Source organism: Cebus imitator, unplaced genomic scaffold, assembly GCF_001604975.1.
Source record: "Cebus imitator isolate Cc_AM_T3 unplaced genomic scaffold, Cebus_imitator-1.0 Scaffold5, whole genome shotgun sequence".
Lineage (NCBI taxonomy): Eukaryota > Metazoa > Chordata > Mammalia > Primates > Cebidae > Cebus > Cebus imitator.
In genome coordinates, this window is record NW_016107320.1 from 12,293,386 (window position 1) to 12,351,699 (window position 58,314).

General features: G+C 46.8%; 1 pseudogene; it reads left to right on the forward strand.

Moving 5' to 3' along the window:
- The first annotated feature begins 6,610 nt into the window (after window positions 1–6,610).
- LOC108309087 lies at window positions 6,611–8,326 on the forward strand (annotated as a pseudogene).
- Window positions 8,327–58,314: the final 49,988 nt, after the last annotated feature.

Below are 58,314 nucleotides of genomic sequence, written 5' to 3' on the forward strand. Positions count from 1 at the left end.
AAGAAAGAAAGAAAGAAAGAAAGAAAGAAAGAAAGAAGGAAGGAAGGAAGGAAGGAAGGAAGAAAGAAGAAGGAAGGAAGGAAGGAAGGAAGGAAGGAAGGAAGGGAGGGACTCTGTGTGGTCTAAAAAGGGGAGGAACCCTCAGTTCTGGGAATTGCCCACCCTTTCCTTTCCCAAAATACTCATGAATAATCCACCCTTTGTTTAGCATACTATAAAACTGGGCACCCAGCAGCCCTGGGGCCGCTCTGCCTATGCAGTAGCCATTCTTTCCTTTCTTTTCTTCCTTAATAAACTTGCTTTCACTTTATGGATTCACCTCAAATTCTTTCTTGTGCAGATCAAAGAACTCTCTTGGGGTTTGGATTGAAACCCCTTTCCAGTAACATCTCTCTCCCTCTTCCCACCCCACTTATTTTTTTTATTTGTTTTTAAAGATTTAGGGGTACAGCCAGGCGCGGTGTCTCATGCCTGTAATCCCAGGACTTTGGGAGGCCGAGGCGGGTGGATCACGAGGTCAGGAGATCGAGACCATCCTGGCTAACATGGCGAAACCCTGTCTCTACTAAAAATACAAAAAATTAGCTGGGCATGGTGGCTGGCGCCTGTAGTCCCAGCTACTCGGAGGCCGAGGCAGGAGAATCACTTGGACCCGGGAGGCAGAGGTTGCAGTGAGCCGAGATTGTGCCACTGCACTCCAGCCTGGGCAACAGAGTAAGTCTTCATCTCAAAAAAAAAAAGAAAAAAAAAAAAGTAAGTCTTCAAAAAAAAAAAAAAAAAAAAAAAAAGATTTAGGGGTACAAGAGCAGATTTCTTGTGTGTATATTTTGCACAGTGGTGGTGCCTAAGCTTATAGTGTACTTGTCACCCAAACAGGGAACATTGTACCCAATAGGTGAGTTTCAACCCTCACCCACCTCCCACCTTTTGGAGTCTCCAATTTCTATTTTTCTTCTCTGTATATTCATGTATACACATTGTTCAGCTTCCACTTATAAGTGAGAATATATAGTATTTGACTTTTTGTTTCTTAGTTATTTTGCTGAGGATAATGGCCTCCAGTTCTATCCATGTTGCTGCAAAATACATGATTTTATTCTTTTTCACGGATGAGTAGTATTCCATGGTATATATACTATGCTATTTGATCAATCATCTATCGATGGGCATATAAGTGGATTCCATGACTTTGCTATTGTGAATAGTGCTGTAATAGATATACAAGTGCAGGTATCTTTATGATAAAATAGTTGCTTTCCCTTTGGGTAGATACCCAGTAGTGGGATTACTGGATCAAATGGTAGTTCTATTTTTAGTTTGGAAAGAAGAATTCCAACTATAAGTGCAGAGGAAATGATAAAATTAGAAAATCACAATTTGGCAATCTCTATTCCAATACTTCTAATAACGTCTTCCTTGTAAGCCTTCACCAGCACAGGGTTTCCACTAACAGTCTGTTCCCAATGATTTAGGCTTTCTCCAAGCTGACTTAGGATTTCTCTCAAATGCTCCTCACTTCCTTCTGATACCATAAATGTCCATGTTTCTAGCAGCCTGGCCAAAGTAACCTATGCTTTTTCTATTATGTCCTTAAAATTCTTTCACTGCCCAATTCCAAAGCTGTGCCCACATTTTGGGGTTTGTCGTGGCAGCACCCCATACTTCCAGGTAACAAAATCTGCATTGGTTTCCTGTGCATAGCAAATTACTATGCACTCAGCAACTTAAAACAGTACCCATTTATTATCTCGAAGTTCTGTAAGTCAGAAGTCTAGAATGGTGTGGCTGGGTTCCCTGCTCTGGGCTTTCCAAGCCTAAAACCAAGGCGTCAACTGGCTGCATTCTCACTGGAGCTTGAGATCTGCTTCCAAACTCAGTCCCTTTATTGGCAGCATTTTGTTCCTCATAGGACTGAAGTCTCTGTTTGCTTCCTAGCTATTCAGCAGGGACTGCTCTCAGCTCTTAAAACCCTCAAGCCCTCAGGTCCCGGCCCCATGGCTTCCTCCACCTCAGCAACAGAGAACCCCACCTCACACCAAACCCTTCTCAAACTTCAAACCTCTCTGATGTCCTTTATTGTCACCATCTGGAGAAAACACTCTGCTTTGCAGGGGCTGACAAGTTTCTGTGGGGCCCACCTAGATAATTTCCCAGTTTTAAGGTCATCTTACTGGTTAACCCTAATTACATCTGCAAACCATGTACCAAAGCACGATCACAAGAGTAATGCCAGGAGATGACTGTCCCCGGGGCCGGGGGGAGGGGACTACTTTAGAACTCTGTCGACTACGCCCTCCCACCAGAGGTGCAACCTGTTTTTCATAGCCCACCCCCGCCACCCCCGCCCCCACTCCCACCCCATGACTGAACATCACCTCTGCATGTTGTTCTACCTTCTTGCCCACTGCCTTTTCCCCTCTACCCTGGACAAGGTGGTTACAAGCTTGGGTTTGGAAGGACTGTTTGCTTCTTTGTTTGGAAGAAAGACAGAAATTTAACAATAAGGGAGAATTGTTTCATTTTTCTTCCGGCTTCCTTCTTTTATGGGGCTGGGAGAGATGGAAGCAGTGACAGGCAGCACTGCAGCCACAGCCACGCCGCAGGGGCTGGGAGCAGCTCTGGAGTCGGATCTGTCAGCCATGAATCTCAGCTCTGCGAGTGGCCAGTGTGACTTCGGGTGAGTTTTTTACCTTCCTTGTGCCTCAGTCTCCGAGTTTACAACAGAAGGACAATAATGGTGCCCACTCTACAAGGTTCTTATGAGGCATAAGTTAGTTGCTATCTGTAAAGTCCTTAGAACAATACCTCATGCATAGTTAGTGCAAAAATGTTGCTATTAACATCTGTAAAATGTGAGTAATAATGGTAGATGCTTTATTGGGTTGTAATGGAGATGAAATGAGTTCCTCCATGTTAAATACTCTCTTTAGACCAGAGCCAGACACTCAGTAAATGCTCAATAAAAACAGCTGTTACAAAGCTGACCCAAGGGCTTCCTGGCCAATGGACCAGAGGAGAGTTCCCTTAGCATCTAGATGTCAGAAAAACATGCAGAAAACCCATCAAAGTATTTCCATTAAGCTCAAGATCAAATCCAAACACCTTACTAAGGTGTAGAAGGTCGTGCAGAATCTAAAACAGACCTCTTCCCTTTCAATGCTCCACATTTTCTGCTCACTTCCAGAATGGAATCTTCCTCAGCCATGCAAAATGTCTTCTGAGGGCTGCCTGTCTCCCAACTTACCCCCCTCCGACCCTCTGCCAAGGGGGATTACTCTCTCCCTGCCACCGCCAGCCCCAAGCTTCACCTGATTGCTAGCCTGCAGTCAGATGACAGATCAGAAGTCCTTTCCTCTGGGAAGCCATCCTTCACACACACACACACACACACACACACACACACACACACACACACCCTCCCTAGCATACTGCACACCCCCTGACCCCAATGTCTGCCCAAGGTCTGTCTACCTTCCTCCACTCCCCCTATCAAAACCCCTCAAACTGTGATGTGATGACCTACTGACACCCCCCCACCCCTCATTGTCCCCCACTGTGTTGCACACTCCATAAGGTCTGGCTGTTAACTTGTAAGTCCCCAGCATGTATCTTAGTCCTCTTTGAAGAAGGAAAGGAAGGATATGAGCATCAGAAGATGGGTTTCTGGACCCAGACTCTAACTAGCTGTGGCTGTGGACCAGTTAATTCTCCTTCCTGGGCCTCAGTTTGCCTCTGAGAAATGAGGGTTTGGACCTCACAATCACGACTATCCCTCCCAGCACCAATGTGTCACAGACATCTCAGCACAGAGCCAACTTAACCTTAGGGCCCTCCACTTGTCAGGTGCTGGGTTTGGTTCAGAGATGGAGACCCTTTACAAGTCTCGTTGGTGCCTTGATTCTGCAGGCAAGCCCACTTCAGGGACAGGGGCTGGTGGAGTCTTAGCACTCATACCTTTCAAGTTCAAGTCCAAGGCCAGGTCCTGGTGCAGATGTATCCTTTTTTCTTTACCAGCTTTATTGAGATATAAGTCATATACCACATGAATTCACTCATTTAAAGTATATAATCACAGATATGTGCAACCATTAGAACAGGTAATTTCAGGCCAGGCACAGTGGCTCACACCTGTAATCCCAGCACTTTGGGAGGCTGAGGCAGGTGGATCACCTGAGGTCAGGAGTTCAGGATCAGCCTGGCCAACATGGCTGAAACCCCTGCCTCTACTAAAAATACAAAATTTAGCCAGGTGTGGTGGCATGTACCTATAATCCCAGCTTCTCAGGAGGCTGAGGCAGAAGAATCACTTGAACCTTGGAGGTGGAGGTTACATTGAGCCGAGATCATGCCATTGCACTCCAGCTTGGGCAACAAAAGTGAAACTCAGTCTCAAAAAAAAAAAAAGAGCAGGCAATTTCAGACAATTTTCATCACTAAGAAGAAAACTCTTAGGCGCAGTGGTTCACAACTGTAATCCCAACACTTTGGGAGGCTGAGATGGGAGAATCACTTGAGACTAAGTTTGAGACCAGCCTGGGGAACATAGCAAGACTCTGTATCTACAAAAAATAAATAGCCAGGTGTGGTAGTCACACCTGTAGTCCCAGCTAGTTGGGAGGCTGAGATGGGAGAATCACTTGGGCTCAGGAGTTTCAGACTGCAGTAAGCTATGATCACACTACTGCACTCCAACCTGAGTGACAGGGTAGTAAGACCCTATTTCTCCCTCTCAAAAAAAAATTGAAGTTTCTTATGCTTTAGCTATTACCCCAATGAGTATTCTTACAAATCTCTCTCTCACCCCTTTCTCTCTCCCCAACCCTTTTCTCTCTCTCAACCATCTATGATTTATTTTATTGTGCACATGGCAGGTGGAGGAGAATAATGATCAAGAGAAAAAAAATGCAACTATTCTTGTAAATCTCACCCATCTTTTTTCACCCAAAGCAAGAAAGTGACTAAAAAGCTGTCCTTTGTAATAGACCAGGACGCTGGCCAGAGGAGACAAAGCAGCAGCCAGCACATCACTACTCAGACCTCCTCCAGCCGGAGAGACAGATCCTGCACCCAGAGACGGGACAGGGAGAAGCTGGTGGCTGAGGACCACCACCCCCAGCACCTCCCTATTTACTTTCTCTTCAAAATTGAAAGTCTCCGCTCAAAGCAAAGACATCCATAGTTCTTCCATACAACTCAGGCGAGATTTTTTTTCAGAAGCTATTTCCTTTAACAGTCTGCATTCCTTGCACATAACAAAATGTTTTGAAAGGAAAAAACCTTGAATCTTTAAAACAAGGTTCTAAACTGGTTTTAAGATTCGACAGAGAGCACCTGGCAGGAAGAAGATGTGGTCGTCACACAAGAAGCCCTGGAAAAGTACCTCAGGAGAGATGGTGAGAGGGAGACAGGTCTGGGAACAGAGATAAGAGGTTAGGTTCTATGTCCCCAAGGGAGGCCCTTCCATGCCACTGCCCAGAAAACCCTCCATCCTCCACGCAGAAGGGCCGGGCATTAAAGAGTCTAAGCAAGGCAGGAATCCCACCTAACAGGAGTCTGAATCCCCTCCCACCTCTTTCTGTGTAATATGGTCTGGCTGTGTCCTCACCCAAATCTCTTCTTGAATTGTAGCTCCCATAATTCCCATGTGTTGTGGGAGGGGCCCCGTGGGAGGTAATTGAATCATGGGGTCACATCTTTCTTGTGCTGTTCTCAGGATAGTGAATAAGTCTCATGAGATCTGATGGTTTTATAAAGAGGAACTCCTCTGCACACACTCTCTTGCCTGCCGCCATGTAAGACATCCCTTTGCTCCTAATTCTCCTTCTGCCGTGACTGTGAGGCCTCCCCAGTCATGTGGAGCTGTGTGAGTCCATTAAACCTCTTTCCATTTATAAGTTACCTAGTCTCAGGCATGTCTTTGTTAGCGGCATGAGAGCAGACTAATACACTGTGGGACCCTGGCAATTTGCAAAGTATTCAGATTTCTGTCTCCATTTACTCAAGTGTGACTACAAGGACATGGCTCACCTTTTGAGATGGTTCTATCTCCACAAATGCTAGCACTGTGCCTAATTTTATAATTCTTTTCCATTGGGTGGAAAAAAGTTTTCTTTACATGAGAGATCACCAATACAGTCAGAACCCAGGGCACCCAGGGGCTCCCAAGAATATAATGAACATCTGAGGAGCCTCGGCTGTGTCTTGGCCATGATATGACGTGCGTTCACATGTTGTCATGATTCCTTGGTATAAGCAGCACGGGTACCACTGGGACCTCCCAGGATCACACGCTTTTCCATGTTTAACCCACAAGATGGGCAGCTCCTTGGAGTGCCGGGTTCCTTCTGTGCCCCCAGCACCCATACAGAACCCACATGTCCTGTGCTCCCCTGGGTGAGGAGGACTCCACGGTGACTTCCTCCCAGAAGCCCAACTCCAGCAGAGACGTTTCATATGGGAAATATCAAAGGGTTCTCAGTAACAAACGCACTTCCTGCCAGGGCTCAGATCTGCCTTCTTTGCGGGACAGAGGGTTTTGAAGCTCAAATGGTGTGGGGCAAGGAAAGAAACAGAGAATGGCTGTCTGTCGACAGTTGGGTAACGTTTACTTATGGAGGGGATGTGGGAGACGACAGGACCACTCGTGGCTGTGCGGTGACCCGCATCCCCGCAGAGAAGGCTCCAGTCCTCTCACCCGCTCTCGCCTGCCCAGGAACCGAGGGCATACTGGCCCCACACTGGTGGGATTGCTTCTACAGGATCTGCGAAAGGTTAGTCCCTCAAAGGGTGGGATTTTTTCCCTTCCTTTTTTTTTCCTTTTGCAACTCCTTTTCAGAAACAGGGCCTGTGCCTCCACGTCTCTGTTACACATATTGATTCTGACAGCTCAAATTAATATGTCAGATGCTGTGATCCTCGCTGGCGACAGGCCTTTTGACCCTATCAGCGCAATCTGCTTCCCTGATTGAAAATCTCTGTGCCTCAAATTGATTCAGAGTTTTATAAACATCCTGCAGCCACGATTCAAGGAAGCCATCGATGAAAAACTTGGGAGAGCTTCATTTGCCTGCTTCTGCCCCCGGCCTCTCCAATCAGCAGGGCAGCTAGCAAAAGACAAAAGCAAGGCTGAGAGTTCCAGGGACCCCCAGCTGAGGTGCTCCCCCTACACACACACACACACACACACACACACACACACACACACCCTGCCTGCATCCAAAAATGCAGTTGAAATGAGCCAGTGATGCTGGGCACGGTGGCTCATGCTTGTAATCCCAGCATTTGAGAAGCCAAGACAGGCAGATCACCTGAGGTCAGGAGTTTGAGACCAGCCTGGCCAACATGACCAATCCCTGCCTCATTAAAAATACAAAAATTAGCCAGGCATGGTGATGGGTGCCTGTAATCCCAGCTACTTGGGAGGCTGAGGCAGGAGAATCACTTGAACCTGGAAGGTGGAAATTGCAGTGAACCAAGATCATGCCACTGCACTCCAGCCTGGGCAACAAAGTGAGATTCCATCTCAAAAAATAAAAAGAAAAAAATGGTCTTTTTCCGGCTGGAACCGTGGAAGGTGTAGAAGAGAAGAAGAAAAAGAAGAAGAAGGTTCGTTCCTGCTGTGCCAGAAACCCTTAGGAAAAAGCGAAGGAATTTCACAGAGCTGAAGATACAGTGCCTGAGAAAGAAGTTTGCCCAAAAGATGCTTCAAAAGGCAAGGAGGAAGCTTATCTATGAAAAAGCGAAGCACTATCACAAGGAATATAGGCAGATGTTCAGATCTGAAATTCAAATGGCAAGGATGGCAAGGAAAACTGGCAACTTCTATGTATCTGCAGAGCCCAAATCGGCATTTGTCATCAGGATCAGAGGTATCAGTGGTGTGAGCCCAAAGGTCCGAAAGGTGTTGCAGCTTCTTCATCTTTGTCAAATCTTCAATGGAACCTTTGTTAAGCTCAACAAGGCTTCAGTTAACATGCAGAGGACTGTAGAGCCATATACTTCATGGGGGTACCTAAATCTGAAGTCAATAAATGAACTAATCTACAAACATGGTTGTGGCAAAATCAAAAAGAAGTGAATTGCTTTGACAGATAACGCTCTGATTGCTCGATCTCTTGGTAAATATGGCATCATCTGCATGGGGGATCTGATTCATGAGATCTACACTGTTGGAAAATGCTTCAAAGAAGCAAATAGCTTCCTGTGGCCCTTCAAATTATCTTCTCCATGAGGCGGAATGAAGAAAAAGTCCACCTGCTTTGTAGATAGTGGAGATGCTGGCAACAGGGAAGACCAGATCAACAGGATTATTAGAAGAACGAACTAAGGTGTCCACCATGGTTATTTTTCTATAAGCCGGTCAGTACCTGCCCTCAAATTGAAATGTATTCATGTTATTTGTGATTGCTTTTGTTGTTAGCCTGCCTTTGTCTTCCCTTCGCTAACGTGGCAAGTCTGGTGTGTGATAAAATTAAGCCAAATCAACAGCCCATTACATGCAAAGTCAAGGTTTAGTTTGTGTGAAGGACATCTCTTGGGTTTTTAAAAGGCTTTTCTTGGCCACTCTAGGCTCACAGCCTATGGGGTAGCCCTGCAAAAATTAAAAATTTAGAAAAAGGCTTTTCTCTACAAAAGATCTTGATTTTTTTTTTTGTCTTTGAACTGCGCTGAGTGATTTAAATGGGTTTATTCTAAGAAAGCCTGTTTCACAAGTATTTGTACATGATTTGTAGGTAAGATAAATACAATTTTGGTTTATGAAAAAAATTATATTTAAAATTCAGAATATATTTAAATTATATTTAAGGTTCTAAAATTCATTTCCCATCCTTTGCTCGTTTATAGACTACCACGTAAATGGGCTGTTTTCCTCTCGCATTCCGTTTTTGTGTTCTTGTTTTGCATCTTTTCCCATATTTAGGTGAGTTACTCATCATTGTTTCATATTGTGGGCATTATGAAGGAAGAAATGAAATTTGTGCCCAGGAATGCATTATTTCTGAGCGTCTGGTGAAATTAATCAGCAAAACCTTGAAAGGTTTGGGGTATTTTATAAATAACGTTCCTCTATGTGTCACATATCATCTCACCTAGACTAGTGAACAACGTAGAGCGTAACATGAAGTACATACAATAAAAGTAAAAATGTCTGTGTTCCAAAAATAAAGAAAAAAATAAAAAGAAAGAAATGAGCCAGTGAGCCAGTGACAGGGTCAGCTTAGGCATCAGAGATTCTAGTTGCCGTATGACCTTGGAAGAGCTCCTGAACCTCTCTGAGGTCTTCTGTTTGTAAAACGACGATAATAACTACTCTGCTTGATCCACCAGCATTGCTGTAAGGATGGAGAGGGAGCTGCATTCTGAAAGCTGGGAATTGCGGCTGTTAGAATACACCGTGAAGATGGATGAAATGAAATCAGCAAAATGCTGATGACTGGGAGATGGGTACCACAGCACATGGAGACTCGCTAAGCTCTTCCCTCTAGTTTTGCTAGCGTTTAAAATTTTCCCCACTGATTGTTTACTTTTTAAAAGTTTTATTCGTAATTGATAAATACTAATTTTACTGTATATATTTATGGGGTACAATGTGACATTTCAATATATGTATCCATTGTGGAATAATAAAATCGGGGTAATTGGCGTATCTATCACCTCAAATATTTATCATTTCTCTGTAGTTAGAACATGTAAAATTCTCTCTTTGAGCTATTTTGAAATGTACAATACGTTATTATTAGCTACAGTCACTTTACTGTGCAGTGGATCACCAGAACATATTCTTCCTGTGTCACTGAAACTCTGCACCCATTTACTAACATCCCCTTTCCCCAACCACCTCTCCCCGACACCCACACTCCCAGGCCTCTGGTAAGCACCATTCTACTCCCTACTGCATGAGTTCAACGTTTTCAGATTCCACATATCACTAATTTTTTTTTAAAGATACACATCAACCCATAAAGTATGTGAGATTTTGTTTTTTGTTTTGTGTGTGTGTGTGTGTGTGTGTGTGTGTGTGCGCGCGTGCGCGTGCGTACACCCACACCCAAGAAAAAGGACCAGCCGTGGGGACGAGGCAGAGCTCTCTACATGGGGATTGCCTGTCAGTAAGGATCCCTCTGTGTGGAGCCCATTCAGCTTCTTCCCGTGGTGCCTCGAGCACCCTCCCGGGACCTCTGGCTGGGTACTTGGCTGACAGGAAGACCATTTGTCCATTCACCTGCTGTCTCTGGCATGGTTCCTTGACCCAGTAGGGTGTGGAGACTGGAGTGTGCTGTGGTGATCTCAGTCCTCAGCACCCAGCACGTTGTTCATTAAATCAGCAATGCACCCTGCCAACCACTTGACTCCTCTGCTACCTTTGCCACACTCAGGCCTCCCTCCAGCCAGCCCATCAGGAAGGTTCCAGAACCTTCTGTTTTTTGGCTGTTTTCCCAGTTACCCACAGCCAGCCAGCCCCAGGCTGGTCAGAGTGGACTGGAGGAGACCAGCATCTGATTTAAGTTTCTTCATGGGTTCTCTGGGTCCACGGAGGGTGTCAGGACCCTGACCACAGCAGCAGGAGCGGGTCGTGTACTTGTCAGCAGGTTTCGACAGCAGCAGGCAGGGCAGGCCCCATGATACTGGTTCTCCTATTTCCTTCCCATGTAAACAAAAGGAACACAGAATTCTCCCTCAAACTTCTCCAAGGCCTAAGGGTAACCTATGGGGGTCCCTCATCACCACTCCCGGAAAGTAGCATCGGACTCTCTCCTTCTGCCTCTGCCCACCCCTTCTATCGCTGCTTCCACCAGGCTGCACTGGGGAGGAAGAATGGGTGGGAGGGAAGACTGAAGAGGAAGGAGGGGAAGGGGAACCTGTGATTATTTTGTGAACCGAGAGACACCAACCACAGCCCACACCCACCATAGGTCCCCACTTTGGGTCCCAGGATCCATCTCAAACCACGGTGGGGGTTCTCACCAGTCTCAGTTCCTCTTGGTGAGGCAATGGTGAAGAATGACATAGATCATTGGCCTCGACGAAAGCAGACAGCTCCCTCCCGCAGGTTACCACCCTGGAGCTCTGGAAAAAGAATGGCCAGGACACCATCATCTCCTCCCAACTCCTCACCCCTGCACTCCCCAAGTTGTCACAAATTCAAATGTCTTCTGGAGGGTCTCCCTGAGTGCCAAGGAAGCAGAGAAACTACTCAACATCCGTTGTCTCCAAATAGATGATGACAAATAGATGCAATATTCACATCTTCAAATTCAATCTGTCTGGGGGTTCTCACTCTCTAACTCTGCCTCCTTGGTCCAGGTGTGTGTGCAGTCCAAGAGAACACACGGCCTCTAGGCTCAGACCCTGGCTGCCCTGCTTAACAAATTCCTTCGTCTTTCTGTGCCTCGGTGTTCTCATCCAAAAAAAAAAAAATTGGGGATAGGCTAGGCACAGTGATTCACACTTGTAATATTCCAATACTTTAGGAAGCCAAGGTGGGAGGATCAGTTGAGGTCAGGAGCTCAAGACCAGCCTGGGCAACATAGCAAGATTTGATCTCTACAAAAAATAAAAAATTAGCCAGGTGTGGTAACACATGCCTGTGGTCCCAGCTACTTGGGAGGCTGAGGCAGGAGGATCGTCTAAGCTCAGGAGTTGGAGGCTGCAGTGAGCTACAATCATACCACTACACTCCAGTCCAGGCAGTGATGCAAGACCCTCTCTGTAGAAAAATTTTATTAATATTATTTCCATTTTTTTATTATTTAATTTTTCTAGAGAGAGGGTCTTGCATTACTGCCTTGGCTGGAGTGTAGTGGTATGATCACAGCTCACTGTGAAGTGCTTAGAACAGTGTCTGATACATGGTAAATAAACTGTGAATTAGGGCTCTTCCTCCTCATCACTATTACTGATGATTACTGGCTTCCTTAAAATCGACCTTTTCCTTCCCCTCCTCCAAACTGAGCTCATTAAAAAATCTGGAGACAACAGATGCTGGAGAGGATGTGGAGAAATAGGTACACTTTTACACTGTTGGTGGGAGTGTAAATTAGTTCAACCATTGTGGAAGACAGTGTGGCGATTCCTCAAGGACCTAGAACTAGAAATTCCATTTGACCCAGCAATCCCATTACTGGGTATATATCCAAAGGATTATAAATCGTTCTACTATAAGGACACGTGCACACGAATGTTCATTGCAGCAATGTTTACAATAGCAAAGACCTGGAACCAACCCAAAAGGAGTCTGTTTTCAAAACCCAAATTCTTTCTCAAAACCCAAATATGAATTTTCTTTCTTTCAAATTCTCCTCCCCCCTACAAGCCCGACTCTCCTTCACTCATGGTGACTCATGAGACCCCAGACACATGATATTTTTCCTTTGCAAAACCAGCAAAATGTCCTTTGTTCATCCATGAGCTTGCATTAATTGTGGCTGCCAGTTTACAAAGCTCTTTCTATTATTTATTTATTTTTAGAAATGGGGTCTCGCTTTGTCACACAGGCTGAATTGCAGTGGCACAATCATAGCTCATTGCAGCCCCAAACTCCTGGGCTCAAGCGATCCTCCCACCTCAGTCTCCCAGGTGGCTGGGACTTAGAAGCGTGCACCACCATACCCAGCTAATTTTTTTTTAATAGAAACGGGGTCTTACTACCTTGCCCAGGCTAGTCTCAAATCCATGGTTTCAAGTACTCCTCCCACCTTGGCCTCCCAAAGCATTGTAATTACAGCGTGAGCCACTGTGCCAGGGCTACAAATCTCCTTCACTTACAATATGCCATTAATCCTAGGTGGAGCCTGGGGAAAGGAAGCAGTTTGCCCCAGCCCTTTCCTTTCCCACTTATAGCTTGTCAATGGCAGAGCTGAAGCTGGACTCCTGACCTATCTGACCCTAAGTTCAGGGTTCTCCCCGAACCTCACCTGACCTTGGTGAGACACACACCTGAGAACTAATGCTAGGCAGAGAGGAGAAGCAGTGCCCAGGACCCTTTTCCTCCCCACATTTAGTGGTCTCTAGAACTGTTCATCTGAACTTTTTGGTTATTCCTAACTAAAAAGTTGTGGTGGGGATGGATTTAGGTCAACATGGGGAAATGTTTGTGATGCATCACTGACTTTAAAATAGGTTACAGGGGCCAGTCATGGTGGCTCATACCTGTAATCCCAGCACTTTGGGAAGCCGAGGCAAGAGAATCACCTCTGCAAGAGGTCGGGAGTTCAAGACAAACCTGGCCAACATAGTGAAATCCGGTGTCTACTAAAAATACAAAATTAGCCGAGTGTGGTGGCACATGCCTGTAGTTCCAGCTACTTGGGAGGCTGAGACAAGAGAATCACTTAAAGCTGGGAAGCGGAGGCTGCAGTGAGCCAAGATCGCACCACTGCAGTCTAGTCTGGGTGAGACAGAGCAGGACTCTGTTTCTTTAAAAAAAAAAAAAAAAAAAAAAGAGAAAGAGGAAATACAGATACCAGAACCAGAACCTGATTCGAATGTTATTTAAAAAAATTAGGTTATAGGCTGGGTGCAGTGGCTCATACCTAGAATCCCAGCAATTTGGGAGGCTGAGGTGGCATCACTTGAGGCCAGGAGTTTGAGGCTGCAGTGAGCTATGATCACACCACTGTATTCTAGCCTGGACAACAGAATGAGACCCTGTCTTTAAAAACAAAAAAAAAACATCATGAAGTATTATGTGCCAACAGGGTTTCATTTTTCTGAAAATACACACATTTAAAGAAGAGGCTGGAAGGATAGATCTTCAGCTTTGACAGGAACCCTGGAAGTGTTCCCCAAATCTCTCCTGCTGGCACTTCAGCAGGGATTGGATATACACCTATGCTGGTGACCTGAGTCCTGAGAGGGGTGGGAAGACAAAGAGCAACAGGGGGAAAAGCTGGCAGTGACAAGTCCTGGGATTTGGGGCAGGGGGTACAACAGAAGAATTCATGTTTTTTATTCTTTTGTTTGTACTTTCTAAATTTTCCATAAAACATATTATTGCATTTTTAATTTTTTTAAAAAATGAGACCTGGGGACAATGGACTCAGACGTTGAAATGTTCTGATGTTCACTGGAGGCTGCAGGGCTTAGAGCGTTCTGCTTACCAAGAAAAAATGACAAAAAATAGGCGTCTCCTAAATGGCAGCCCTGGTATTTCCAGGAAAGCCTTAGTTCCTCCTCAGACTCAAGAGTGGGGCCTCCAGGAATGGGCACCACCAGCCCCACTAGGGAGAGAAAGTGCCATCACCTGCATCGCCATCACCGATGTGGGGTACCTTCGGCACCTTGCCAGCACATTTTTTTTTATTTTTTTAATGTCCATAGGTTTTTGGGGAACAGGTGGTATTTGGTTACATAAGTTCTTTAGTGCTGATTTGTGAGATTTGGTGCACCCATCACCCAGGCAAGTATACACTGAACCCAATTTGTAGCCTTTTATCCCTCACCCCCTTCCCATCCTTTCTGCCTGAATCCCCAAAGTCCATTGTATCATTCTTATGCCTTTAGGTCCTCATAGCTTAGCTCCCACTTACGAACGAGAACATATGATGTTTGCTTTTCCATTCCTGAGTTACGTCACTTAGAATAATAGTCTCCAGTCCCAAATCACTTGAACCTGGGAGGCAGAGGTTGGAGTGAGCCAAGATTGTGCCACTGCACTCCAGCCTGGGTGACAGAGGAAGACCCCGTCTCAAAAACAAACAAACAAAAAAATAATAGTCTCCAATCTCATGCAGGTGGCTGTGAAAGCCATTAATTCGTTCCTTTTTATGGCTGAGTAGTATTCTGTCATACATAGAGAGAGAACAGTTTCTTTATACACTCATTGATTGATGGGCTGGTTCCATATTTTTGCAATTGCACTTACACGTTTTAATCATTTAAACCATACCACTGCCTCAAAGCAAGTGGGACACTCATCCTTTTCTCCATTGCACAGATCAGGAAACTGAGGCCCAGAAAGGTGAGGGGATTTGCCCAAGATTCCACAGCAGTCAGAACCAGGGATCTACAGAGCCTGGCTTCCTGGTATTCAGTTGACCACACACACAGCAGGTCCCATCGGCACCTGGGATGGCCCAGGATTTATGGTGGGCATGTTGAGAAGCCACACCAGCCCTCCTGTTTCCCAAATAGCTCCCTTGGGTCCTTCTAGGGAGTGCCCCAACATTGCCTGGCCTCAGAACTTCCTGACTGGAACCACTCCTGAGCCAGATGATTGCAGAAGGTACCGGGTATGTTCCTTGGCTAATGCAACTGTGACAAGAGAGCACACACTGGGTGGATTAAATGACAGAGATGGATTGTCCCATCGCTCTGGAGGCTTGAAGTCTGAGATCAAGGTGTCAGCAGGGTTGGCTCCTACTGAGGGCTCCTACTGAGGGCTCTGTTCCAGCTCACGGCTTGATGGGCAGGTGACCATGACTTGGCAAGTAGGTGGCCTTGGCTTGGATGGCAGGTGGCCATGGCTTGGATGGCAGGTGGCCATGGCTTGCTGGGTAGGTAGCCATCTCCTCCCTGTGTCTTCACTTGGTCATCCCTCTGTTCCTGTCTCTATCCTAATTTCCTCTTCTTATAAAAACATCAGTCATGTTGGATTAAGGCCCACCCTAGTAAGCTCGATTTAATTTAATTAACTGTTAAAGACCCTATCTACAAAGATAATTACATTCTGAGGTTCTGGCAGGTTTAGGACTTCACTACTTGAATTTGTGGGCAGGGGTGACACAGTCAACCCCTAACAGGTAAAACCACTTTTACTTGGAAGGGTTCCCCACATCTCTCCTGCTGGCACTTCAGAAGGGACTGGATAGACTCCTACCTGGTGACCTGAGTCCTGAGAGGGGTGGAAGACAAGGAGCAATAGGGGAAAAAGCTGGCAGTGAGAAGTCCTGGGATTTTGGGCAGGGGGTACAACAACAGGAGGGAGCTGGAATGATGGCTGCCAGCAAGGGTAGGCCACCCACAAGCTGGTGTGAAACAGGGAGGCTGGCCCAGGGCCCAGATGACCCACAGGTCTGCAGAGACTGTCGTTCCACTGGCGAGCAAGGCAGGGGCACCATAAAATATTTTTGCCTGTAAGGAAGGATTATTACAGGATAATTGCTTTCCTAGCAAGAAGCAGCAAAAATCAGAAAGCTCTGGAACTTCAGGCAAATCACTTCCATATCAATAATGAACGAGATTAGCCCAGAAGGCTTCCACCTTCCCCTCCAGTACTGATGTTTTCAGATTCTAAGACAGTGAATCTTTCTCCGAATTTCATTGGAACTGATAAGATTTTATCTGGGCTTGGCACATAGTAGGTGCTCAGATAAATCCAGCTTCCTCCCTCCAGCTGCTGCCTTCCACTCTATGGCTATCATCAACTCCCAGTTCCTTCTTTTAGGTTAAAACAAGAAAGAGGAAGAAGAGGGGCATCATTAGATGCTGGGTGTACAACACCCTCAGAAAGAACGCCCCAGAAACCGATGACAGTGGCTGCCTGTGAGAAGTGGAAACACCATAGTGAGGGTCAGAAATGAGAGCAATTTTTCTTTTCACTGCATCTTTCTTTATACCTTTTTGTTTTTAAACCACTTGGATGTATTATCCATTAAATTAATTTTACATTTTACAAGATTGCAAAAGAATGGGATAACCAGCACACACAGAGCCCTGAGTCTGTGACGTTTCCTTACTCCTGATCATCTCCAGCCTGGCCCTGTCAGTGGGTCCTAGTCCTTCATCTTCATCCTCGTGTTGGTGATGCCACTGAGCCACTGATCCTGCACAGTATCAAGTAATCCCTACACACCAACCTTGGAGCTAGGGAATAGTGTTGTCCCCATGTTAGAGGTGAGAAAACTGACGAGCTCAAGACACAATAAACTAACTGAAGAGGCTGGGCGTGGCAGCTCACGCTTGTAATCCCAACATTTTGGGAGGCTGAGGCAGGCGGATCACGAGGTCATGAGTGCAAGACCAGCCTGGCCAACATGGTGAAACCCCGTCTCTACTAAAAATACAAAAATTAGCTGGGCGAGGTGGCAGGCGCCTGTAATCCCAGCTATTCGGGAGGCTGCAGCACAAGAATCGCTTGAACCCAGGAGGCAGAGGTTGCAGTGAGCCAACATCACACCACTGCACTCCAGCCTGGAGACAGAGCGAGACTCTGTCTTAAAAAAAAAAAAAGAAACTGCCGGAAGATCCCACCAGGTGTGTCCAGCTCCTGAAGCTACACTCTGGGCTATTAGTTGTCGCCTCTCCAACCCCTCCTGTCCCCCATCCACTCCAAATGTGCATGTCCTGGCCCCTCAATATAGGCCAAGGATCTAGAGGAGTTTGTATCATTTATATTTATATTTATATTCTCCATCCCTCCCCCTTCTCCACCCTACCAAAAAAAGTAATAGTAGTTTTCTTAGCCTTGAGCAAAAATGAGCTTTTGTTCAATATTGCTGGATTGAATTAAACTTATCAAAAATGGAGTCCCCTTCCAGGCCACAGCCTTCGTCATCGTCATCATCATGGACAAATGTTTCATGAGACATTGACACTGTGCTAGAATCTGGAGAAGATTTATAGATGCTTAAGTCTGGCCGATCTAGAAAGAACTTCTAGATAATACTTCGGAGTAGGGCAGATTACGGAGTACCGCTGGAAATTTTTGCAAAACTGCCTTTTCCCTCCTCCTATCCCACACACACCCATGCACACTCATAAAATATTCTCAGTTCAGATAAGATGTTTCAGCCATAAATCCATCATGATGGGGCAAGAGGTTTTTTATTTAGCAATTACAGGGCTTCACTGCACAGCAGTTATCAATTCAAGGAGGAAAGATACGTGGCTCACCTATCTCCTCATCTCCCAGCTCTGGCGGAGACACCTGTCAGGAGCGGCAGGAGCTACCTTTCAGGTCGGACATCTCAGAAGCCTGGCTGGGATGGGGCTGGCCCTGGGGCTGGGCAGGGTGCTTCCAGACAGAACTGGGACTGGGTGCCCTCCTCAGATGGGAGCAGGGCATGGCTTTCAGAAGGAACCCCCCACCAAAAGCAGGGAATTCTCCTTCACCCCCTTGATCCTTAAGAGAAGGAGCTCACGCTGTCCTGTAAATAAGAAATCTGGTCCTACAGTTTGAGATCAGAAGCATTTTGCCCCTGGAGCTTTCTCAGAGATGGGAGGTCGGTATTCCAATGCCACGGATAATCGTCAGAGTCATTCTCATGGAACTAAGCTATGCCTATCACTGTTAAGTTTACAAAACACCTGCTATGCACTATCTCATTAGCTATTATTTCACAATGCTCCAATGAGGTCAGCAGGGCAAATGCTCTATACCCCTATGTTCACTTGGGTCACAATGAGATAAAGTGACTTGTTCAAGATCACACAATTAGTTAATGACGTATATTAGGTTGGATCATCTGAGGCTGCCAAAAAAGATGGACAACGCCTGTCTTCTCCCTTTGACTTCAGATGGCAAAGAGAAGCTGTGATTTGTGCCTTGGCATGGCAAAGCCCCCCAGTGCGGCAGGAGTCTCTCTGTCCACAGTGACCACACACAGGCTGCAAATCCACAGGTACCTCTGTGGCTTTGGAAGAGGAGGAAGAGATGCACCTTGGACTTTCTTTATTCTCCATTCCTTTCTGTCCTTCAGGACCAGGTGGGTAGGTCAGCCCCCGTGAACTCTCAAATGACCACTGAAGGAGGAAGTGAGTGCAGAGTATGATACCACTCACATCCCAGCCCAGACTGTTTGCTCAGCTGGGAGGCGGTGTTGCAATTCTTCTTCCTGCAGAGATAACACCCTTCTCATGGCTTCAGGCATCACCTATCTCCTCTAGGCTGCGCTCCTACTTGTCCATCTCTGCTTTGACCTTGTTTCCAGGATCCAGGAAGGACATTTGCATGTGGCTGCCTCCCCCCACTGCAATCTACAAGCCTGAAATTGGAGGTGTTCATTCCATTCCCCTGAGGGCCCCACTTCCTCTCACTTTCTCTCTCCCCAAGCTGGAAACCTCAGATCATTTCTAAATTCTTTCTTCCCCTTTGCATTTCAATGAAGAGAAGTTTCAGCAATACATTTTATCACTGTTCAATCTCATTGCATTCCATGCTTAAGGCTCAAAGAGACTTACAGAAAGAGCACTGTTGTTCACTCAGTGGGCAAAAGCAGGGAAGCCCAGCCCATCTGCAGTGGGAGTCTCTTCCTCTCCCTCATCCATGGCCCTGACTCTAGACCTCGCCTCCAAAATGTTGGAATGGTGTCTCTCCCCCTCACTACCCCACACATAGCACAGTGCCCTGGTAAACATGAGGCCTCAGAAACTCTCCCTGCACCAGGCACTTCGAATATAAGAGTTTTTTGTTAGTTTTTTTGAGACAAGGTCTTGCTCTGTCACCCAGGCTGGAGTGCAGTGGTGCGATCACGGTTCACTGCAATCTTGACCTCCTGGGCTCAAGCAACCCTCCCACATCAGCCTCCCCAAGTAGCTGGGACCAGAGGCATGCACCACCATGCCTGGCTAATTTTTGTATTTTTCGTAGAGGTGGGGTTTCAACATGTTGCCCAGGTTGGTCTCAAATTCCTGTGCTCAAGTGATCCCCTCCTGCCTCGGCCTCCTAAGTTGCTGGGATTACAGGTGTACGCCACCATGCCAGGCCAGGAACTTAGAGTTCTTAATACTAGTCTGCCTTCTAGTATTCTCCAACAATGGGGAAAGAAACCAGAAAACAAACAGAAGGGACAGGTGTTTAGTTTAGAAACCACCTTCACTCTGTATGGCTTCTTTTCATTTTTAAACCTATCTGCTGATTTTCTACTTTTGAACGAGTCTGACTCCATCTATCTACCCAGCCTTACTCCCTGACAGCTCCTGACAAACTCGCTCTGAACCATGGACACATAGATCTGGCTCCAGTACAGTTTAACTGCACTGAACTCTGTGTCCATCAGGCAATAAGAGTAGGCAAGTGGCAGGGTCCCCAGGGTGAGAATCATGAGCCCTGCCTGGCCTCTCTTCTCCCCAGTGCTGGAATTGCCATTGGCAGGGAACAATCTAGAAGACGGGATGGGGCTTCAAATGCAAATGTGGCTGGGTGCAGTGGCTCATGCCTGTAATCCCAAAACTTTGGGAGGCTGAGGCAGGTGGATCACCTGAGGTCAGGAGTTCGAGACCAGCCTGACCAACACGGTGAAACCCCCATCTCTACTAAAAATACAAAAATTAGCCAGGTGTGGTGGCAGGCACCTGTAAATCACAGCTACTCAGGAGGCTGAGGCAGGAGAATCACTTGAACCCAGGAGGCGGAGGTTGCAGTGAGCTAAGATTATGCCATTGTACTCCAGCCTGGGTGACAGGGCAAGACTCCGTCTCAAAAAAAAAAAAAAAAGCAAATGCACCTAGCAGAACTACATGTTGACTTAATTTCAGGCTCAGGTGTAAATGACTGCTAGCAGGTGCTTTCCTGAGAGCTGATTGGTGGTAAAGGAGAAGGAGAAGGAGCACCGAGAGTCAAGGCAGTCAACAGGCTTTGGTCAACAGAGCACTGGGCTGAGTCTGGGGATGGAAGATCTAGTCTCCAGTCTGCCTATAATTTATCTGATGATTTTTAGGAAAGTTTTTCTGCCTCTTTGAGCCTTGATTTACAAATCTATAGCAGGGGAAAATTCAACTAGGTAGTCTCTAAGGTCCTTTTCAGATCTGGCAAACTGCGACTCCGTTGTCGCCTCTAGCCTACCTGAATTTGTCTTAACCTCACACTATTCATTAACATTATCATGTGTGTGCCCAAAACTCCCGCTGTTCAGACCAGGGTCAAACCCAATGCCCCCCAAGCAGATTTAGAAACCAGGGTCATCAAAACCCTGAGGAATGCAGAGAGAGACAGAAGTCTGACTCTCAATACACTCAATGATCCTTTGGAATCAGCACGGGGGTGGAGCTCCATTAACATGACATAAGACCCTGTGGTCACACATATGAAATTACAGTCACCCCTCAGATTTGTGGAGTGATTTGTCATGAGTCACCCCCTTTCCTATCGCTTTTCTAATTTGATCTTCTCTAAAATGTGGGAAGCAGACGGGGCAAGATGCTTCACCCCCATTTCCTAGATTGAGAACCTGAGTTTCAGACGGAAGAATCATAGCAAGAGAGTGGCAGCTGAACCTCCAATTCAGATCAAGTGAGGAGTCCTCCTGTCCCATGCCCCCACCACCCACTGCCACATCCTTTCTTATTTTCCACCTCTGGTTCGAGATACAAAAATAAGGGAGAAAAAGGCTGAGGAGGTAGCTGTGCAGGAAACCCTGGGTGAGCGATGAAGTCCACGGAGGCTCAGTCGCTCCTGTCAGCTCTCTCTCCGCTCTCCCTTCTCACTGCCTGGAGCCAGAAACCTCGGACCACTGCCCTCCTACTGCAGCTTCCCGCCTGGGACAGCACTTTGTCCCCACACGCAGGAGGCCAGTTCCCTGCAGCAAGCCCCACAGCTGTTAGCTCTCATACGCCCCTTCCCCTTCAGCTCTGCCTGGCCAAGGCCAGGCCTACTCTGGGATAACTACGAAGCAGGTGACCTCCACTCATGACTAATTGTGCAAGTAGGGCAGAGGTAAGAACAATCCCAGGAAAGGGAGCGGAGGCAGGGAGAGAGAGAAGAATAGAGAGAGAGAGAGAGAGAGAGAGACAGAGAGAGTGCGCGCCATTCTAATAAGAGGGTAATTGCCCTGTTTAGGATTACAATCTGCCAACATTTCACTAAACTTTATGACACATGATGACAAATTAATAAGCTGGATGCCTCACTGTGTGCCTTAAACAGACCTTCCATGGGTTCCCTCCCATGCCTCCTCGTGCAGGGAGGTAACCTCCACAGCCAGAAAAAAACACAGGACCAGACAAAAGAAAAAAAAGTCCCCAGCAAGGTATGGGAGAAGGGAGCCAAAAAGGTGGGGAAACTGGTTATTTCTGTTGTCAAAATGGCCCCAGCAATAAATCACCATTAATAATACTGTCATCTATCAAAGAGGTACTCTGGTTGCCAAGGCCTTTGAAGTGGCAGCACCTATAATTTCCCACCTATAAAAGGTACCTTTGTGCATATGTCATGCTGGAAGCTGACAAGAGCAAGACACCAAGGAGTTCACACCGTCTCCACGCCCATCCCGATGGCGAGCCCACTCCCCTCCCTCACCCGAGATGGCCCGCGGCCTTCCTGACTTCATTCACTTACTGGAAGGCAGAGGGGCTGGGTGGAAGGAGGGCTGGGGAGTGCCAGGAGTGGCTGCATGTCCAGACAGATCCGGGAGCTCCCAGCCCCTCTCACCAGCCTAGCCGTGCTGTGATGGGGAGGGACCCCTCCCATCCTCCCTCAGCTCCAACCCCCAGGAGCGAAGGTCTGAGGGAGCCTGAGGTCTAAGACAATGTCTGTCAAAAAGGGAGCCCTGCTGGGCACAGTGGCTCACACCTGTAATCCCAGCACTTTGGGAAGCTGAAGCAGGTGGATCACTTGAGGTTAGGAGTTCAAGACCAGCCTGGTCAACACAGCAAAACCCCATCTCCACTAAAAATACAGAAGTTAGCTGGGCATGGTGGTGAGCACCTCGAATCCCAACTACCCGGGAGGCTGAAGCAGGAGAATTGCTTGAACCTGGGAGGTGGAGGTTGCGGTGAACCAAGATCGCACCACTGTACTCCAGCCTGCGTGACAAGAAGAAACTCAGTCAGAAAATAAAAAAAGGAGCCCTGACACAGTTTCACTAGGGCGTTTCTCCAAGTGTCTCCGCTAGGGATCGGGAAATTACAGGGGACATGGGACATGAGGATGCCTCACTTGACCGGAGTTGAGGCTTGGCTGCCACTCACTGGCTGTGATTCCTCCATCTGAGACTCGGTTTCTCAATTTGGAAAATGGGGATGAAAATTCTTGCCCTGTCTGCTTCACATAGTTCTACTGAGGAGCCAATTAGATAAGGGATGGGAAAGGGGAAACTAGATGGCCATAGAATCTGCGTCTTAATCCAGCTCCTCAGGAAGTGAGTTTCACACACTCGAAGGTCTAAGAAGCACTGGCCCGTGGTCCCTTCCCCTCTGCCAAACCGGGAGCATGAGCGCCACAGAAAGGTGGTTATGGCTGCCCCACCAGAAATTGATCGCCTCCCAGTTGATCTGCCTCATGAGAAATTGATCGCCACCCAGTTCTAGGCTGGAAGGCCAAGACCAAGGCGCTGGCAGGGTCGGTTCCTTCGCAGGCCCCTCCGTGGATTGCAGGCAGCTGTCTTCTTTCTGCTTCTTCACAGGTGCTCCCCTCTGCACTTGTCTGTGTCTACATTGCCCCTTATCCAACAAGGACACCATTCCTGTTGGACTAGGGCCCACCCTAATGACCTCGTTTTAACCTAATTACCTCTTTAGAGACCCTCTCTCCAAATATAGCCACAGTCTAAGGCACTGAGGTTAGGACTTCAACATATAAATTTTGAGGAGGACAGAATTTAGATTGAAAGTGGGGATGCCAGGTGTGGTGGCTCATGCTTATAATTCCAATGCTGTGGGAGGCTGAGGCGGGAGGATTGCTTGAGGCCAGGAGTTTAAGACCAGCCTGGGCAATATAGTGAGATCCCATCTCTACAAAAAGAAAAAATTAATTAGCAAGAGTGGTGGTATGCACCTACAAAAATAAAGAAGTAAAAGAAAATAGGCCCACAGCCCATCCAAGAGAAGAGGCTCCACCTTGGTCCTGCCTCCCAGTGAGGTCCTCTTGAATAATCACTTAGACTGAGAATCCCAAGGTATCTCTAAAAGTGAACATGTGTTGAGAATAGTGTGTACTCTGTCCCCAGCACTGTTCTGAGAACTGATATCATTTCATCTGTACAACTACCTATGAGGTAGGAAACAAACAAGGAAAGTGTTGGGTAATTTGCTCAAGGCCAACAGTTAGCAAGGGCCAAGCCTGGCCTGGAACCCACGTCTTTGTGACTCAAGCCCATGTCTTCATCCCCAATGCTTTTCCGCCTCCTCTCTATACGTGAGAGGCCAAGCCATCAAAGTTTGAGTGGCCCCTGCCACCTGTGATCACCTGAGGAGCCGCTAGGAGTTTAGGACTAGACTTTATTATTTTATGGAGGATTGAAAGCTACTTTTATCTGTGGGGTATTGCTCCAAAACCATGACTATATATTTTTATGTGTTTTATATAAGTGCATGCGTAGTTTATTGATAGCAAAGTTTGCATGCATTTGTTCTGTGAATCAGCTCCAGCTGGAGTTCCCGGGAATCCTACTGGAAGATCTCAGGGTCTCTTTCTGCTGATGGCTCTCCCTTCCATGATGGGTCCCTTCCCTCTGCCTCAATTTCCATGTTAGTAAATGAAGGGGTTAAGCTATTTCTACAATCCCTTCCTTCCTTGGCGTTGTTGATTCCTAGGAAGCCCTAACGAGGAGAGAGGATGGTAAGAGTTTCGGTAAACGTCCCTGCACCCCATGCTTGAAAACTCAAAGCTCAGCCCCAAGGCTTCCATGAATCTTGGGACAAAGAAAAGGACTTCAAGACCCCATACCTATCAACGAGAGAGATTCCTGCTGCTTTAGCCCCTCCACCCCTTCACCTCTGCACTGAGGAGGCCCCCATCACCAGGAGGAAGGAAGCCTGCCCAGCAAGGGGGCACCCCCAGCAGCCCACCAGCTCCCGTGCCCAGCTGCCCCTGAGATCCTCTGATTCACTCATTTTCTCCAGCAGCCTTGACTTTGTCAAGGGTACCAGTCACGTAATCCCTGAGATGTCTACAAAACCCCGTAGTCATGGGCTCCATGCACACTCCAGAACAGTGAGGAGCTTCAAAAGCTAGCGAGCCCTTTCCCGATGCTTCCATGGGGTCTCAACGATTCCTGAGGCCTTGATGCTCTGCCATGGATTGGCAGTTTGGAAATGGTTTCATGGTCTAGCTGTCCTAAGAATCCCTGGTTGTGTGACTGGGAACAAACCCTTCAACCTTCCAGGCACAGTTTTCTTCTATAAAATGAGAGGGTTGGGTGCAAGGTTCCTGAGGCCCTGGGGCCTTGCAGCTGAGTTTATCTCCCCCACCCCCTGTCCATCCACTTGTGGAAGTACTCATAAAGTATTTCACAGCCACAAGGAAAAGGCACACAAGGTCCCCCAGCCTCCCCACACAGAGGAGCTGCACCCACACCCCTCCCTCAAGGCTGGGCTTCCTCCCCTTCAGCACACACAAGCTCTTCTAGGCCTCCCAGCTCTTTGCAGCAGCTCCCTGGAATGGAATGGCCCAGCCATGGCTTCTCAGAGGACAGCTTCTTGGCAGAGCCGGCAGTGGGTGGAGTAGAGCACATTTTTTCCTTTGAGGTCCAAAGGGCTGTCAACCCTCTTCAGCTGCCCTGGGGCCCGACAGCCACAGAGAGAGATTTACGGCCTGGAGAGCTTTGATCCTGGCCTCTGATAAACATCAGGAACAGCTCGACCCTAAGCCCCGAGGAGAAGGTTTATGGATCAAAATGCAGCCTCCTGGAGAAAACGAGCCCAGGAGGGGGTGCCCAGGGACAGATTGGCCCCTTAAAGTTCTCTCATCAAGCAGAGCCACTGCCATCCACCCTTGCCTTCCAGGGAGAGGGACACAGCTGGGTGGCTGAGGCCTTTGAACAAGAAGCAACACTGATCAGAGAAAGGTGAAGATCCTGTCAAAGGTTAAACTGGGGAAGGGGTGAAGGCGGTGGAACCAAGCCTCTGAAATTCACCACCCTCGCTCACCTGTTCTTCCAAACAGCATTGCCCAGGTTTCTCTAAACCACAGACCGAGACAGCAGAGAGAGCGTGCGCCGAATAAGATCTGAGCTGAGAAAGGAACGCTTCATCCGTGGGTTTTGTTGTCCCTGTTCTTGCCGTTGACATGTTGTTCCTGGTGATGATGGGGGTGGTTAATTGCTTGATTATATTTCATCCCTGCCTTCTTTCCAAAGGACAGGGGGCCGGGAGAGTCTCTGTGTGGTCACAAAACCCTCATGGCTCTTTCCCATGCCCTCCACTTGGCCATGCAGGATGGCAGGGAATCCATGCACCCTCTTGGAACAGCCCCAGTCTTGTTGACTGAAAAGAAATCCCAGGAACAGAGCTACATCCAAGGCGAAGGAGGGGCCAGACGGTCTCCTCTGGACGCCACCTCGGATGAGCTGACTCGAGTTTAAGGTCTCAGCCACCTCCATAAAACTGTTCCCCTCTGCGAAGCAGCTTCTGCTCTGGGGAGGTGGAGTAGGTCTCAAAGCAAGTCCAGCAGGCAAGGTCTTCACTCTCCAGGGTCTGGAGTGTTCTATAGACATCGGGAGACGTACATCCATCTAAAGAGACACTCTAGTAAACCTGCAGCTCTTCATTGCACCCAGCAAACCAGCCTGTGGCCCATGCATGCAGGAATAAATACATATTTGCTGAGCACCAAATTGGGTCTAATAACCCTGGCCTGTCTTGCAGGGTCATCCTGAGAAATAGCTGATGTCAGACGATGAGCGTGAGCAGCTGTTCTCCATTTGCACTCAACAAGAGAAAAGGGCCTTAAATTTCAGCGGGATGGATTAAGGTTAAACATTAAGAACAGCTTCCTGGCTAGGAGGGTTGTGAAACACTGTAATGTGTTACCAAGGGATGCTGCAGACATTCCTCTCTCGATGAGACTTTAAAGAGGAAGGAGGTTGGTGATCTGCCCAGGAGGTTTTATTAGGAACTTTATTAGGTCATCTGGTCTATCCGCCTAACGGCAAGGGCTTGGACGAGACACCCACCAAGCAAGGCCTTTCAGGGCACAGGAGGGCCTCCACAGTTCCTCACAATCAAAAAGGCTAAAAAACTCCCTGGGCCCTAGACAGTGAAAAGAGAAATCAGAGCCAACAGCAAGGCCACCCTTTGGGTCTGATTTCAAGCTTCAGATAGTGTTGGTCACTCATAGCAATAAGAGGGAGAAATGTGATTCTCAAACTCTCCAGAGACCAAGACAGTAATTTACCAACCAGCACCAAGTGAAGCTTCCCCACCTGCAGGGACCTGGAAAGCCAGGTCAGCCCCTGGCATTCCAAGGGCAAGCAGGTCACCAGTTCTGATGGGTGGGAGTGAAAGGCTAACAGTAAGATCACACATCTGGCTGGGCATAGTGGCTCACACCTGTAACTCCAGCACTCTGCGAGGTCAATGCAAGACCACTTGAGGCCAGGAATTCAAAACCATCTTGGCCAACATAGTGAGACCCCATATTAACTGAAAAAAACAAATTAGCTGGGCACGGTGGTGTGCACCTGTAATCCCAGCTACTCGGGAGGCTGTGGCAGGAAGATCGCTTGAACCCAGGAGTTTGTGGCTGCAGTGAGCTGGAATCATGCCACTGCACTCCAGCCTGGGCAACAGAGAGCAACCCTGTCACAAAACACACACACACACACACACACACACATCTTATTGCCAGTGGAACAATCCACCCATTTCACAGATAGGGAGACTGGGGCCTTGATATGAGCAATGTCTTCACGTCAGTGCTTTGTATCAGAGTTAGGACTGGAAAACCCTGGTTAGGGGCCTGACTTTACCACTCACTACTTGTGTGACCTCAAGCAAGTCATTTAACAACCTCGGGCCCTCAGTAGCCTCCTCTACAAAATGGGTGGGTTATAATCAGGACACTGTCATCAAGTCCAGAGCGCCATAGATGGAAAGCGACAGCCCTTGTTGCCATCACTCTCACTTCTAGTGCTTTCTCTTCATTTAACTGCTGTCAGTGTAGCCCTTTAACTTGGAGGGGATCCTTCTAAGTTCTCAGATTAACAGAAAAGTAAAATATTTAATTTTTAAGACCATGGAAGGTATCTCATTGGTCTTAGTCATCATCCCATCCACGCCACTTGTTTTGCAGATGAGATAGGAGAGTATCCACAACACTCAGAGAAAGACAGCAGAGACACCCTAGACAGAGGTCAGGGGTGGGGAGGAAATGCCAAGAATACCCTTGCTTGACCTCTCAGTGCAGCTCCCTGGCCCTGGGTATAGTTTTCAACTCATTAACCTGAAATCCTAGGCATGCTAAGTCATTCTTTGGCCTCCATTTCCATCGTAGCCTCTGTTTACACAGCCCCCAAGTAGCCTGGTCTTGGGGTTAGCACCTGGGGTGGAGGGGCTGTCTCACAAAATCATTCTTGACTAACCTGACGAACTCTGGGAATCTTCCAGTCTCTCACCATCTTCAGCCCTCCCCACCCATTCACCTTCTGCTCCGTCCCACCCCGTCTCTATAAGGTCAATTCCCACCCAAGGCAAGAGCAACTCAACACAATACAAGGACATCTGGTGAGCAACTATTATTTACAAGACTCTATGTAAGCAGATATTATCTAATTTGACCCCCCTGCAACCATCATGGAAGATAGTTATCATCACTCACCTTTACAGATAAGGAAGCCATGAATCAGAGGTTAACCAACATGACCTAGTGACACAAGTAGCAAAAGTGGAACATGTAGGGGTTAAATTCTGGTCTCTGAGGCTCCAGCGCCCATCCTCTTTTGAGGGGGCAGCTGCTCCCATCCCAGACCTGGGATTCCATCACTCTTCCTAAATGTTTCTGACACTGTCTGCCAGTTCTGATGCTGCAGCCTTCACCTTGATCCCAGGCCTGAGTCCCCCTCTCGGGGAAATCCTGTGTCTCCTGGGATCAACAGAGTCACCTCCCTATTCCCCAGTTCCGGGAGTTCCATGGTGAATAACAGACATGCCGTACGGTAGCTTGCTGACCAGGATTTTCAAGCATCCAGATTCTATGGGAGCCCTCTGCCTATCTGGAGGGTACATCCCCTCACTCCCTTGCCTGGGCGATACCGCATCTTTGGGCTATGATATACAGGCAGGAAAGGACTCCTCACAAGGCCCACTCATCCTAGAGCATGTCACCTGCCTGTTGTTGCAGTTGGCCAGATTCCCCTTAGTCAAGCCCAGACTAAGGCACGGCAACCAGGCCTGCTGGAGACACCTCCAGATAGGGCCACGGTGGCACAGCAGTAAAGAGAACAGGTCCAGGCATGGTGGCTCATGCCTGTAATCCCAGGTCTTTGGGAGGCCAAGGCAGGCAAATCACCTGAAGTCAGGAGTTCAAGACCAGCCTGGTCAACATGATGAAACCCTGTCTCTACCAAAAATACAAAAAAATTAGCCTGGCGTGGTGGTGCACACCTGTAATCCCAGCTACTCGGGAGGCTGAGACAGAAGAATCACTTGAATCTGGGAGACGGAGGTTGCAGTGAGCTGAGATCGCACCACTGCACTCCAGCCTGAGTGACTGAGTGAGAGTCTGTCTCAAAAAAAAAAAGAACAGACTCGGGTCACAATGACTAGCTGGGAGCTCTTGGCAAGTTCCCCATCTATACCTCAGTTTCCCCATCTATGAAATGGAAATATGAGTTCCTACCTCATAGAGTTCTGATGAGAATTACATGAGCTAGTGTTTGTGAGCAATTAGACCAGAGCCTGGCACCTGGTTAGTACAACCTACATGTTATTCAACAAGAGTAAAGGCCTATACTTTGAAGTTTGAAAACCACAGGCCAGGAATCCAGTCACAGGCTCAGAGAATCTTAAGGTTGGAGGGAACCACCTTTCTCCCAGTGCGATTGTCCTTGCTCCCACAGCACCCACAGGTGAGCCTGCAGCCTCCAGAATACCTGCAAGGACGAGGAGTTTACTACCTTACAGGCAGACTAGCTCAAGGTTCAACAATTTTCATTTTGTTTTTTTACCTTGAACAAAAAGCAGCCTGCCTGAAGCTTCCATCTACCAGCCCGTGCCCTGAGTCCCAGAGCCTCCTCCCTTTCCTGTGACAGCTCAGCCCCGCATTCCCTCCTCGCCCTGCTCTGGGCACCCTCAGCTGTGCACCATGATTAGCAGGCGGTTTCCATGCTGGCGCGTCATGCAAACCAGCCCAGCGCATTTTTCCCGGCTCCCCACACCTTCTCTCTCCTGAGCCCCCAGGCCAGCATACCAGCACGCACACCCGTGTTGACAGCTCCCAGGATGGCTCAGCCAGGCAGGGCGTGGTCCAGAGCCAAGTGGATGGTGCCTGGGGACAAAGTAGAGCATGTGGGCTCTGAGAAAAGCCTCCAAGCACATGGCCCAAGACCGAGAAGGGGAGGCTTGTTCCAGAATCTGCCTTAACATGGCAAAATGGACAGGTGAGGGGGATCTGGGAGGCACCAGGCAGTCTCCAGCCCCTTTGAAGGGCTTGAGCATCTGGGCTGAGCAGTACCATCTTCTTCCATTCCTTTAATCAATGTGAAAATGGGTGGGAAGATAATGCAGAGAGTCTTCAATACTTAGGCGCAAATGAATCTGATGTTTTTTGAGGGGTCAGTGACAGTTTGGGTTCCCAGAGTGAAAAGAGATTTTGGCAAACAGAAGAAAGGGCACCACAGGTGAAGACCTGAACAAACTGCCTCCACCTCTCAGCTTGCCTGGAAGGACGGGAAAGGAGAAGATGGAGAATATTTATTTCAGGGTCTACCATGTGCTAGGTACTGCCCTTAGCCATTGACGGAAATTAACAACACTAAGATAGATAAGATAGTCTCCATTTACAGAGGAGGAAATCAGTACTCAGAGGAGTGACGCAGCATGCCCAAAGACACAAAGCTTTCAAGGGGCGGGGCAGAAGACAAACTCAGGGCCAGCTTCCTGCAAGGTTCTTTCCACTATGTGGGTAGGTCACACTGCTTCCTAGGTGCTACCAGTGCTGAGAGCCTCCGCAGCGGGCTGGGAAAATCTTCCCTCTCACACACAAATACACGCATGCACACACCATTCATGTACAAACATATGCACACACACACTCATGCACACACATTCATGCGCACACACAGAGACATACTCATGGACACACATTCATGCACACACGTACATAGGCATGCACACACGTACACACCCACACACATGCACATGCACACATTCATTACACACACACGCACACTAATAGGCTCACATTGCTAACCAGGATACAGAGACCCGACACCAAGGCTAGGACCCTAAACTCAAACCAGATCACCTGGTTCAAGCCTTGGCCCAGCCTGTGGCTAGCTTGGTTACCTCTTTATAATAACACCTGCCTCACTGGGTTTGAGGATGATGAAATGAGTTACTATTTGTAATGTAGTTAGAACAGTGAGCAAGCATGTGTCATACAGGCAGGAGCGTGACAGAGAGAACCCAAATAGGCCACGGGAGGTCAGGCCACAGGAGGCCAGGCTGGGGGTCATCCAGGTCCCCATCTCAAAATAGGAGGGTCCAGATGAAGCCCTCACCGCTTTTTCAAGCCAAACATCCTGGAGAGGGGAAGCGGTCCGGCTGCAGCTTTGAGTGAGGCTCTCCTGAACAAACGGCACATGCTCCTGGGCTCTCCGGGGACACAGGGGCTTCATCCCAGCTGCTTTCAAAAGCTTGATCTGCAGGTTCTAAGCTGCTCAGTGCTCAGCCCAGAACAAGGTGGCATCCAGTAAAATAGCCTTCAGAGGAAAGGGACAGCAGGGCCCTGCGGAACCCTGGCCACAGGAGTACCCCAGCCCTGGGTGAGTTTGAGAACAGACGCCCCCAGTGAGGGCAACAGACAGGGGCAAAGGGAAGGAGGTGGGGGCAAAAGAAAGGAGGCAGGGTCCTGAGGGCACCCCCTAAAGGAAACTTCAAGCCAGGCCTCCCTGAGTCCAGGCCCCCATGAGCTGCTGGCCCATCAGACACAGACATTCCTCCACTCAGAGTAGGAAAAGCAATTTTTAAAAATTTTTTTTATTTTACTTTAAGTTCTGGGTACATGTGCAGATCTTGCAGGATTGTTACATAGGTATACACATGCCATGGTGGTTTGCTGCCTCCATCCCCCCGTCACCTACATTCGGTATTTCTCCCAACGTTATCCCTCCCCAGTCTCCCCACCCCCAACAGACCCCAGTGTGTGACGTTCTCCTCCCTGTGTCCATGTGTTCTCATTGTTCAACACCCACTTATGAGTGAGAACATGTGGTGTTTGGTTTTCTGTTCTTGTGTCAGTTTGCTGAGAATGATGATTTCCAGATTCATCCATGTCCCTGCAAAGGACTTGAACTCATTCCTTTTTATGGCTGCATAGTATTCCATGGTGTATATGTGCCACATTTTCTTTATCCAGTCTTTCTTTGATGGGCATTTGGGTTGGTTCCAAGTCTTTGCTATCGTAAACAGTGTCACAGTGAACATACATGTACATGTGTCTTTATAATAGATTGTTGGAAGACACCAACAAGAGAGCCAAAGACAGACAGAGGTGGACAGAGAGAGACCCGCACCAGTGGGCAGCGAGTGCTGTGGTTTTCCTCCTTTGGGTATATACCCAGTAATGGGATTGGGAAAAGCAATTTTTTTGTTGATTTTTTAAAAAATAAATTTAGGGGATATAGGTGCAGTTTTGTTCCATGGATATTGTACAGTGGTAAAGCCTAGGCTTTTAGTTGTGCCATCTCCTGAATAGTGTGCAGAGGCTGAGGTGGGCAGACCTCTGGAGCCCAGGAGTTCAAGAGCAGGTTGGGCACCATGGCGAGACCTTGTCTCTACAAAAAAATACAAAAGTTAGTCTGGTGTGGTGGTGAACTCCTATAGTCAGAGCTATGCGGGAGGCTGAGGCTCCTGCCTCAGGACTGCTTGAGCCCAGAAAGTCGAGGCTGCAATGAGCCATGATCATGCCACGTACTCCAGCCTGGGCAACACGGTAAGATCCTATCTCAAAAAAAAAGTAGTAATTTCTCACCCCTCACGCCCCTCCTCTCCTCCCATCCTTCTGAGTCTCTAATGCCTGTCCTTCCACACTCTGTCCCTGCATTCACATTATTTAGCTCTCACTGATAAGTGGGAATACACAGTATTTACTTTTGTTGCTGAGTTAGGAAATGCAGCTTTTAAACTGGGCTCTTCTGTCATTCAACTGTCAGGCAGGGAAGACACCAACAAGAGAGCCAAAGACAGACAGAGATGGACAGAGAGAGACCCACACCAGTGGGCCATGAGTGCTGCGGTTTTCCTCTTAGACATTTGGGGCCTTCTGATTTATTAGCAAACATCTGGATTCCTGATTTCCAGCCCAATGAGGAAAGGAACTGACAACTCATGATCAGTTCAGTCCAGCTCAGCATCTACTCACGGTGCACCTGCCATAGATGAGGTCTCCAGGGAGGCATGAAGACGAACGAGACGCGGCCCTTTCCTCCGACAGCTTACGGTCTAGTTGAGAGATGGAGGGCAAACAAAGTATTATAAAAGAGGTGCAGTCACTGCTAGAGAAGAGATTTCTACGAAATGTCATGGAAGCCCAGGAAACAGAGGTGTGGCAAGAAGGCTGAGAAGTGCGTGTGTTTGCTTTCTGGAAAGTGATCTGGAATATTCATCAAAAGACTTAAGCAATGTTCATAACCTTTGACCCAGAAATTCCACTTTTAAGGGTCTATTTGGAGGACATAATCAGAGGTATGCATGAAGATTTCTATGCAAAGACATATTTATGTCGTTTTTAACAGAAAAACATGGGGAACAAATCACATGTATAAGAAGCATATTGCATGTGAAAGGGGTGGAGAGGGGAAAGTCTTTCAAGCAGAGAGAAGAGAATACGCAAAGATGTTGTGGCAAGAGCAGCAGCTTCAAGGACTAAAAGGAGGCCAGCATAGATGGATGAGAGGAGGAAAGAGAGAGAGAGAGAGAGAGAGAGGTGTGTCAGCGGAACTCAGAGAGCAGGATGGAGACCTAACCACGCAGTCTTGCAGTGAGGGTTCTTGTGGCCATCCTGAAGGCCATGGGAAAGAAATCTTTGCCATATTTTCCATGATGGGGAGCCGTGATCATGTCTGTGTTGCCCCGTGGAGAATGCATGCTAGGACATCAGGCACCCGTCTAAGTGTTGCACGGGTATTTGCATATTTAATCTTCCCCATCTTAAGAGACGGGGAAGCTGAGACTCAGAGAAGTGAAGCAACTTCCCTAAGGTTGCACAGCTTGGAAGAGGTGAAGCCAGGCAGTCTACCCCCCAAAGAACTTCACCGTTGTGCTATCTGAATAGAGGGGAGAGCGTGGATGTGGGCAAACCAGTCAGGAGCCACTGCAGTGCCCCAGGTTGGAAGCTGCGAGAGAAGTGGACTGCAACCGAAGAGAAAGGCGAATCAGAAGGACTTGGTGATAGAAGAGGGTGACAAGGGGTGGGGAGGGGGACACAGAGTGGGAGGGAAGGGCCAAGAGTAACCCCCAGGCCTCCCACTCACACTTCACTGATTTGGAGGAAGCTGAAGTGTGTTAATTACAGAGACACATATACCATGCACACCCAGGAGACGTAGTTGTGTATTGGGCAGAGAGAGCAAGAATGAAAGGAAAGACAACAAACGGAAAACAGCGGCTCTCTTTCAGTGGTAGGATGATGAGTTATTTTTATTTTGTCTTTAAACACGTCTACATCTTCTAAATTTCCTACAACAGATATGCTTTACTTTCATAACCAGAGTAAAATGAGTTACACCTCCAAATTATGCATCAGGATCTGTAGAGTGTCTTCCCTGCAATGTGCTTGGTTGTGCCCTAGGGATGTTGGCTATTTCCATCCACAAGGTATTATCTGTAGGCACCCCTTGAAGTGTGTGACCATCAGGGTGTCAGCATCAGGCAGCAAGTGACAATCACGCCGCCCCCCGCCCCCCAGTATCGCAACCCACCCATCTCTTCAAAAGCTCCAGAAGCCCACGCATGGCAGGCTCCACCCAGAGCCTAAGGGCAGATGTTTGATTGAATTATCTGTAGGAATTCCAGACCTCTCCAAGAGATCTTAGCTTTCTGCAGAGGAGCAAGTAACACCAGTCCAGCGGGGCCTAGAACCAATCACACCATTGACCTCCTGGGCTCAATGACAGATGAATTCTCTGTGGCCCCTCAGGGGGTGGCAGGAGGGTCTCCCCTGGGCCCCTGAGAATCTCCAAATTCCTGCTTAGCTTCCTCTCTAGGGGCGAGCCCAAGCCTGGCAGGGCCAGGTGGGATGAGGGCAGCTTCCTCACAGTCTGGTTGGGAAGAAGGGAACACATCATTCCTCTAACACCATCCTCTAGAGAATGGGAGGGAGGGTCAGAGCCCAGGGCCTCAGACAGAGACTCCAAGAGCTCAGGAGAGCCCTGGCCTCAGGCCACGTGATCAGGACCCTGAGGGGCACCCACAGTATCCCAAGGGAGTGAAGTGAGCTCCCTGTGACACTGTGAGGGGATGGAAGGGGCTAAGGAGATAGGGGTTCTGCATGACTCCAGAAGAAGATGAGCATCTGCCTGGCAGGGGCTTCCGCAAGACACCAGCTGCCTTAGTACAATTGGAGGGACTCCTGGTTTCTAGAAAGAGTAGTGGTGGCTGTAGAGTCAGCACACCTTAGTTCAAAATCAGGCTGATTCCATGTTTAAAAATGGTGATTCTGGCAGCCGACTCATGGGATTATTAAGGTCACAAGAACCCAAGGGGAAGCCACTGTGGTTGGCATATGGACTCACACAGCAGAGGTATATTCACACAGTAACTCTATGGGATTTGTTGCTGGGTAATGCCCCACAGTGGCCTGATCCCAAGAGCAAAGAATAAGCCCACACATACCATATGCACAGTTGTCAATATTCACTTTTTTTAAAAACTTTCTTTTTTTTTTTTTAGACAGTCTCACCCAGGCTGGAAGGCAGTGGCTGAATCTCTGCTCACGGCAACCTCCACTTCCCAGGTTCAAGCAATTCTACTGCCTCAGCCTACCCCTGAGTCCTGGGACTAGAAGCGCCTACCACCACAGCCAGCTAATTTTTATATTTTTAGTAGAGACAGGGTTTCACCATGTTGGTCAAGCTGGTCTCAAACCCCTGACCACCGGTGATCTGCCGGCCTTGGCCTCCCAAAGTGCTGGGATTACAGGCATGAGCCACTATACCCAGCCTGATTTTTTTTTTAAGAGACGAAGTGTCACTATATAGAGATCCTCCCATCTCAGCCTCCTCAGTAGCTGAAACTATAGGCACACCCCACTGCACCCGGCAATATTCACACTTACAGTTGAATACATAAATATAATGATAACCGCTTAAATACGCATATACATGCACAGCCTGTTTACTCCCAAACATTCTTGTAGTCATATGTAATTCATCATAACTTAGGACAATCTGTAACTTATGAAGGGCTTTCCACCTGAGCCTTATCTCTTGTGATTATCAAGGATCATCCCATGTGTACTCTCTGCATGATGAGATAGATAATGTAATTATTACTAGCCAGTTCCTAAAGGCAATGAATGCCACTGAGCTCAGTGCAACTGAGACTCGCAAAGACACACAATGAGTAGTCAGCAGTGTCCAATTTAAATTCAATTCCAAACAAACGCCACACATGTACCCATGACATATAAACATTCGTATCTCCTTCGCAGCAAGTTGAAGTGCCTTAGCTTCCCCAAAGAATGCTTGGAATCAACCCTGAGAGTCAATAGAGAGGCAGACCCCCATCTTCAAGCTGACACACACAGCTGAGACTCAGATCACCCTTCTTAATCCCCAGCCTTTATCTGGGACATTCTTTCCACCCAGGCCGCCAACCCCCGATTCCTCTACCCTAACCAACCCCAGCCCACACACTTTCTCTCTTCTCTGATGTCCCACTGTGCAGTCCCTTTTTTGCAGCTTAGCCTTCATGGTTCTCTAGTTGCTTCTCTCTGCTTAAAATGTAAAAGCCAGGTCTCAAAAAAAAAAAAAAAAAGTAAGAGCCAGGACTCTGCAGTCAGCCAGATATGGACTGATGTCCTATCTCCCACTCTTCCTAGCTGCATGGCCCTGGAGACATTGCTTAACCTCTCTGAGCCTACTCTCTTTGCCTATAAAATGATTGTACATACCCCGTAATTATGAGAACTCTGTGTGGCCGGGCGTGGTGGCTCACGCCTGTAATCCCAGCACTTTGGGAGGCCAAGGCAGGTGCATTACAAGGTCAAGAGATCAAGACCATCCCGGTCAACAAGGTGAAACTCCATCTCTACTAAAAATACAAAAAAAAATTAGCTGGGCATGGTGGTGCGCACCTGTCATCCCAGCTACACAGGAAGCTGAGGCAGGAGAATTGCTTGAGCCCAGGAAGCGGAGGTTTCGGTGAGCCGAGATCGAGCCTTTGCACTCCAGCCTGGGTAACAAGAGTGAAACTCCGTCTCAAAAAAAAAATAAAAAAGAGAATATGTAAAAAAACAGCATCTGACACAAACCAAAAGCTCGATAAATATTAACAATGGATACAGTTCTCTTTTTCCAGCAAATGGCAACTCACTGGAAATGGGACCTATTCTTTTTGGTACCCCCCTAAAGGCCCTAGCGCAGTTCTGGCCACAACCAAGTTATTTGTCAGCTATGTCAAGATGGGTTCCAACTCAGTCACAGGCTAGCTGTGACACTTCAGCTAGTGGAACTTTAGGTGACTCATTTCACCTCTCTGGGCCTCAGTTCTCTGAGTGGGTGAAGCGGCGTCAAACCCACTCCTAACCCACAGTACAGAGTGGATTGGTGAACTACACTCTCAGCTGCAGCTGCAAAAGGGAAAGTTAATTGCACCAGAGGGCGTGACTCAGACCTGGGTTTGGGTCCTGGCTCCACCTTGAACAAGTCACGCATCTTCTCCAAGCATTCGTTTTCTCATCCATAAAGTGAGGATAGTGATGTCTACTTTATAGTATTGTTATAATAATTAAATGGCATAATGCCTGCAAAATTCCCGGCATGTGATGGACACACAATAAATGGCCTTGGTGGTGGAAGTTGTTGTTATCATTCTTGTTATTCCCAAGAGTGAAGGAAGAAGAAGGTACAGAGAATTCAAGCCACCGTTGCTCTGACAGCAATGACTTAAGAGAAGAAATGGGTAGTAAAAATGTGAGGAAGTGTCATTAGGCAAACCCCAGAATTCTCATGGCCTGAACCCCATGCCCTTGCCAGCCTCCCTCCTGCCCCCCCAAGCATACAGAAAGAAACTAAGCAGCTTGTCATCCTCTATTTGTCAACCAGAAGGTCCACAGTGCTGTCTGGGTTTTAGCTCCAGCTTCTCCAGTAGAGGCGCCGGCCAAGTGAGGCACAGACGCCGAGTGGCCCCTACGAAGCACGGCCCCTGTCGGGGTTGAAATCAAAGCCCCTGTGCCCCTGGGGGCCCATCGGCCTGCCTGAGGCTGATCTCCAAAGAGCAGAACTGCCTGTCACAGCCCACAGGAGACCAGCGGCCTTCTGGAGTTGCTGGGCTGAACAGGAGCAGCCCAAACTTGTCTGAGAGCTGTCCCCCGCCGGGAGGCCCAGGGCACCTCTGTGACCCTCAGGGGGAGGGTCTAAGGGGAGGAGAGGGTTAAAAGAATCTCTCCGGAACCAGGAGAGGAGTCAGGCATGACACCCTTTTCCCAGCCCTGGCACTTCCAAAGCCTGCTCTGACCCCACCCTCCCCTGAGGCCACGCCACAGAAGAAGCCGACTCAAGCCTGACTCTGTGCCAGCCCTCAAGTGTCGCCTTAAGTATGGGGAACTCAGCAGCTCCAGGGTTCTGACCTTCCTGCCAGGGCCACAACAAACACCTGTCACCAGCATGAGTGCTAATGACAGGCCCGAGTGAGTGGCATTAAGGTTAACACCTGCGTTAATGGTGTGCCCTTCGAAGGTCAGCGGTGCCTATTTAAGCAGCCTGGGGGGAGGATGGGGGTAGGGACTAGCCACCAGCCAATCTAAGCAGGTGGCTCTATTACTTGTGCTAAAGCTCACCCCAGTCATCCATGTAATTGAAGTAACTCGGGATTTTCTCTCCTGTACCCTGGAGCAGAGCAGGAAGAAGGGGAGAGGGAGGACGCATTCGCCTTAAGCGGCCCTGCTGACCTGCCGCTGGGTAGGTGGGCTCTCCCTGTACGTAGGGGAGTAGGGGGCTTGTTGAGGCTGACACCATGGCTCCTGGAAATGTTCTGCCATTAGCTATGCCCTAAGCCCTGAATCACCTATCAGGTCAAATCTCTCATCAGCTCCAGATTGCTCCTGTCTGTTCACTCAAGCAAACTTTCTCCCCTGGGGTGCTCCCAGCTCAGCTTCTAGGCCTTCTCATCCTCACTGCTGCATCCTGCCCTTGCCACCCTCAGAGAGCCCACCTGTCTCTGTTTTGGGACTTGAACATAGCTCATCACTTTAGGACAACAGGACAGATTTAAACAAAAGGCTTGCCCAAAGCAGAAATCATCACCAAAATGCGGGTCTGAGACTAGACAGGAGGAAGCGCTGGGCAGCAGCTCATATTTATAAATGCCACGTGCCTTGGAGGTTCTTTAGGAAGAGTAAGCCCTGATCATTTTCCTTCTAGTTGTTTAACAGTGGAGAAAGATCTATAAAGGGTCTATTTTGTGCCAGACATGGAACAAGGTACTGGGAGGAAAAAGACACAGTGCCCCCAAAAGGGAACTAACGGAGAGTTGGGTGGGTAATGTGAGTATTTAAGCATCCCTGCTCTGTGGCTTTGGACAATTCCCTCAACCTCTCTGAGCTTTCTCATTGATAAAACCAACATGATAATAAATCGAGGATTACATGAGCTCATAGCCACATTCCCATGGAAGGAATGGAGAAATCAGGGACTCCATAGATGAAAAAAAGCCATGACAGGTGTTCCTGATGACAGCATGCCTGGGTGACCCAGGAATTTTTTTTTTTTTTTTTTTTTTTTTTTCAAGATGGAGTCTTGCTCTGTCACCAGGCTGGAGTGCAGTGGCACCTCCACTTCCCAGGTTCAAGAAATTCTCTGCCACAGCCTCCCGAGCAGCTGGGACTTAGTAGAGACAGGGTTTCACCATTTTGGCCAGGATGGTCTCAATCTCTTGACCTCGTGATCTGCCCGCCTTGGCCTCCCAAAGTGCTGGGATTACAGGCGTGAGCAGCTAATTTCTTGAAATGAAAGCGGCTATCCTTGTATAAATTAGGGTGTTGGAGTGTTTCTGGAGATGGGGGATAAAACTCCTTACGCTGATTGCTTAGGGGTCTGTGCACATTGATAAATGTCGGGTGGTGTTACGATGGTAAGAAGATGTCAGGAATAAACCAGAGACCTCCTTGAAGATGCCATGGCCAGGTGGGAAGAGGACAGCATCTGAACCTCACTTGCCCTCTGTGTCCTGGGATTCTCCAAAGCCTGCCCCAAAGGGCCCAGGCACCAAGCCCTTCTATCAGCAAAACAGAGGAGGGAAAAACAATGACTCAGCAACCTTCAGAGTTTAAATTGCACCTGCGGTTTTATTACCCATCCCACATAGTCTATTTCTCCTCTTCTCACAGGCCTGTAACTCACCTCATGAGACCATTTTCAAGATGGGGAAAACTGAGCTACAGTCACACAGTTTAGCTCAACACAGAAACCAGCAGCCGTGATCATGGTATCGGGTCATATTAATACTTATTGCAACCTAGCTGAGCACTAGATATGTGCCACAGCTATTAGCTCATGTCATCCTCACCTCTGTATCATCTGTTTAACAAATGAGAAAACTCAGAGAGGTTGAGGGTATTGTCCAAAGCCACACAACTGGTTAATTGGTGGGGCAACTCTCAAACAGCCTTTTTTGACCCAAGATATTAAGGGCAGTTCTTACCTGCTATACCCAGATGCAAATGGGCTCAAAGACCAGAATCTGGACTGCCGAGGCAAGAGAGTGACAGTGACCCCCGGGCAGCAAAGACTGCAGGAGTGTGTGGGAGTCCAATATACTTCAGAGATCACCCCCATCTTTGCAGGAGAGAGAAATTTTCAAGGACAGGCAGGGAAGAAAGCCCCAGGGTTTAACCCTGTATCATTCAGTCTAAAGGTGGATTCCAGAGCAGGGAGGGCCATGAGAAAAGAAGGGAATTGGAAGCCATAAACCTTCCCCTGCACAGAACGCAGGTGACCAGGCAGGAAACGAGGCCGGCAGCTGTGCAGCCCTCCACTCATATTTCACAGGCAAGACGACAACAATTGGACATGTCACTCCCAAAAACCAGAAACGCAAAGCAATTTGAGACGAACTTTCAGAATGATGAAACAAATAGCCATGTTCGTGTTATACACCAAATAAATCACACCAAAATGATAGTTGTAATTCCCAAATGTACACAGAGAATTGATTTTACTATGACACTTATCATGATGAACGGGTGCACCCCAGGACGGGCCATCTGAAGTGGCGGCTGCTTAACCCCTGCCCTCCCAGGGCTGGTCTCTTCCCCGAAGAGTCCCCCAGCTGTTCTCGAAGCACCAGTATACAAAGCCTGACTGCCGGGCTGAGCCCTGGCCCTGCGCCATGGGGCCCACGTAGGTGGGCACATCAGCAGCTTCCAAAGTGCTGGGCAAGTCCAGACCAAGCTCCCACCTAAAACAGAAAGGGGGCTGGGCATGGTGGCACAAGCCTGTAATCCCAGCACTCTGGGGGGCCAACGAGGGCCAATCACTTGAGCTCAGGAGTTCGAGACCAGCCCGGCCAATATGGTGAAACCCCATCTCTACTAAGAATACAAAATTAACCAGGCATGGTTGCATATGACTGTAATTCCACCTACTCAGGAGGCTGACGCAGGAGAATCACCTGAACCTGGGAGGCAGAGGCTACAGTGAGCCAAGATCCCGCCAGTGCACTCCAGCATGGGTGACACAGCGAGACTCCATCTCACAAAATAAAAGTAAAATGAAATTTTTAAAAACAGAAAGAGGCTCACTGGCCAGCTGCATCTGAGTGAAGGGAGGAAAGGCCTGGCGTTTTCCATTAATTGCCTACTTAATCTTTTTCTTTTAACTTTTATTTTAGGTTCAGGGGCACATGTACGGGTTTGTTATATAGGTAAATTGCATGTCATAAGGATTTGGTGTACAGATTATTTTGTTAGCCAGTTGATAAGCATAGTATGCAACAGATAAGTTTTTAAATCCTCACCCTCACATCCTCCACCCTCAAGTAGGCCCTGGTATCTATGTTCCCTTCTTTGTATCTATGTGTTTTCGATGATTAGTTCCCACCAATGAGTGAGAACCTGCGTATTTGGTTTTCTGTTTCTGTATTAAATAATGGCCTATATATTATCTATAATATATAGGTAGATAATGGCCTCCAGCTCCACCCATATTGTTGCAAAGAACATGATCTTGTTCTTTTTTATGGCTGCATAGTATTCCATGTTATATATGCCTGCTAGATGTCATTACTTATTCCTTGTTTTCAGATGAATTCATCGAGGCTCAGAGAGGCCAAATATTACATTACCCAGGGATTTGAATAAAAGTCTTCGTAATTCTGAATGGGTTCTCTTCCCACCATGTTCTGCTGCTAAGATTCTTCCACCCACTCTGAGCTGGAATTCATTCATTCATTCATTCAAGCCATCAATCAGGGCCCAGCATTAGATGTCAGACACTGGGTCGAGGACACAAGAGAGAATAAGATGCTATTTCTGTCTCAGAGAACTCCCCACAAGCACAAACAGGAGGGGCAGACCATCACATAAATAAATGAAAATCGCAATCATGGTTCATTCTTCTAGGAGATATGCATGGGCTATAAGAGCACTGTGATGGGGAGCTGCCAGGTCAGGAAGGGCAGTGGAGGCTTCCCCGAGGACCTGACAGAGCTCACGGATAACATGGTGCCAGCCAGGTGAAAGGACAAGGGTACAGTGGGCACCAGGCCTAGAGGCAGCCAGCCAGGAGCAGAAAGAGGAGGTAAGGAAGGCAGGTGGCAAAGGAGGCCAGGGAGGCAGGAGGAAGGGTGGGGGGCTGCCGAGACTGCGTACCAAGGGGCTTTTCTCATCGTGACTCTATGGAAAGTCATCACAAGGATCAGGCCGGGAAGACATGAGCAGATTTGGGTTTCAATAGCTCACTCCAGTATGACTCAGGGACCCTGCTGAATCTCATCAGGTGATGGCGAGGCCAACCTCGTTTCAGATTGGAGGCTGAGAATACCTAAAGCCTGTGTCCTTACAGGAATTTTTGCCTTTCACCACCCCTAGGTCAGAACAGTATGGCTTACCGTGATAGCTGCTCTAAGAGAGCGAACAAAGATTAAACAGAAGATGTTCTATAAAAGAAGCTATAGGCTGGGCACGGTGGCTCATGCTTATAATCACGATACTTTGGGAGGCCACGCCAGGTGTATCATTTGAGGCCAGGAGTTTGACACCAGCCTGGCCAACATGGTAAAATCCTGTCTCTACTAAAAATAAAAATAAAAAAAATTAGCTGGGCATAGTGACAGACACCAGTTATCCCAGCTACTCTGGAGGCTGAGGCAGGAGAATCGCTAGAACCCAGGAGGCGGAGGTTGTAGTGAGCCAAGATCATGCCATTGCAATCCAGCCTGGGTAACAAGAGTGAAACCCTGACTCAAAAAAAATAGAAGCTATAAAAATCAACTCAAGTCAAAATTTAAGAGAGTTAATAATAAATAAAGTAATAAGAAAAATCGATGACATTTCAGAGTTATATAATAAACAAAGTCTTTAGATCTAGATTACTGTATTCACTATTTTGTTTGGTCAGGAGGTTTTTTATTTAGTTGTCTTTTGTTTCCTTAACGTGGCTAGTCCCATCCTAGTTCTGCTTGGGCAAAAGTCTTGACTTCATAGAACTTCAGTCTTTCCTTCAACTCTAAAATATCACAATCCTCTGACACAGAGATTCTGTAAGTGATGTACACATTTATATCAGACAGTGAGTGCTTGTCAAATTCAACCTCTGGGAATATATGGTCAGTTCATCTTCAGAGAGCAAATAACAGGATAGGCCTTCTAGCCCCTAAGTTGCCCAAACACAAGCTTGCTGGGCTCCGGAAGTCTGGCTGAGAGGAGAAGACATATTTTTTAAGCAAGCAGCCATAACCACTTGCCCCATACTTGCAAAGATGAAGAGTAATGGGGCAGTGATCAGAATCTAGCCACTGTAAAATTTTACAAGGACAAAAAGCATGAATTAGGTAATCACCTCCCAGGACGTTTCTTCTCTCTTGACTTTTCTGTTATATGTAAACAATGAATCAAACTAGAAAGGAGAGACTTTCTTCATAATGCTGCTCTCCTACCCCAAACACATTTAAAGGGGAACAGCTAAGTAACAGTGACCACAGCATAACTTAGCAAAACCAAGATGCAAGCTCCCACCAGATGCCTTTAAAACAATAATATCCAGATTTAAGGAGTAAAGGATGAGAACACATTTAAAGGGGAAAAAGCATCTCACCAATCCCCAGGGGGTTGACTTAAATTATTTTACAGTAAAGTTAATACATCCAAATACTTACCTAAGCATAAATTCATATGTTTCTAGCACTTATGCAAATATAAAATAAAATGAAATTTGCAGAATAAATGCAATTAAAACTACCGAACCTATAAAATTCAAATTAACGATATTAGTTTACCATGATGGATCATGAAGCTTCGCAGAAGCTAAGTGTCTGGGGTTGAGCTTACCAACAGAAAGATATCATTGTTTTGGTTTTCCCTCATTGTCAACTCAATTCTTTTGACTTTAACATGATGGACCATCATTTAATCCAGAGGTCAGCAAACATTTTCTATAAGAGCCAGTCTGTAAATATTTCAGGCTTTGTAGACCATGCTGTCTCTGTCACAAACTACTCAACTCTGTTGTTCCAGGATGAAATCAGCTACAGACAATACGTAAACAGATGGGCCTGGCTGCATTCCAATAAAACTTTATTTACTGAAACAGGTGCCAGGCAAGGTTTGACCAGAGGGCCAGAGTTTGATGACTCTAGATTCAATCCATCATCTTTATTATGTCATCACTGGGCCTTTTGCCTTTCTACAACCAATTCACTCTTAACCACTGATTTATCATTTTTATGGACCAGTCAACTCAATAATTCACTCCAAAAGTCAACCTTGAAAAATAAATTAACAGAAAATCTTCCTTCCCTATTTACTATTCAATAACCGCTAAAGAACTTGTGTGTGTCGAAGAGATACCTGCACCCCCAAGTTTATTGCAGCACTATTCTCAATAGCCAAGATATGGAATTAACCTAAGTGCCCATCAACAGATGAAGAGATAAAGAAAATGTGCCATGTATACACAATGAAGTATTATTCAACCATAAAAAAAATGAAATTCTTTCATTGTCAGCAACATGGATGGAACTAGACGTCATTGTGTTAAGTGAAATAAGTTGGCCAGGTGTGGTAGCTCACGCCTGTATTCCTAGCACTTAGGGAGGCCGAGGTGGGCAGCTCACCTGAGGTCAGGAGTTCGATACCAGCCTGCCTAATGTGGTAAAACCCCCATCTCTCTAAAAATACAAAAATTAGCCAGGCGTGGTGGCAGGCACCTGTAATCCCAGAAGCTCAGGAGAAGGAGGCAGGAGAATCACTTGAACCTGAGTGGCAGAGGTTGCAGTGAGTCGAGATCATGCCATTGCACTCCAGCCTGGGTGCAAAAAGTGAGAGTTCATCAAGAAAGAAAGAAAGAGAGAGAAAGGAAATAAAAAGAAGAAAGGAAGGAAGGGAGGAAGGAAGGAAGAAAGGAAGGAAGGAGGGAGGGAGGGAGGGAGGAAGAGAGGGAGGGAGGGAAAGAGAAAGAAGAAAGAGGAAGAAAGGAAGGAAGGGGAGGGAGGGAGGGAAGGAGAAAGAAAGAGAGAGAAAGAAAGGCACAGGAAGACAAACATCACAAGTTCTCACTCATATGTGGGAGCTTAGAAAAAGTGGGTCTCATGGAGGAAGAGTAAAATGGTGGTTGCCAGAGGCTGGAAAAGAAGTGGGGAGGTGGAGAACAAAGAGAAGTTGGTTCAGTGGCACCAAATACACTTAGCTAGAAGGAATAAGTTCTAGTGTCCAGTATTACAGTAGCAAAATTATAATTAATGATAATTTGTTGTATATTTCAAAATAGCTAGAAGAGAAGAATGGTAATGTTCTCAACACAAAGAAAAATGTTTGAAGTCATAAGCACCCCAAGTACCTCAATTTGATCATTACACATTGTATACAAGAATCAAAATATCACAGGTACCCCAAAAATATACACAACTATTACTTATCAATTAAAAATTTTTAACAGAATCTGTGTAAATTTCTGTGCCAGGCACAGTGGCTCACACTGTGATCTCAGTATTGTGGGAGGCCAGGGCAAGAGGATCGCTTGAGCCCAGGAGTTCAAGGCCAGCCTGGACAACATAGTGAGACTCTAGATCTCCAAAAAATTTTAAAAATTAGCCAGGTGTAGTGGTCCATACCTTGTAGTCCCAGTTACTAAGGAGGCTGAGGTGGGAAGATGGCTTGGGCCCAGCGATCTGAGGCTATAGTGAAGTATGCTCATGCCACTGCACTCCAGCCTGGACACATCTGGATGACCCTGTCTCTAGAAAAAATAAAGAATTTGTGCAAATGGATACTTTTCTAAAAGACAGTGTCTGAGCTATACATTCACTCAGAGTGGGAGAGGTGCCTTTGGCGTCTGGGTGGCCACAGTTCCCTTGAGCATGTGGTGGCTCGGTTCCCTTGCTTCCTTTCTCTGTTTGGATTACCTGTTGGATAAGTGGTGACTCCCTTTTACCGTCGTTGGACATGAACATATTATTGAAGATGATCAGCCTATGCTATGTCCTCTTTATTCTACCATTTATTCATTCGAACAAACCAATAAACCAATAATGATTCAGTACTTCCACATGTCAGGCTCTGTTCTGGGCACTTGAGATCTTAAGTGAAAAGAGACAAAAAGCCCCACAGTCACAAACTTTATATCCAGTTAGGGAGGGTGAGAGGTGGAGCCAGACAGTAAAAATAGAAATAGTATATTAATACACAAATTGTATTTTTTTTTAAGACAGGTTCTCACTGTGTTGCCCAGGCTGGTCTTAAACTCCTGGGCTCAAGCCATCCCCCTGCCTTGGCATCCCAAAGTGCTGAGATTACAATCGTGAGCCACCACACCTGGCCAAATTGTATTATTTTAATGAGATCAAGTTAAAGTCTTTATTAAAGAACCTCAGAAACCACCATCTTCATCTCAGAAAATTATCTCCACTTGTGAAACATCATACTGAAGAAAAGTGCTAGGTTTTCACCCCGGATGAGAATTCGGCGACAGCAGACAGGAAATGCTAATTTCCTTTTGCCACTAGGACAAATTGACCTAACAGGGGTCAGACTTGTTCTCACCCCTGCTGTCCCTTGAGGGGATCACTGGGTGCCTGTGGGGTCCAAGCACAAATGTTTCCAGGACTGGAGTTGGGTGACACGGTTGGTCCATGCCCATGACCTGGAATATGCTGCCATTGCTACTTAGATAGCCTCATCTTTGTCACAACCCTTCACAGCATGGCCAGAGAAGACCAAAGCCAGCCTTGGAAGGCTCTACCAACGGTGACTGTGGACAAGTCAGCCACTCTGTTAAGAGTCTTGGTTTCCCCATATACAAATCCGAAACAACATGAATGCCTTTCCTGTCTCCCTCATAAAAGTCCTAAGATCAGCCGGGCGCAGTGGCTCACGCTTGTAATCCCAGCACTTTGGGAGGCCGAGGCGGGTGGATCACGAGGTCAAGGGATCAAGACCATCGTGGTCAACATGGTGAAACCCCGTCTCTACTAAAAATACAAAAATTAGCCGGGCATGGTGGCGTGTGCCTGTAGTCCCAGCTACTCAGGAGGCTGAGGCAGGAGAATTGCCTGAACCCAGGAGCCAGAGGTTGCAGTGAGCAGAGATCATGCCACTGCACTCCAGCCTGGGTAACAAGAGTGGAACTCCGTCTCAAAAAAAAAAAAAAAAAGTCCTAAAATATCTAAATGAGGCAAAGTGTGAAAGAGTTTGAAAATTAACCTGCTGAGAGCTGGTTTGGCACCCCTAAAAAAATTAGGGTCCCTAGCAAGGGGATTTATGTTGACAAATTTAATAGACCTGGTCCCTTCCAGACCACCTGGGCCTGGTAATTTGCACTGCGTTCCCAGTGCTGGTCAGCCCTGTACCCATACAAAAGCTCTATAAATGTAATGTGGCCATATTATTATAATTATTATTATATTATTATTATATTTGCAATGTGTTGAAGAAAACTACTGACAACCAAATCTTTAAAATGCTCACATAGTTGAATCCTCTTTATGAAAGAGAGCCCTTTAACGCTGTTCACATTCATCTTAACTTCTTGAACATAATTAGTTACCAAGCCTAAAGATTTTGTTTCTCTTTTATTTTTTCTGGCAAAAATCTCTAACCTTTTCTAGATTAACAATATATATTATTCCCCATTATCTTTTGCTTTAATCAGTTTTTAGAAAACTACTCCCCAGTCCTCATTTTTATTGCATTTTCTTGGGGACTTTGGGGAAAAGAAAACAAAATAAAACTCCATGGTCCTGCAGACCACAGTTCCAAAGTTCATGAAGTTGAATATGAACAGATGAGAGATCTTCTCTCCTGAACATTCTCAAAGTCTGCTCTAAACAGACACACGCACTCATCCTGTTCAGCAGGCATGCGCTCTGTCTCCACAGAGCACTGAATCAGAACGCCCTGAGTACCATTCTTTCTGAAGCCCTTATTATGGATAACACTGCCGTGCACACACATCCCTATCAAACAAGAGGCTTTACCGAACTTCTACTGGGAACGATCACTCTACAACATACACCCTATGAACACAAACACGTACGCCTCTCTTTATCTTTCTGTTTATCTATCTCTCCAACTGTCTCTGACCACAGAGCAGTTGTTCTCAACCGAGGGCCACCCGCATCCCAGCTCATAAGCTCCTGGGGCAATGGCCTGAGAGTTTACAAAGCCCAACTATAATATGGTTCCCAAGAGGAATAAAACATTGCCCTTCATCCTCCCCACCCCCAGCCATCCGGGCACCCCACTCTCAGGAGGCAGGCACCAACCAGACTGCCCCAAGAAAACAAGTCCCCTAAGATGACAACATTTTCCATTTGCAATTTGATTTTTTTCTTTCATATGTCTGTTGCGTGCTTTCCCCTTTGTCAAAAGAGCACAAACCTTTCATTTTGCCATTTATTTGTCTTGCGGCCAGTACAGTGAAAATGTATTGGCTTTTCAGTTAGCGATTACACATCATCACATGCCCAATTTATAACACCATGCCCCAAAGAACAGATGTAATAAAGCAAGGGCAGGAAATAGCAACCTTATAAAACAGAGCTGCCGGCTCAAAGGTCCTTGCCTGCGTGCAGGAAAGAAAACAGTGCCGACACGAGGCCTGGGAACTTGTATTTTGCAAACGACTGCAGATGTTCTGGACATGGCTCCAGTGGGTGGGTGGGACGGAGAATGGAAAAAGCGGGAGAGCCACTTTCCTGGCCCCGAGACCACAGCTCTCCAGCCACAGGGCACTGCAGAGAAAGACAATTTTATCTTTACACCTAGCCCTCCAAGAAACTCTATGTCCATCCAACCCAGCCAAAACCACTTTCAGGACCAACTTTGCAAGGTGACGAATCCTCGTCTAACAGGTCAGGCCACCTCTGGAGGGCTGTGGGGTTCCACTCAATGGTTGCAAGAGGTTCCCTAGGACTAGGGTCTTGCATAGGGCCTTCTGATGGCCACTTCCTACTGAGACCCCACTCTGTCCTTTTCAGAGCCCCCCAGACTGCAGTGAAGAGCTACCTCAAAGACCCCAATAAATATTTCCTTGGTTCCATGAGCACACAAATCAAAATTACATCAATTTCTTCTAATGTTACTATTTCTCAATAAAGGCAATTAATGAAATACAGAGCTCCACGTAACTTATTTGTACTCCTGCAGTAAATCAGAAAATGTCTTTTGTCAAAAAGAGAGAGCCTTTGTCTTTGGCTCAGACAATGCAGTCCCTCCACTCAGGGCTAAAGGGCCTCTTCACCTTGACAATTCCACCAAGGGCCTCTTCCCTGCATTCAGGTGGTCTCGGGCCTGCCTTCCACAGCAGGGTGTGGAATCTCATCTTCCTCTGGGCCCAGACTCATCTGGCTGAGGCATTTTTCTCTCACCCCAAAATTCCAGGTCCCTGCCTATAAACGGGGTGCAAGTGTTCCCTGAGACCAGGAGACAGGAGAACACAGATGGAACGCAACCCCGCCGTGTTTCCGGCGTTCCTGTCCTTCCCCTTAGTGCCATCCCCAAAGCAACCTCCCTCACCTTTATCCCAGCCAGAGCTCAAGGCAGTTTCCCAATCCTTCTGCTGCCGGAAGACATGGGGACCCAGGTCTTCTTTTTGTTTTTGTTTTTTCTGTCTCACTCTATTGCCCAGGCTGCAGTGCAGTGGCCCTATCACGGCTCACTACAGCCTCAAACTCTCTTGCTCAGGCAATCCTCCTGCCTCAGCCTCCTGAGTAGCCAGGACTACAGGCACATACCACTATCCCCAGATAATTTTTTTTTCTTTTTGTAGAGACAGGTTCTTGCTTGTTACCCAGGATGGTCTCGAACTCCTGGCGTCATGCAATCCTCTTGCCTTGGCTTTCCAAAGTGCTGGAATTACAGGAGTGAGCTGCCACCACACCTGGCCACCTGAGTCGTCTTGTCTTACTCTCTGTCCCCAGCCATTCCTCATCCCTCTACTTTCCAATTCTCGGAAGAGCAGGGAGGTGCACATGCTCGTCTCCTCTAACCGAGGCTCCCAACACCCTACGCTCAAACACCGCCAGTCCTTCAATGCCCTGAACACACAATACACTCTTCCAGAGGCTCAGTCACTCATACAACCCACACACAGACACACATGCACATACATACTCACACACTCACATCCACACTTACACTCACACACACACAGACATGCACGCACATAGATAATCCTGTTTCAACTGCTCCATCCACGCTGATCTCAGAATTTGGACTCCGCACCACACCCTCCACCATCTCATCATTTTTGCTTGATAGTTTTATGTGTGTTCATCTCCTGTGTCTCTCCCAAGCTCTCCCCTAAACTCCGTGAGGATAAGCCAAGAGGCCAGGCTTCCCCCATCCGTGGCTCCGCAGCATTTAGCAAAGGACTAGACCTCAGGCCAGGGCTCACTGACATTTTGCATTCACTGAGCTGAGAGAGACCCCAAAGATCACCAAGTCCCCGATTTCCTCACTCCAAACTAAGTGCACTGATTGATTAATTGGTGCATTGATTGTGGCCTGGTTGATTGGCAGGATCTGAAGTCCAGCATGTAGGACTACAGAGGTTGGGCTGTGGTTGCTGCTCTGAATTTGGCATTTCTGGGGCTCTGCCGCTGGACACCCCATACTGGGAGATCACTGGGCATTAAAGTGGCCAGAACTGTGTCCTGGCCTCAGACCAACCTGGATCCCAGGCTGGCTCTGCCTCTGACTCACTCTGGGACCATCGGTAAGTATCTCCAACCCCAGCTTCACTGTAAGATGGAGACATTAAAAGGCTCCATTTCACTGAGCTGCTGTGGACACTAAAGGAGCTGATATGGGCACATCATTCAGCACAGGGCCCAGCACATAGTAAAGACCCCATACATGATCATTCACCTCAGAGTTACAGATAAAGAGAAGGGGTAGCCAGGCACAGTGGCTCATACCTATAATCCCAACACTGGGAGACTGAGGCCGGAGGATCACAGGAGGCCAGGAGTTCAAGACCAGCCTTGGCAACATGGCAAAACCTGCCTCTACAAAAAAATTTAAAATCAGCCAGGCATGGTGGTGCATGCCTATAGTCCACATACTTGGGAGGCTTAGGTTGGAGGATTGCTTGAGCCCAGGAGGTTGAGGCTGCAGTGAGCTGAGATCATGCCACTGCACTCTAGCCTGGGTGACAGAGCAAGACGGAGTCTCAAAAAATAAATAAATAAATAAACACTAAAACTAAAAAATAAATAGAAATTTTAAAAGTGGGGTGGTTTTGAGTCCCAGATCTGCCATCAGTTGCCTATGAATATTACTTTACCTCTAAGCTGGTTCCTTTTGTTTTGTTTTGTTTTAGGTTAATTTGCTTTTTTATTGCCAACATAAAGATCATAAAGCATACTTCACTGGACTGTTGCAAAGGTTAAATAAAATTTCAGCTCTGCAGCACCCAGCACCTCCCACCTACCTCCAGCTAGCACCTCAACTGGAGAGAGGAGCTGCTGCTCTAAGATCTCAAAGCATTCGTTGCTGCTCAAAACAATTCCCAAAGTGATTCTCCCCCTTTTCTTATAAACCAGACACCAGCTTGGCCCTGCAATTCCAGAGCTGGATTTTCATCCTATTTCATATCTTGGAAAAATTGGGCCATTATTGTCCTCACACCTCCTGAGAAAGATAGGAGGGGCTGTATCAAGGATGACATGGGGGCAGCCACAGCCATGGGCAGAGCAGGGAAGGCGAGTTCCAATGCCCTCACCCTAAAGGGATGGAATTTTCGCTTAGGAATGAAGAACGAGGGGTGTAGGCCGGGCACGGTGGCTCACGCCTATCATCCCAGCACTTTGGGAGACCGAGGTGGGCAGTCACTTGAGGTCAGGAGTTCAAGACCAGCCTAGGCAACATGGCAAAACCCCATCTCTACTAAAAATACAAAAATTAGCCAGGCACAGTGGCACGTGCCTGTAATCCCAGCTACTTGGGAGGCTGAGGCAGGAGAACCACTTGAACCCACAAGGTAGAAGTCGTGGTGACCCGAGATCACGCCACTATGCTCCAGCCTGGACAACAGAGAGAAACTGTCTCCAAAAAAAAAAAAAAAAAAGCCAGACACAGTGGTTCATGCCTATAATCAGCACTTTGGAAGGCCTAGATGGGAGATCACGAGGTTAGGAGTTCGAGACCAGCCTGACCAACATGGTGAAACTCCGTCTCTACTAAAAATATAAAAATTAGCCAGGCATGGTGGTGCACGCCTGCAATCCCAGCTACTCAGGAGGCTGAGGGAGGAGAATCACTCGAATCCGGGATGCAGAAGTTGCAGAGAGCCCAGATCACACCATTGCAATCCAGCCTGGACAACTGGGCAAGACTTCATCTCAAAAAAAAAAAAAAAAAAGAACCATAGGTGGATGATTGAGGGAAAATTTCAGAACACATTCATGGAATACTCTGAGAACCTGAATAAACAACTTATTCATTTGTATTTTTATTTTAAAGGTATTGTCTGATTATAAAAGTAATCATAAAAATATAGAAAGGCAAATATATATATATATAATAACTAGGCATATATATATATGTATAAAATGACTATTAATACTTTTGCTTATTTCTCTCTGGGCTTTTTTCTAAGAATATTTTAACATTGAGATTCCTATATTAGAAATTTCAAATCTGTTTTCCAGTTAGTGTTACATATTATTATACAACTCATTTCCCATCTCATTAGAAACCTCTTTAATGACATCATCTTTAATGACTCCATAAACACTCCTCCAACGGAGACCATAATTTATTTAACCATTATCCCACTCTTGACCATTTAGCATGCAACCAATGTTTAACCCCTACAACCTCTGGAGCACCATGAGATTCCATTTGCAAATTGCTGATCTAGACCTGAGGTGACTGGTCTGCAGCCCACGGGCCACATGTGTCCCCTCCCTGCCACCCCAGCTTCACCATGAGGCCATGATTTAATTACAGAATGAAGAATTAGAGCTTCACTTTGTTGCCTCATGGCTAATATATCCAGATTTTAAATTTTAATGGCCAAAGACAGTGCTGTTATTCTCACAGATGTTATTCTAGTCGATATGACAGGTGATTTAAGTTGGAGGGGAATCCATTTTCACTAGAACTGTGTAAGTTTTATTGAATGAAATATGACCCATAAATATTTTCTTTTCCTTTTTTTTCTTACCTTTGATCTGGACTATGTTAGTCCAAACTCTTTTGATGGTAAAGATCAGAAACTTATTCGAAGAAGCCCCATAAAAGATAGGGTGGTTGCAGGGTATACAGAGGTCTTGAGGGAAACCAGGAAACATTCAATCAGGCCTCAGGAAGGGAGAAACCAGGGATTCGCTCACTCGCTCTCTCACTCACGCGTGATTTCTCTGCTCTTCTCAGGGCCCTCACTCCCGCCTCTCTCTCTCTCTTGACTGGCTCCTCTGAATCTCAGTTGTGAATATATTCAGCAAGCACACAGTCTCAAAATAGCACTCCTTGCCCCAACTTTACCTGGCCTTTCAGCACAGGCATCCAACACCAGCCAACAATTTCTTTCTGGTCCCTGGTTCAGATTTCCCAAAGAGAGGCTCTCATTGGCTTAGGTGAACGTTTTGTTCCAGGCCACATAAGACTTTCTTGTTCTCTGGCCAGCCCACAGGGAGGCCACTCCTGGCTCCCACACCAACACCGGGTCCAACCAGCTGTGACAAGCGAAGGCAGTGTTACATGGGCCCTGCTCACTCAGCAAAATGCGGGAGGACAGAACTTTCCCTGAAAACGGAGTTTGGGCCAAGCAGGAGCCACTGTGTCGAATTCCTTCACCAAGAGCTATTAAGGGTGTCACTGAGTCAGTGATTGTATTTCCAGAAAGGTGTTAGAAATGCAGCCTTCAGGAATGTCCCAACAAATGCTATCTCTTCCCCCAATAATTGGGTGGACAACAACGTGGTTTCTGGAAACCATAAGCTCTGTGTACCCTCACTCAAGCCCATGATTCTGGTCAGGAACTTTGAGCCTCCAGCAGGTTCTTCCAATCGGCCAGGACCTGATCTACCTGTAAGCTCAGGGGAACTCCAGGAGCATCTTGGGGTTGGAGTGAAGGTGTCCTGGCAGGCATGGCTGCTACCTCGAGCCTTCCCTAGGTCACAGTGCAGTCTTTTGATCTGCAGGAAGCAGAGGTGGTAACTGAAAGCCACTGAACCTCACACTCCAACAAAGATTTCATAAGCAAAACACAATAAGGCACTTATTATAAGGCAAAATGTTGATACATTAAACTACACTAAAATTAGAAACTTCTTATCATAATGGTATACCATTAAGAAAGTGAAAAGGCAAGCCACGAAGTAGACGATATGTGCTACATATACATATATATGCAACAAAGATATTGTAATTAAAATACAGTAATCTCTTTTGAAAATAAATGTAACAAAAAGTGGACAAAAGACTTGAATGGGGACTGGACAAAAGAGGATATTTAAATGGCTTGTAAGTGCATGAAACTGTGCTTAACTACAGTAGCTATTGGGAAAATGTAATGAAAAAACAAAATGAGATACCGCTATACATCACCAGAATGGCAAAATCAAAAAGACTGCCAATATCAACTCTTGGGGAAGAGGGAAGGTAACAGAAGCATGTTGCTGCCTGGAGGTGTAAATTGATACACCCATTTTGCAAACCTATCTGGCAGTGTATATCAAAGTTGAACTATACATATACCTTAGGAATCAGCAATTCCATTCTTAGGCATATGTTAAACAAACAAAAATGCCTGCAACATAAACAAGCATTGTGCTGCAACTGGAAAACAACCCAAATGTCCATCAAAAGTGGAATGAGCTGGGCACAGTATCTCACACCTGTAATCCAACACTTTGGGAGGCCGAGGTGGGCAGATCACCTGAGGCCAGGAGTTCAAGGCCAGTCTCGCCAACATGGTGAAACCCTGTCTCTACTAAAAATACAAAAATTAGCCAAGCGTGGTGGCAGGCACCTATAATCCCAGCTACTCAGGCGGCTGAGGCAGGAGAATCAACTGAACCCAAGATGCGGAGGTTGCAGTGAGCCAAGATCATGCCACTGCATTTCAACCTGGGCAACACAGCAAGACTCTATCTCAAAAAGAAAAAAACCGAACTAAAACATTGAAGTCTATCATGCCATAGGACATTGTATAGCAATGAGAGTAAATAAATGGACTGCCGCTAAGTCCAACCATGGATGAATCTCACAAGAGAGACATGCCAGACACAAAAAAGTACACACTGCATAGTTTTGTTTATGTAAAGTTCAAAAACAGGCAAAACTAATCTATGGTGTTAGGACATAGGTTTGTCTTCATTTGGGGCCAGGGGGCAGAGAGAAGGTATTCTGGGGTTCTGGTGATGTTACAATTCTTGATCTTAGTGGCAGTTACATGGGATTACAGGCGGGCACCACCATGCCTGACCATATTTTTAGTAGAGATGGGGTTTTACCATGTTGGCCAGGCTGGTCTTGAACTCCTGACCCTCAAGTTATCATCCCATCTCAGCCTCCCAAAGTGCTGGAATTACAGGTGTGAACAACTGTGCCCAGCCAGGAGTGTATTTTGTTCAGAACTTTGAGGTTAGGGTAAGAAGAATGAAAAAGAATGATCCAGAAAAATAAGCAAGTCCACGTGGAGATTTGGAGAACACTGGTTAAAGAATTTCTTTCTTTTTAGAGTATACTATGTTCATGGTGCAGATACTATGACATGGAGACATTTTAAAGACTCTTTTGAGTTTCTTGGACACTCCCAAGGACGTTGGGGTCTCAAGGAGACTATAACTACAGATTGTGAATATATTTATTTTCAAGTTGAAAAAAAAAAGTGTGTTCATTTTGTGATTATTCATTGAGCTGTAAGGCAGTTTTCTAGATTTATATTATATATCAATTTATAAATGTTCATTTTTTTTGTGAAGGTAATTACTATACCACGTAATACATATATCTATCCCCAAACATTATTAAATTCCATGTACATGTATAACTCCTGTGGATCAGAGAGGTTAAGTGACTTCCCCAAAGTCATACAGGTTAGTTAATTGTGGACCGGTCTCAACTCATGTTTTAAGACTCCAAGACCAGTTCTCTTTCTACTATACTGTTGCTTCCATTTATATATTAAAGCCTCACCCTTAACTCTCATTCCTGGCAAGGCTAATCAAACTTGCCTCCATCTCACAGGAAAAAAAAATAATATTCAAGACATTTTTTTAAGCCATGAACTAAACTTGATGTAATGACAGCTCTCTAGTGGGCATTAGCCAAACTCAACACTCTTTTGCCTTGCATGTATAAGTCATTCCTGCAGAAACACCTCATCAAGAAGGCACCAAACCAAGGTGCCCCCCGCCACCACCAGCCTTTCCAGACAGCTGCTGCAATGCTGACCTCATGTCTGATAATATAGCCTTGGCAAGGAAGCTGTGTTGCTCTTCACAGACCCATTGTTGCTTTAAGGATCTATTTTGTTCAACTTAAAAAAATAAAAATGAAGAAACAACTACCAAACTTTACTAAATTAAGAGGTCAGAGAGTCATTCCACTGGATTGCACTTGGATTTGATATCCCCCTTGAGACTGTGGGTGTCTCGTGGGAAGGAAGAATAAAGAGATGTGTCCTAGGAAGAGTCTAACATCACAGAATTTTAAAGTTGAAAGGGACTTTAAAGTTCAGCTTCTAAGAGCAGAGAATAATAAAGACAACACTAGAAAGTTCTTTACAGGTTCCAAATATTTTTACATTTCTCCATTGATCTTCCAGGCAATCATTTCAGATAAGATATTATCCCTCTTTTAGAGGCAAGGAAATCAAAACTCAGGCAATTTGCAGAGTTACTGGTGGTGGTCTCGTATCATTAGGCCCTGATGGGTTGAACCAAAATTCTAAGCCCTTTCCAGCACATCACATTATAAACCACACCCAGCTCGCTGGGGACACCTGAAATTTGTCATCACTACTTCTCAAGGAGCTTTGGAGTCAGAGACAAATAAGATTCTAAGAAACACAACTGTTAGCTAGCCAGGCTCTTGAGCTAAACAGTTATGTTAGCCCAGGAGTCTGGCTGGTTCCATGCTGAATGTCTGGATTTTTACAGAGATGCTCATGGGTTTGTAACACATTGCACTCATAGAAGGTATCCTCCTCAGATGGATTAATGGCATTCGCAGTGACCTGGATGAGATTTGAGACTATTATTCTAAGTGAAGTAACTCAGGAATGGAAAACCAAACATCGTATGTTCTCACTCACAAGTGGGAGCTAAGTGAGGCTGCAAAGGCATAATGACGCAATAGTCATTGGGGATTCAGGGAGAAAGAGTGGGACAGGGGTGAGGAATCAAAGACTACAAATTAGGTGCAGTGTATACTGCTTAGGTGATGGGGACACCAAAATCTCACAAATCACCACTGGAGAACTTACTCATGAAACCAAATACCCCTGTTCCCCAATAACTTATGGAAATAAAAAAAAATTTAAGAAGTAAACAAAGAAACTATTTGAATACAGTGAAAGAAAGAGAGAGAGAGAGAGAGAGAAAGAAAGAAAGAAAGAAAGAAAGAAAGAAAGAAAGAAAGAAAGAAAGAAAGAAGGAAGGAAGGAAGGAAGGAAG